Source organism: Oryza glaberrima, chromosome 2, assembly GCF_000147395.1.
Source record: "Oryza glaberrima chromosome 2, OglaRS2, whole genome shotgun sequence".
NCBI classification, from domain to species: Eukaryota; Viridiplantae; Streptophyta; class Magnoliopsida; order Poales; family Poaceae; genus Oryza; species Oryza glaberrima.
This window is the reverse complement of record NC_068327.1, coordinates 16,582,622-16,654,710: the sequence shown is the minus strand read 5'-3', so window position 1 is coordinate 16,654,710 and position 72,089 is coordinate 16,582,622. Positions and strand designations below refer to the sequence as shown.

Sequence of the window (72,089 nt, the reverse complement as noted above, 5' to 3'; positions counted from 1 at the left end):
TGGATTTGGTTCCTATGCAGTCCTTAGTATGACTGCAACTTAGGCAGTCATACTATAGCTGTAGGATACAAATCTAAAGGTAAAAGGCCCAAATTTGATAAGACACTGTTTGTTCGGAAAATCCAGCATAAAATTATTATAGCAAGCCTATTATAGCATTTAATCTTGACCTTCCATTAAAAAATTGAATGGACGAGATCTTGTGCAGTCCCTAAAGTGCAGTTGCAGTTGGGACTTACTATGCGTTGCTCCCAGGTCCATCGATCTCGTAAGCAATACAAACACGGCTGATGCTAATCTCAACCTATCTGATAGGAGATAGCGTAGATTGTCGTGCTCCGCTGATGTTAACATCGACCTATAAAATTAAAGGTACTCCTATAAATAAATATATACATATTTGGAGACAAATCCTCCTATCTTTTCATCTGTAAACGCCTGTATTTGCCCGCATCCAGTTAAGTCCCATTTTGCTGCTGTCTCGTCAGGGTGCCGTTTTCTTCTCAACTTGTGACTAGCTTTAGTAACACTGACGGTGACAACCTAAAACCACGTAATCGTCCGACTCATATACAATTAAAATTGATCAATGGCTGCAATATATATAAACATGTTCTTCTTTGATTGGTCTATGATTATATATCTCTAGTTGTATATCTTAACTACTTAAAAAAATTGGTAACTTTGCATTAGTCACCTAAATTTTTCATCCATTTTCGTCCGTCGGCGCTCGCACGTGGAGTCACCTTCAGTTATCCAAAAGAGAACGAACGGGAAATTTCAATTCGGATCACATACTGGATTCATGGAGCAATAAGCCACAAGTGGGAGCTGCACGGGTCCGTCCGGCCCTTTGCTGGCAAGGGGCATCACCGCCGTCGTCACCCATGGCCGTTGCCATGCCATACCCCCGCCATCAATGCCGATGGGGAGGGGGAGAGGGAGAGGGGGAGGGACGGCCGTCACCGCCATTGCTGCGCCGTACCCCCGCCATCGCTGCGCCGCGTCATACCCTCGCTGCCGTCGCGCTGTGCCGGCGACACGGGAGGAGAAGGGGATGGGGAGCAGCGCCGCCGTTAGGGAGAGGACAGGGGAGGGGGAGAGGCGCCGCCAGTGGGAGGAGGGAGAGGGGAAGTGGTGGAGAGGGAGCAGCAGAGGGGGAGAGGCGGCGCAATGGGGAGAGGCAATCGATGGTGGGGGAAGTGGGAGGGGAAAAATGAATTAGGGTTAGGGTTTTTTTCGCACCGGTGGTTTTTATTGATTTAGAACCGATCTGAGTCATCATCAAAACGAACGGGTCAGATCGATCCCGCGTTAGGCCAGTCTCCATCGTTGGGCCACATCACTGCTGGGCCGTTCACCCTTGATGGGCCACGCACGGGCTGGCGGGTCTAACACAACACTTAGGCTAGACTTTTGCTTGGGGGCCCACATGACAGAGAGAGGAGGAGTTGCGAAGACTTATTAGATTTGGGCTGGACGCTTGCTTGCGGGCTGAGACGAAGAAGAGGAGAAGAGAGAAAAGCGGGCCGCTCGGTTGCGGGCTGAAGAAAAAAAAAAAAGCTGAAAATGGTCCACAGAGAAATGATGATTTTTATTTAGATTTATTTAAATAAATGCTAAAATAATGTTTGTATTATCAAAATTAGCAATTAAGTTCTAGAAATTCCAACAAATTTTCAAAGCTTGTTATTAACCATGGTTAATTTAATAAAAATTAAATCCAACCATATCGTTTTATTTCTCACACTTACTTTGCTTGTAAATTAATTTAATTATACTCCTACCTACTTAAAAATACCTAGATATTTCAGAAAATTTGTATTTCAATTAATTTCATAATGTAAATCTTTCTCAACTTTTCCTTAATTTTTTTGTCTTTTTTCCGTTGCATCGTGCGGACACGTTTTCTACGATGTTATACAGCTGAATCGTACGTATAGCAGTACTCTTAAAATTTCGTGATACTAGTAGTGATCGTGGGTTCATAGCTAAGCTACCATTTGTCCTCCATACTCTATCAGTCTCATAATATGTTTAATTTTTATACATCCTAAATATATCAAGACAAAAATTTTTTTAAAAAAAACTAAAATACCCCTTATTTGTTAAATCCAAATACAATTATTCTTTACTTTATCTAGTTCAATATATTTATTATCTGTTTTTATAAACTTTGATGTAATGATAGTTCAAAGGTTAATTCATTTTTAGGACAGAGGATAAACAATGATTTTATTCTACGACGGAGAAGCATGCAACAACTCCCTGAAAAAGAATTGCTGTGTGTGGAACTGCTGGGATCGGAACTGCTGGTTCCTAGCTCCTTTGCCTTGTTTTTCATGCACACGCTTTTTAAATTGTTAAACGGTGTATTTTTTATAGAAAGGGGTGTTTAGATCCAGGGGTGTAAAGTATTGGTATGTCACATCGGATAATATATAGGGTATCGCATGGGGTGTTCGGGCACTAATAGAAAAACTAATTACACAATCCATCGGCAAACCACGAGACGAATTTATAAAGAAGAATTAATACGTTATTAGCAAATGTTTACTGTAGCACCACATTGTCAAATCATGAAAAAAATTAGGTTTAAAAGATTCATCTTGCAAATTAGTCGCAATCTGTGCCATTAGTTATTTTTTAGTCTATATTTAAACTTCATTTAGGTGTTCAAACGTTCGATGTGATAGTGTGTAAAATTTTTATGTGGGAACTAAACAGGGCCAAAGTTTCTATACGAAAGTTGCTTAAAAAAATCATATTGATCAATTTTTGAAAAAAAAACTAGCTAATACTTAATTAATCACGCGCTAAGAGCAGGTAGAATAGCAGACTATAAGCCAGCTATAAACATATTTTAAAGAGATAAAAGAAGAGAGAGAAGAGCAGCGGGCTATAGATCTGTGGCCAGCTGCAGCATGGAATTCAAGACGTAATGTGTGTATGACAGATGGAGCCATATATTAATGGTATAGTAAGCAACTATTGAATGAATTGGCTATTACATTGGCTACAGATGATTTGGAGCTAGCAATTGGCTATACTATTTAACTTGCTCTAATGGACCGCTTCGTTTTCCGAGCGCACTGCACGTGTTGGGAACCCATGGCTCCGAACAAGTATATTTTTCACCTTATCTATCTACCCTATAATTCACCATCTCATTCTTACACCTACTTACTCAATCATCAAATCCAACGAACGAGAATCATCCACCGAATTAAATCCAACGAACCATACCTCCCTCACCTCCCACCGCGCACCGTTCCCATCCACGGAAACCGCATCCGCCATCATCGCCGCTACCTCGCTCTCCCCGCGTATCGTCGTTGTCGTCCCTCGACCGCGCCGCCGCCCCTCGCCTCTGCAAGCGCTGTCGCCCCTCCACCGTGCCGCCGCCTCTCGCCTCTGCAAGCGCCGTCGCCCCCCGCCTCTCCACCGCGCCGCCGCCGGACGGTTTTCATCGATAGGTCACTGACTATCCCTCGCCATCACCCGCGATCCCCCTCCCCCACTGCCGCATCGCCGTCCACGGCCACCATGCCTCATCACTACCCCATCTGCCGACCATCGTCGCCTCGCCGTCAAGTCATCGCTTCCCCGATTTCTCGGTGCTAGCTCACGTCTTCCCATGCAACTTCTCCACCGCGTCGCCACGTCTCCGCTCCTTCTCCTTCATCGCCGACCACCGAGGCCCAAGTGGTCACGCTGACCGACAAGAGTCACCGATCTCTCCCGTCCGCGTCGCCAGTGACGGCCGCCTCACCGATCTCCTCCGCGCCACCGTCGGAACTCCCTCACCAATCTGCTCCGCCCGCGCCGATCTCTCCCGTCCGCGTCGCCAGCGAGGGCAACGCCACCGATCTCCTCCGTGCCACCGCTGGAACACCCACGCCCGCGCCACCGACGACCTAGAAGTAAGTAGTAGTTGCTAGCTCTGGTTGGCAGCACATACACATTTCATCGAGCACGTCTTGAGCGTTCTAGATTTCTTGAGTGCTCTATATTGTGGTCAGATCAACAAGGTATCCCTCTCAGTGCAGGTACTGGTAGCTTGTACTTTTAGATTGTTTAGCTGGCTTAATTGGCTTCGAGCGACTACTTTTTTAATGGACCGATGCTAGGGTTTAGGTTCCGGTTCCACACTTCTAATTCGAGCTCAATGGTTTGGGTTACTCGGAAGAATTCGTCGTGTTTTTTTCTCTCTACATGTGCATGAACTGTAAATTGTTGTTGACCAGAGTCTGGATTGCAATTGGAGGTAGGAAAGTTATTGGACACTGTATATTTTATTTTGGACTTCCTACTTCGTCGAATTCAGAAAACAATATGTATTATGTAACGGTGCTAAGTTAGAATTTTCTTTTGATATCTTGGTTCATGTGGTCAATGTAGTGTGAGTAGATATAGTTTCAGATAATAAAATATTTTGTTACATAACTCGAATCTTTTGTTTTGAATTTGAGTGATTCTCAGAGTCTGTTGGTCGGTGGTGTTCATTACATACTGACATGCCGTGCTAAGTACAGCATATTTGTTATAACAATGTCACAAAATAGTTGCATTTTCAGTATGTTGCTTTAAGCAGCTATTCTATGAGGCTCAATATTATAATATCTTCATTTTGCACATGTTTAAAATTATCTGAAGTAATTTAGCTTTCACAAACAACTCAAAAGTGTAACTCCAATCTATCTGTTATTGATTTGCAGGAGCTTTTGGTTATTGATGATTTGTTATCAGCTCTTGTGGGTATTGAGGGACGTTACATTTCGATTAAAAGAGTACGGGGAAAGGACGGGTATGTTGTCTTCCAGATTGATTCTTAAATGGACCTTGCACTCCAGGTAAGGCCTGAAGAGTACAACAACTGGATCATGAATTGCCTCCAAAAAGGGAGATACGCTTGGTACTTAACTCTTTGGGTTTTTGCAGGAATTAGCTCGTCGAATTTTTTGTGGAGTCCAGATCGCATTTCAAGAGTGGCCTATGAGCACAATGACCTGTGAGCTGTCGTCTCATTTTAGGTAACTTCCTTTTGTTGTTGCACCTTTGTCATCATTTGAAAAAAAAATCGAACTTAATTTAAACATCCTGCTGATCCTTCACTTTCACCAATTATCTTGATTGGCCGAGGAACTGGTCTTGCACCTTTCCAGAGCTTGACCACACAATCAACCCAACTCTGCTATATTGTTTGTACAGCATTATTGGGAGCTGCACTCCAAGTTCATCAATATTGTTTACATTTTTGCCTGTGCAGCTAAAAATCTTATGTTAACATGACATGTTCTTATACATTTATACCCTTTATGCATATTTGAAGGTGTGCTACGGAAATATACTCTCCTTTGACAACTGAGCAAAATGTTGGCGTTTGCGTTCTGGGAGGTGGTCAGGTGGATGATTTATTTACACTTGCAAAAATTTTGGTGGGTTAGGCTACAAGATTGAGCTTCTGGCGGGTTAGGGCACTATATATGCAACCTTGACGCTGCACTGTGCTGGTTAAGGAGCAGCTGAGCAGGCTGTAGATTAAGGTGATGTCCTCTGGTTCTAAATCCTCAAACAAATAAAGATTTTACTGCCAAATTTGACTTGGGTCTTTTATTGTAATTCTATAAATTTGAGCTGACCGTGCATGAAATGAGAGGACTGAGGGGATGGAGGCTGAAGGGGATCGTGGCTTCCGATTGTCTCTCGGCCATTCATCGCATTCATTCAATTGTGAAAGATCGTTATGAAGTTGGCTGCCAGATTGATGCTATCAAGGAGATCGCTGCTATGTTCCTGTCTTATTCTTTTAAACATGTTGAACGCTTGTGTGATTCAGCGGTGCATTATCTGGCTCGTTAATATGAGCACACCCGTTGTATTTTCTATCGATTTGAGATCCCGAACTGAATTCATGGGATGATCTGTAGTGATGCTACTTAATCAGTAAAGTGGTGTGATTGCCGAAAAAGACGTCCTAGACTATGTTTATGTAGTCATACCTACGGCAAGGAGGATGTGCTGCCATTATTTTTGACCTGCTGTGTGTAGTGATTATGCGTTAGTGGGGGCTCATATCAGTCATCAGTCATGTAGGAAAAAAAAGAGAGTAGAGTGGAGAGAGAGAGGAGAAAGAGATGTTTTTTAATGTTATTTTGTATATGACTGATATGTGAGTCAAACAGTCACGTAGGCACCATCGTGACTTGTATACTTGTACTCTCTCCATCCTAAAATATAAGGGATTTTGATTGGATTGGACATTTTATAGTACTATGAATCTGAACAAATTCTCTATCCAGATTTACTATGAAATGTCTCATCCGTCCAAAATCCCTTTTATTTTGGTACAGAGGTAGTACAAGTTTGTGGGTTGTCTGTGCACTAACTAAAATCCTGCCACCGTAACGTTAGTACGGGTATATTACTTAGTCATGATTAAGTGATCAAGGACGGCTCGGTCATGACTCATCAAAAGAGAAAGAACAAAGAGTGAAGACTCAAGATGTGCAAATAGTAATGTTCTTTAATTAGGAGATTTCCTTCTTTCAGAATTAATACGTCTGTTCCAAAATAAATATAATTATTAACGCATCCATACTTTATCAAATCCATACACTGATGTTACCTTTTTGAAACAGGATAGCCAAGGATACCAGCCATATTTTTCTTTTGCACATAATAATCATCATGCGCTTTAACTAAATTCATTATGTGTAAAAGAGAGGTCTTCTCATTCTAAACCTGCACAATAATTAGAAATAAGAATTAATATGTGCATCACCAATTCAAATCAAGATTGAAAAAATAATTCTATTCACTGATACACACATGCGGCTAAAATGAACAGGAAGGTATAGGTTCTTCAGAAAAATGGTCATCGTATAGTCTCCGATGACGAGCCAATCGTACCCAATTAATCATCTCATGTCCAAACACAGACACATCTTGCTTTGGTTCTTTGATGTTCTGATCGTACACTATTTGAACCGCCTCAAAAATAAATTCATCGTCGTCATCCGACGAAGACTTATCATCTAGTAGCATTTGGAGGAAGTTGCATCGACGACTCATTTCTTTGTCTTTTAACACGATGAGGGCATGTAAGGAGAGGTGGGACGGCAACAGTGAGGGATAGAGGGGAGGGGGAAAGGAGAGCTGACGGGGGATGGTGGGGCAGATTGGTGTCGGGGAGGCAGATCAGCATCGATCTGGGAGTGCGTGGGAGAAAAATTACCGTCCGGGCAAGGAGGAGCGCCTGGAGGATAGCGCGATCCTCTTCAGCACGTTAATAGCGGAAAACGGAAAACTAGATATTCATGTTGGTAGTTTAACAGAAGGGTTCACTTTTACTTTTTGGGAATTCAATTTAGGCTCTCTCTCGAAGAGATGAATTTTTCCACTTCCTTCAATTTAGGAAACAAAAACAAAATTTTGGGGTGGGTTATTCACATTATGTTGGTGATGCTCTTAGGAAGAATGCGAAGTACCCACTGCCTCAGCTGGCATATTTTTATTATGTCCCATGAATTCAAATAAGAGTGACCTCGTTGCTTGAATTGATACGTTTATACCTGATTTTGTTATCTAATATGATGAAATTTGGTGAGATGAACATGACAACAATGTATTATACACTACTGGAGAAGTGATCTTTGCTGGGTAGGGGAAAAACCACAATTGTTCCGGTTCAATAAAAAACCGGGACTAAAAACAATTTTTAGTCCCGGTTTATAAGTTCAACAGGAAGATTTGATATTTAGTCTCGGTTGATAACACCAACCGGGACTAAAGATAAGATGATCTTTAGTCCCAGTTCACCGGTTGTCAGGGTGTGTCAAGGACCCGGTGATCTTTAGTCCCGGTTGGTGTTACCAACCGGGACTAAAGATGGCAACGTTAGTCCCAGTTTGTGTTACTAACCGGGATAGTCCCGGTTAGTAACACAAACCGGGACTAAAAGTCCATAAAGTCTTCTTCTTCCTCCAGCTAGCCCGAGAAGACTTCATAGATTTGTTGAGTTTGAGGGGAGGTGCTGCCAAAATTTTTGGTGATTTTGTTTTGGTGAAAATATACAATTTGGAGGTGTCTAAAAGGTTAGCAACTTCATCCTCCTCTACTTTGTGATTAGCATTTGTATTTAGAGATATGTTTTGTAGACCATTTTGCCTCTAGAAATTTGGGAATGGGAGATGATGAGAGAGAAAAGTTTGTGTAGGGGTGAAATAATATAGAAATTTTGTTTATGTAGAATTTGGGAAAAAAACTTGTGATAAAAGAGATGAGAAAGAAAAAGATAGAAAATTATATGAAAAAGATTAGAAAACTTAGTTAATTTAAATTAAATTAAGTAAAACAAATTAAATATTTGTTTACAACTTTAAAATGATGGGGAATGAAAACATGAATAATTTGTGGTATTATTTTATAATCTAATTTGATTATTTTGAATTTGGAAAAAAACTTGTGATAAAAGAGATGAGAAAGAAAATGATAGAAAATTATTGTAAAAGAATAGTAAAGTAAGTTAATTTAAATTAAATATTTATTTACAATATTTATGTGGAATGAAAACATGAATAATTTGTGGTATTATTTTATAATAATTATATATAACTATTGTTAATATTGTTTAATTGGTTTGAATTTCGTGGATTAATTTTTCATGATTTTGTGCTTTTCATGTAGATGGATCGGCAATGGATGCGTGCGGACCGACGGTCAAAAGAGTTTATCGATGGCTTGCATAATTTTCTGAAAGTGGCAGAAGCTAACAAGCAGAATAATGGTTTTATCCGTTGTCCATGCACTAAGTACAAAAACCAGAGAGAGTATTCCACAGTTAGAACTATTCGTATTCACTTGTTTGAGATGGGCTTCATGCTAAGCTATAATGTTTGGACCTCGCACAGGGAGCAAGGGGTTCAAATGGAAGAAGATAAAGTAGAAGACGAGAATATTCTGGACTGGACTCAGTACGGTGGATTTGAAGGAAATACAATGTGCAAGGTGGAAGGGGCTGACGTTGAAGATGATCTTGGTCAGATGTTGCAGGACATCAAGGAGGACTGCGAAAGTGAAAAGGAGGCTCAGAAATTAGAGCGTATGTTAGCGGATCACAAGACGCCGTTGTACCCAGGCTGTGAACAGGGGCACAAAAAATTGGGTACAACTCTGGAATTGTTGCAATGGAAGGCCAAAAATGGTGTCAGTGACAAGGCATTTGGCGAGCTATTGAAACTAGTGAAGAACATTCTTCCGGAGGAAAACAAGTTGCCCAAAACAACATACGAAGCAAAGAAGATAGTCTGCCCTCTAGGACTTGAGATATAAAAGATTCACGCATGTCCGAACGATTGTATCCTCTATCGCGGTGAGGACTACGAGAACCTAGAAGCATGCCCGATCTGTAATGCGCTACGATACAAGATTAGAAGAAACGATCCAGGTGATGTTGACGGACTGCCTTCGAGGAAGAGAATTTCTGCTAAGGTGATGTGGTATTTCCCTATAATACCACGGCTCAAACATTTGTTCAGGAACAAAGAGCATGCAAGATTGATGCAATGGCACGCAGAAGAACGTCAACAAGATGGGATGCTGAGACACCCCGCCGATGGGTCGCAGTGCACTACAGAATCCGGAGCATTCAGGATGAACGCGAGGAAAAGGCCTCGTCCCTTGGAAACTAGGATTCAAGGAGGACAGCCACACGTACAGACGTCGGATCAGGAGCAAGAGAGACACGGAGGCGAAGATCGTAGACCTGGAATACAGGGTTTTTTGCACGAGGCCAGGATAGAAGAGGTGGTAAGGAAGGTGGATGAACGACTGGCCGCACATCGGAGCCAGGAGGCGCCTGTAATGGTCAGTCCCTCAAGAAATCGCAGCAGTTGCACCTCTACGGGATAGGTTGGATCGCAGAGCATGGGAGCAGCGCCAGCTCAGGAAGAAACCACCTATCCTGTTGACGGAATCAAGCATCGGACATCGTGCGAGCTGCATATTCCCTTCAGGAACATGACCATCAAGGTTTGCTCTTGTACTTGTATACATTCCATATGTCGTTGCACACATAGTTTGATTACTAATTTATAACCTCTACTGTCGTCAAGGTGGCATCGAGCATGGCCATCCCAACGGATCCGACAGGGACATACCATTGCAGGCCGATTCCACCTGGGTACTCCAAGGTCGAAATCGAGCAAGTGGAAGCCACCTACGAGGATCTCAAGTTGGAGATACCTGGAGGGGATGGGGAGATGAAACTAGGAGACACAAGTCATGCCATCATACTATGGTGCAAGCGCTACATCGTGTTTCCCAATGCTCGATCCCCTCCTCCTGCACCATCGCATCCGGCTCCTCCATCTCCTCCGTCTCCTCCGGCTCCTCCGCCTCCTCAGTCTCCGCCATCTCCTCCTCCTGCACCCTCCAAGACTCGCCAAGCTGCACCACCTCCTCCGCAGGCACCTTCGAAGAGTCGGCAAGCAACACCACCTCCTCCTGCAAAGACGTCAAGGCCGACGTAGAAGGCCAAAGTTGAACCACAGCTGACTCCCTACACGAAGCCATACTTGTGCACTGAAGAGGAGGTTGACTCCGCGGTGAAAGAGGACGTGAGGAAGCACTTCAAGCCTCGGAGTCCTGAAAAGAAGATTCCTAGAGACCCGAAGACCAAGAAGTTCTTCTAAGGCAGTTGTTTGCCTGGATCTTTCGGTGAGTTGATGATAACTATGATTTGGGAGAAATGTTGACGATCCGACTATAACCGTACAAGACGTTGCGTTGCGCCTTAGCGATCGATACACCTTTCTGTGGGTTGTTGATCTTGCCAATGCAGATCAACCTTATTCCTGCAAACAAATCGAAGAAACAAGCAATAACAAGATAAAAGCAATCTGATATTGCAAATAGGAATTGAACACAAATGATAAGTTGGGGTTACGAAGAACAAACAGACGGACGGTCTAGCTGACACGCATGCTGCAAGCAAGTAGCAACGGCTAAACTTTAATCTAACAAAACCCAAGGTCGTCCTCCACCTGGTTGAGGCCCACCCCACATGGGCCCCACTTGGGCCAGGGTCCTAGACGAAGTTACAAGCCCATAGGTATTACAAGAGACGCAGAACCTTGTTCCTTCAATTGCGCATGACTGAGAAAGAATTTGGCGATGAGGCTGGATCCTTTGGAAAGAAGACTCCGAGAGCTTTCCATCGAGTACTCATGGGCTGAAAACGGAGGTCGTATGCAGATTCGGCGGCCGTTTGAAGCCAGTTGTGCAACAGGGGGTCGAATCGGATTCCAGCACTTGGAGGACTTGAACTTGATATCTTGTTGTTCATCCATGATGTAAGCAACGGTTGTATCCATAGTAGCCATGATCACATCATCCTCCCCTTCTTCATAGAAAACCGTCCTCGATTTTTCCATATGGTGCTCATCGCGTGGTCGATTTAAAACAACCTGTTTCATCCAATCAAAACAAGACAGACTCGAAGTAATATGATTAGAAATAACATGTCTCTCTAGCTTGCAAGTTTTATCCACATGTACAGGAGGCTCTAAATCCGAACATATATAAACTCTATGCACCAAATATATTTCTCTATCATTATATTCACCAAATATATGAAAAATAGTATTAGTTGGACATGGCAAATCAGATTTAGCAAATAATTTCGCCTTCAAACTATTGAGCTCACAAAAATCATCACACTGAATATAGCCCAAAGTATTTAAAGAAGATGTCAATTCACGTTCCTCTACTTCATTAGCAATGTGAATAACATGCTTAAAATCATCACATAAAGAACTAGTATTAGAAATAGCATGTTCGTTCATTAGTTGTGGCATTGATATAAGTGAAGCATTATCACACAACAATTCTTTATCACAAGGAACAGCAAACAAATCAATTTGTGACAAAGGAATCTCAGCAGTTGGTTCCACTAATGGTTGCTCTACTATAGCATGAAAAGTGGATAAATTCAATTTATTAACAACACACTCACCTTGATTAATTTTAGCACCATTAAGTTTACCTTTGATACCCTCTTCAGATGGTGGAGGTGCCTCGACTTTGAGTGTGAACAATGGGATTGGCGGTTCATTTATGCCTCTCTCCTCTTTTCTGTCATTATGCACTTCCTGCAAATGGTTAGTAATAGAAGGCAAAAACATAGCGTATTGCTTTTTCATGCCCTCCTCTATTTGATTTTCAGCATTGCGAGCAAGTTGTATCAAATAAGAAAGAGATGTATATCTTTGACATCAAGCATGTCCTGAATTTCTTTGTAAAGCCCACGTAAAAACATCAATTCTGTAGCTTCTTTGCATTCATCTAAACCACAACGTAATAAACAAGCATGCATATCATGATAGTATGAAGTAGCAGTTCTATTATCTTGTTTTAAGCATTGCAGTTTGTTGAGCAAAATGTCAGCATAATACATGGGAACATAAACATCTCTCATATATCGTTTAAGGTCTTTCGAAGATTATAGTATTTTATTATGCCTACAAAGATGTTTCCAATCAAAAAAAACATTTTTAATAAGAACACGAGAGGCACTGTCACACCTTGAAGTTCCCCTACTTTGCTTTAAATTCATAAAATAAATCATCCGAAGAAATTGTTGTATTAACCTAGAGCTAATTCCTTAATTAATAAATGCAAAGAATAATCGGAAATGGCATGTGGAATTTTTCTTGGGTTCTACATGTCAAAATATGCTAACATGATTTTTAGTGGAATTTTCAGAGCCTTAGAAGTAATTTTAACCAAATAAAAGCTATAAAGTGCAATATTTAATCCCTAGAAATTCCCTTTTTTCCCTTTTCTTTCTTTTTCCCCCTTTTTCCCCCTCTTGGGCCGCCAGCCCATTTCTTCCTGCGCCGCCGGCCAACTTCTCCCTTCCCCTCCCGTAGTCCACCCGGCCTCCCTCTCTCTCTGAGACGCTGACAAGTGGGGCCCACCTATCGGCCCTTCCCCTACCTCCAGCCGCCGAAGGAGCGGCCTCCTCAACCGCTGCCCCGCCTCGCCGCGCCACTCGCCCATCTCCCGCAACTGCTGCCCCATTCCCGCCCACGCGCGCACGCCCACAAGGGCGGGATTCAATTTGAATCTCCCCCGTCTCTCTCTCTCTCTCCACCCCACGTCGCCGGCGGCACTTCCCCTCCAAATTCGGGCGGTTCCCAGCCATGTCCGCCCTCCCCGCGCATATAAAAAGCAAACCCGCGTCCTCCTCTCCCTTTTCCCATTTTTGCCGCGCTCTCCTACGCTCTCTACCACCGCCGCGCCGTGCACCGCTAGCGCCGCCACCCACCGCCGCCCACCGCCGCCTCCGGCCGCGTGCTACCACCGCTATAGCCGCCGCCACGCCGCGCAATCACCGCCGTCGCGCTCACCGAGCCCAAACGCACCTCAGCCACCGCTCGCTTGCCGTACGCCGCCGCCACATCGCTCTCACCATGCACCGCCACCCACTGCTGCCTCCATCCGCCGCTAGCCGCGGTTAGCTCCACTGTCGCGCCGCTCCATTGCCGCCGTTGGCCTCGCGAGGTCGAGGGCTGCATCGTCCACCCGCTCGTCTCGCCGTCCACCACTTGCCGCCGTCATTCGTCGTCGCCCCTTTCCGCGCCAGCCAACCCCACGGTGAGAATTCCCTCTCCTCCCTCTTTCTCTCTCTCCCATGTCCGCTGTCGTCCATTGCGCGCGTGCCGTCGCCTTTCGCGGACGCCGCCGCCTTCCGCGCCGGCCGCCGCCGCCTCCCGCGTCGCCGGTTGCCGTCGCTGGCGACCGTGCGCCGCCGCCGCGTCGCCATGCTTGGCCGGCCGGCTTTGAAGCCGAGCCAAGCCCGGCGGCTGCTCCCCGCGCCGTCCGATTGGCGGGGAGGCCGACCTGGGCCATCGGTCCCATGGACCGGCGGTGGACCACCCGCGTGGTCCCGGTCCACGTTGGACCGGCCCCCTTGAGCCGCTGCCGGATGGGGCCCGCTTGCCGGCACCTCTCCCTTCCCCTTGTGTCGCTGACCCATGGGGCCTGCTTGTCGACGCTGCTTCCCCCTCCTTGATGACGTCAGCCCTGGAACATATTGCGCCATAAATAATTAAGGCCTTTTCTTTTATAGTAAAAAAACACAGATAATCTTCTAAAATTCATAACTAATTGATACGAGTTCCGTTTAAGTCCATTCAAGTCTCAGTAAATTCATAAAAATGCATAGAATCCATTAAAAATGGTTTTGTTTCCTGTTTCAGTAGACTTATAGCATGTTTTGCTTGTGTGCTTTGCTTGTCGCTTAGATTTCGGTTGTTTCGTCAATCCGCGGTTTCTCGAAGACGTTGCTGAGGTCCTATCAGCGCGAGAGCAAGGCAAGTCATGCATTACAATTGATCATATTGCACACAATTTACATCCGGCATGTATCTACAAAGGTACGCAATATTTTATATACAATTTACCGTACCAATTTTCAGATCATACAATATTGTCATATTTATAATTTATTATGTTTACCTGAGCATGTTTTTTATACGATATCTATATGTGAGCATTCCCTATATTAGACCAACAACAGTTTAATACTGGGGCTCGCTTTATTTTCTTCTGTATAAATCATGCTTGTTTACGGTTTACATGATACCTCATATTTAATCTGCTCATTATATGCTGATAATACTAGAAAATTCATGTTGTTTTTTGAGTACATACTCGATATTCTCTACTATATATCTTGTCATCTAGAAAATATTTTTCAGGAACGATTGAGCACTCGAGTAGGATGTGGTCGAGTACACCGCATTATTGAGAACGTTCTTGAAGAATGCTGAGTTGTCGCACCCAACCTACCAACGAAGACTGACGACTTATCTCATGTATAGCGCCAGCTACAGCTGGACTATTTGAGAAAATGTTGTTAACGGATAATTCCTCGCGAATGTTGTCGGCTTGATCACCCGACATGATTGCGAGTAAACATACGGATGTGCTATATGTTGGGTATGTGAGTCATGCTAGCCACATGAGATGCACATGTAATCTAGCGCCTCTTCAGGTGATCGAGATACGCCTACACCTAGTCCTTGGCCAGTAGATCGTAGCGATCTCTCACCACCTAAAATTCATCTTCAGGTGATCGAGATACACCTACTCCTGGTCCTCGACCAGTCAGTTGAGCAATCTCTCGACATCTAACGCGGCAATCAACATGATCGTGATAGCGACAACCAAGGCCGACTATATCGCCGTTGTCACCAGGACGACAACGTCCAGTACTAATGACATCAGGACGACAACGGACAAGGTTAACGACATCACGACATCACATGACAACGACGAAACTCGATATCCCCAGACTTATAGAGGGCCCGAGGATGAGGTAGTAGGTCCAGGAGCTGAACCTCCGACTACGATAATTCCTCATTGTCTTCGTTGTCCTCAGGAGGCAGTTCTCGCAGGTCACGAGAGTGTCGTCCATTTATTACTGTGGATTCCCTACAAATGGTCGAGGTACGACTATGACTGGTCTTTTACCAACAACATAGCGATCCTCGTACCACAACTTCTAATGGTTGAGATACGACTATGACTGGTCTTCGACTGGCAACGTAGTGATCCTCATACCACGATTTCTAATGGTCGAGATATGACTACGACTGGTATCCCATCAGCAACGTAGCAATCCTCGTACCATGACTTCCTATGGTCGAGATATGACTACGACTGGTCTTCGATCGGCAACGTAGCGATCCTCGCACCACAACTTCCACTGGTCGAGGTACGACTACAACTGGTCTTCGACTGACAATGTATCGATCCTCGTACCACGACTTCTAATGGTTGAGGTACGACTACGACTGGTTTTCCCCTAGCAGCGTAGCGGTCCTCGTACCATGACTTCCAAAGGTCGAGTTATGACTACGACTGATCCTCGACCAGTAGCGTAGCAGTCCTCGCACCTTAATTTCAAATGGTTGAGAGACTCCTACTCCTGATTCTCGAACCAGTAGGCCGTAGTGATCTCTCATACCTCCACTTCAAGTGGTCGAGTTATGAATACAACTGGTCTTCGACTAGCAACGTAGCGTTCTTCATACCATGACTTCTAATGGTCGAGGTACGACTACGACCGGTTTTCCACCAGGAGCAAGCGGTCCTCGTACCACGACTTCCAAAGGTCGAGTTATGACTACGACTGTTCCTCGACTAGTAGCGTAGCAGTCCTGGCACCTTAATGACTTACGGTGAATGAGCTTAAAATTGGAATAAAGTGGTTTTGCAAACTTTGTAGTCGATATAGAAAGATCGATTCGCGTTCGACTTTTATTTGAGTTTATTTGGATTTTATTTGAATTCTAATTGAATTCAAATCATTTCTTCACACGTAATTTTAGAGCCTGAGGGAGTTGCGGATCCGAGCAAGGATCAAGACCCGCAGGACTACGAGCAAGGCAAGTCATCACTATTCTTTGAACATGTTGATCCCAATTGCGAAATTATTTTGTTTACAAATAAAATTGCATGCAATGATGAACATCCCACTTATGATTATGCCATGCCTTGATTATTGTTTACCCTTAAATCTTTGTAACCATGTTTACGTATGAGTCCCTAGTCAATTATGACAATTGCTTAGAAATGCTATTTTAGAATCATGCATACTCATATTTATCAAATGCTATATGCCTGGGCAATTACCTTTGGGAAGGTAATTGAGATGCGGCATGTGGAGACATGAGCGCCACATTGCCATGATAGTGATGACATGATTTGGTGAAAGGAAAATAAAATGAAACAACTATTTTTGACTGGGGCGGATGGAGGATTTGGGTGGTGTCCGGAAAAGGCCAGTGCCCTCCCTGGTCAGTTAAGGACCGAGCAATGAAGTTAAGCATGAAACGACCCCCGTACAACCGCACTTCTCATATGGGTATAGACGTACTGGAGTAGATAGCTGAGCGAAGGAAGTATCCATGCATAGTGGTTGCTTGATGTGTGAGGCAGGGGCTCTACGGTGGGGCAGCCATTGGTAGGACCGCGAGGCGGGTGTCTACAGTGGTGTCGCCATCGGTAGGACTGCCATGTGAGAATCTAAACATAATTATAACTTAATGCATGTGTGAGTCTTCCCTTCCCGGATGCGCCAGAACTCCTCTCACTGCTAGAAATCGTATTACGCCTAGAGTGCATGAGGATGTAAAGTTCATGGAGCGGGTACTGCCAATGCGAGGTTATCGAAAAGTTTTGCCGTGACGCGTCTCATGTGTTGGGTTGAGGCTCATGTGTTGGGCAGTCACGGAGTGCGGGTAAAGTGTACATCCACTGTAGTGTGAGTAAACCAAATATATTCAAATAGCCGTGCTCGCGGTTATTGAGCACCGGGACATGTATTACACTTGGCTAGACTCTAAATTCTAAACTTGTGTGGGATAGAATATTGCATGATGATTTTTATGCTGATGGAGCCACTTCCTGAGAGGAGGGAAGGTGGTCATCCTCAGAAAACCATGACGACTCAATGGCGGGAAGCTATCCTTGGGATCACAATGGATGGTGGACAGAACCGTCGTTGTTTAATATGAACACTAGTACTAAAATTTGATCAGTCTATGCTAGGTCTTAGGCTTGTAAAAAGAATTACAAAACTTGCTTTGCGCAAAAGAACCATAGCCATCCCTTGAATACCCCCTATCATGTGCATTGTTGCTGTGGTGGCTTGCTGAGTACGGTTGGTACTCACCCTTGCAATATACAAACTTAATTAGAGGTCGGTGATGAAGCTTCGGAGGATCCCTACGCTTACTACCAAGAGGGTGATGAAGCCGATGGCGCTCAGTAGGTCTTAGTTACGGTCATTGCCTGTGGCAATGGCGTGCCGCTGCCTTAACTCCGCTGCCTTATCTACTTCTGCTTTTGGAATGTATTCCGGACCATTCGGTCCTATGTTCTAAGACTATGCCTGCGGGCCTATGATGTAATAATGCGCACTAGACTCTCGTATATGTGCACTTGGTATTTCAGCTATGAACTCGTGTGTACCAAACTACTTGACTCCAGACCATTCGGTCCTATGTTCTAAGACTATGCCTGCGGGCCTATGATGTAATAATGCGCACTAGACTCTCGTATATGTGCACTTGGTATTTCAGCTATGAACTCGTGTGTACCAAGCTACTTGATCCAGGGAAATGGTACTATTTACATGATTGATTCCTGTTATAAAAACGGGGGTCCACACACCCCTAGTTAGCTAATGGAACTGGTTAGTTCAGGTGGTGGTTTGGGCCTGTCTCAACGTGGTGTAGCATTGAGCAATGATTGGTTAATATTAATTAATTACTACAACTGTTTTACTGCTTTCGACTACTGCTTTTAAATGCCAGCTTTATGCAAATGAACCTTTAGCCTCCTTTGGATATATCCTGCATCATACCTTCCCTCATGGTATGACTTGCTGAGTACAATGGGTAGTACACAGTCTTGCTCTCTCTTCCCCATACCAGAGTTGAAGTTCTTCTCAGTTGGAGATGTCTCGAAGAAGTTGGTGTCATTGCTACCGTCAAGGATGCCTGTGGAATGGAGTGTCCTCGCTGCAAGAGTCAAGTCTTCAGGAGTCAAAACGTGGATCTGTATGTCAACAATCGTCGTTTGTGTACCCTGGCAGGTCCTGTATAGGGGTTTACTTCACATTTAGTTTAGAAATTCTGGTTCGTTAATTTCTGGGCGTGGCAGGCACACATAACCGTAGATGGTGGGGATGTGCGGGTACGGTGGGTGGATGGATCAGCCGGCCGGATTCAATGCACAAGATAAAATAGAAATTGATTTGCCAATCCAATCTACTTTTATTATTTTCCTTTTTTTTCCTTTCCTTCCACCCAACCAAATCCAATCGAATCAATTCTGCTTCCATCTTTCTCTCCTCACGCTCAACAGCTTGAACAAACCACGGGTCAAGGCACAAACCGATAAATCACACGACAGAAACCCTAATACCACTCCAAAACTAACCGACAAAAACTTCTGAAAACTAAAAAAATGGAACCCTAACGACAAGACGATTCAGTTTTTGTAGGTCCCGATGACAACAAGCATGTAGGGGTGAAAACGGTATGGAAATTTCCCAACCGTACCGATACCGTTTCTGCAAAACTAATATAATTATAATATTTTTACCGATGGTTACCGTTTTCAAAATTTAGTTTTTTCAATTTCTGTTAGTGTGGCATTGAAGTTGACACTAAATAGATGAATTTATAAATATGGAAATTTTCCGACCGTTTCCGTTCGTTTTCAAAAAAATAATAAAATAATGATACCGCTTCCGACCATTTCCGACCGTTTTCATCCATACAAGCATGCAACGACAGTGGTACTAAACGTGACCAGAACTCGAAACTCTAAACGGACTAAACACTAAGACGACCAACACGACTCGACGTTGCAACGCAAAACTCAACAAAGCAAATACTGATAGAACAATGCAATGGCACAAAGATAGCTAGGCACAGGATACAATTTCTTTTTGTATTGCAATTTTCTGGTTATGGGTAGATAAAAACTCGACGAGCATTGAAAGCTCTGATACCACTTGATGAACCATGAGTTCCTCTCGACACTCAAGGCTGTTGTTTGGCCCGATCTTTCGGTGCATTGACGCTAACTATGATTTGGGAGAAACGTTGACGATCCGACTACAACCGTACAAGACGTTGCGTTGCGCCTTAGTGATCGATACACCTCTCTGTGTGTTGTTGATCTTGCCAGTGCAGATCAACCTTATTCCTGCAAGCAAATCGAAGAAAGAAGCAAGAACAAGATAAAAGCAATCTAATATTCCAAATAGGAATTGAACACAAATGATAAGTTGGGGTTCCGAAGAATAGCAGACGGACGGTCTAGCCGATACGCACGCTGCAAGCAAGTAGCAATGACTAAACTTTAATCTAATAAAACCCAAGAAACCCTGAAGGAGTACCAAGCTATTTATGGATATGGGAGGACCTTAGGTCGTCCTCCACCTGGTTGGGGAGCACCCCACATGGGCCCCACTTGGGCCAGGGTCCTAGACGAAGTTACAAGCACATAGGCCCATTACAGGAGACGTAACACATTGTTCCTTCAATTGCACATGACAGAGAAGGAATTTGGCAATGAGGCTAGATCCTTTGAAAAGAGGACTCCGAGAGCTTTCCATCAAATACTCACGGGCCGAAAACGGAGGTCGTATGTAGATTCGGCGGCCGTTTGAAGTCAGTATTGTAGCAGGGGGCCGAATCGGATTCCAGCACTTGGAGGACTTGAACTTGATATCTTGTTGTTCATCCATGATGAGAGCAACGGTTGTATCCGTAGTAGCCATGGTCACATCATAAGCTTATGATACAACATTCAAGAATTCTCCATCATCTTCACACTTTTGTAGTTGAGCCCACAGCCGAAGCCAATATGTTACTGTGAAAATTACCAGCATATAGGAAACATATGATGATTTATCAAAAACCCTATCATTTCTACACAACCACAGAGCCCAACATAAGGCCGGGGCACCATCAAGTATCAATTTACTCTTTTCCTTGTCCACCCCCTGAAGCCAACCATCAAAAATATCAGATATGCTTCTATGAAGGTATAATCCAAAAGAAAACTGAACTGCTCTCCAAATAAACTTTACATAATGACAATCCATAAACAAATGTTGAATAGTCTCATTTTCAATAAAAAAACATCTTAAACACCCATTCCAATTCCATCTTGTTAGATTATCCTTGGTTAACACGACTCTCTTAAGCAAGTACCACATAAAGATCTTAATCTTAAGCGACATCTTAAGCTTCCAAATGAATTTATTTCTATCAATGTAACCATTATTAATTAAAGCCAAGTATATTGATATAACCGAAAACTGACTATTCTGATGATAACTCCATCTAAAATAATTAGAAGAATCATCCAACTGTATATGAGCAATAGAAGCACACAATTCATAACAAAGTGTTAGACTCTGTCCAACTAAAGCTCTCCTAAAGGAAACATTAAGCGAAACAGAGCCCATATTACTAGCAATAGAAGCACTTTTCCTTCAACATATAAAGATTGATATTTATCTCTAAAGGCCAAGTTTCCTAGCCATTTATCCTCCCAAAATATTATATGTTCTTTATCATTCACAATCCAAGAACCCATACTTAAAAATGTGTTTTTGACTTTCATAAGCCCTGACCATAATTGAGAATCACCTTCTTTCTTATCAACTTGGGTTATAGACTTATTATAAAGATACTCCCTCTTCAATAAGTCTTGCCAAACACTATTCTCGTTAATTAATTTATATAACCACTTACTCAAAATACATTTATTTTGATCTCTAAATTATGAAAACCCAAACCTCCCTAGTCTTTGGGTTGACAAATTATATCACATGTAGTTAATTAATCTATATTTTTTGTTATGGTCATTTCCTTGCCAAAAGAAACATGATCTATAATAATCAATCTTTTGAAGAACCTATTTCGGTATCTCAAACCAAGATATCATGAACATAGCTAAACTTGAAAGGACAGAATTATCAAAAACCAATCTACCTCCAACAGACATATGTTTACCTTTCCAACTACTAAGTTTTCTCTCTATTATTTGTTCAATAACCTTCTAATCTTTATTACTCAGCTTCCTAAAATGCATTGGAATACCAAAATATTTAACAGGAAAAGACCCTAGCTTACACTCTTTTGTCTGTCCAAAACAAAATAACTCACTTTTGTGGAAATTAATTTTCAGGCCAAATAAGTTTTCAAACACAGATAAAATCAATTTCAAATTCTTTGCTCGTTGTAAGTTATGCTCCAAGAAAATAATAGTATTATCTGTATATTACAAAATAGACAAACCATCATCCAATTAGAGAAAAAACTTTGTTTATATGTGCTCATATATTTTCGAGACACTAAAAGTAGCTTGCTCAGGTGGACCGACCTATTGATGAGGAGGACAGAGCACAGTGGTGACACAAGAGTAGCCGTTTTCGTTATTTATTTTCCTTCGGTGGGGAGCCAACCGGTTACCGATCCAAATCAGTTCCCCGCGGCCCCGGTCATCTAAGCATTATAATTAGTGGTACGTAGGTCCTATTCTCAAATTGTTTCACACATTAAATTTATGAGTCATATCTTCTCTATTTCACTCGTCAGTACCAATAATATAACCACCGGTACGATGAAGAATATGAACCCGTAACATGAAAGCCCCACTTCTCCTACCTTCGCTGTTGCATTCATTACACGTACCGTGACGGCTCACACTGTCCATACAGCTCGCTGCCTGATTCTGACGCTCGCCTGAATCACAAGCTTGGGCCTGTCCGGTGGGGTCGCTCCTTACCGGCGAAATAAAAAGAAGAGAGAATCCCTTATATACCATTGAAAATTGACCTGATCCTTTATATGCCACTAAAAATTGGCTTTTTCCCTATATGCCATTGAACCAAATTTATGCACCCTATTATGCCACTACCGTCAGTTGACTCTGCATTGACTGTTGTTAGGAACTAACCCCTTGTCAGATTTTTGCAAAAATGACAAAAATAGCCTTTGGTCCAGATAACCTTTGGCCCAAATGGCCCAAGCCCAAAATCCTCTCAAGAAAACCCTAGCAGAGAGGAGGCATTGACGGCGCGGCAAGGTCAGCGGTCCGGGGCGGCGCGGCTCCCTGAGCAGGCGGCGCGGCGAGGGCGGCGGTCCAGTGCGGCGCGGCTCCCCTGAGCAGGCAGCGCGGCGAGGGCAGCGGTCCAGGGCGGCGTGGCTCCCCTGAGCAGGCGGCGCAGCGAAGGCGCTTGGTCCAGGGAGGGCGGCGGTCGGTCACGGGAGGGCCGGCGACTGGAGGTGCGACGGCCGGTCGCGGTCGCGGGAGAGGAGGCATCGGAACAGACAGGCGGGAGGCGAGGGCGGCGGCGCCTGGTCGCGGGAGGGGCGGCGCTCGGTCGTTGGAGGGGCGGCGGCTAGTTTTTGTTCAATTTTCTGTGCCGCTGTTTATATATGTTCTTGCTCCAGCAAACATGATCTGCTCGTTATACTGTGAAACACAGAAATATTGTTCTTAGCGATCTATTATATGGCTTCAATGTTGTCCCTAAGTATGATTTGGAAACATATGTTTACTGCATGTTGAAGCTTTTGTACATGTATAATGTCTTTGTGGAAAATATACGTGATGGTAGTGGCTAAAAATTATGTGACTGAAAAATATTCGTATATTCAATATATAAATTAATGCTGTATATTCATGTATTCAAAATATGTGTAATGCCTAGCTGAAATGTTGTACATACATATATATGTCAACCAAATTAAAAAAACTGACATTATAACCTACTGCATGCCTAACAGATTAGAGGGGGCAAATACGTCTTTTCACTTTTGGGTTAACAGTCAACGCAAAGTCAACTGACGGTAGTGGCATATTAGGGTGTGCAAATTTGGCCTAATGGCATATAGGGGAAGAGCCAATTTTCAATGGCATATAAAAGATCAGGCCAAATTTCAGTGGCATATAAGGGATTCTCTCTAAAAAGAAACACAGGAGGTGTTTAGATACATTGGTATAAAGTTTTGGCGTGTCACATCATGTATTATATAGGATGTCACATGGTTGTTTAGGCACTATAAAAAACTAATTACGGAATCCGTTAGTACGAATTTATTAAGCCTAATTAATCCGTCATAAGCAAATGTTTACTGTAGCACCACATTGTCAAATCATGGAGTAATTAGGCTTAAAATATTCGTTTCGCAAATTAGTAGCAATTTGTGCAATTAGTCATTTTTAGCCCATATTTAATATTTCATGAAGGTGTTCAAACATTTGATGTGAAAGGATGAAAAATTTAGGGGTGGGATCTAAACAGGCCTACTGTCAAAAAATTAGTACTCCCTCAGTCCCAAAATAAACATAGCCATAAGTTTATGTGTCCAACTTTGATCGTCCATCTTATTTGAATTTTTTTTATAATTAGTATTTTGTGTTATTAGATTCTAAAATATAGACAATAGTTTACTCATGTTTTTTATTTTTAAAAATTTTTTAAATAAGACGAACAATTAAAGCTGTGTACGAAAACTCATGGCTAACCTTGTTTTCGGATGAGAGCTATTCTTCTATCCTTGAGAAGGTACAATGAGGTAGCAGGTACTATGAGGTACCAATCAAATTTGACCGTTGGTTCTGTAGGGGCACGATTGGACTAAGTAGGCCATCAGCGAAGAAAATCACCGATTGGTGTTTTCTGTCGGCACCGCGGCACCGCCCAAACCGCCAATAGTGAGAGAACACGAGGTCGCAATTCCCCTTCCGTCACTCGTCAGGGTCGCCGCCGTGGGGCAGAGCGGCTCCCCGCCGTCCCAACTCGTCGCTGCTCGCCGTCCCAAGCAGCCTCAAGTTCCGCATCCCCTAGTTGCATTCACGGCGACGCTTGCTGAATGAGTCATTTCGTCGCATTGGCGCCGCCGCAGCCACCAAATCAAGATTTCTTGATTCGCTGCACCGGCTTTGAGGATTCCACTTCGACGCACACTCTCAGGCCTCAGCTCCCTTGGTTCTTGGAATCGAGCACCCTTACTTCCGTTAACAGGAGGCAGTGGGAAGGTAATTTGCATGAATGAAAACCGATCTGTATCATGGATTTGTTTGTGCTGGTACAAGCTTTGATATGTTAAGCATTTAGTTGCTCGAACTTGAATGAAGTAATCATTTAATTCAGAAATAAACCACAAACACCAAGAAATCCCTCAGCGGCGCCCAACTCCATGGCTAATGGCGACTATGCAAAAGGTGGTGCTGATGTTGCCCGGTGGAAATCCCTCCCGGCGACCCACCATGCCAGCGACTAAACACTGCAGCGACCTTTCGTTGAGCACGTGCGCTCACTCTACATCGACGGGGGCGAGGCAGCAGCGACGAGAATCTTGGGTTTATGCAGAATGAGGCTTCAGCCCTGTTTAGATGGGACTAAAACTTTTAAGTCCCTATCACATCGGATGTTTAGACACTAATTATAAATATTAAACATAGACTATTAATAAAACCCATCTATAATCTTAGACTAATTCGCGAGACGAATCTATTGAGCCTAATTAATTTATGATTAGCCTATGTGATGCTACAGAAATATTATCTAATTATGGATTAATTAGGCTTAAAAAATTTGTCTCGTGAATTAGCTTTTATTTATATAATTAGTTTTGTAAGTAGTCTATATTTAATACTCTAAATTAGTATCTAAATATAGGGACTTAAGTTAAGTCCCTGGATCCAAACACCACCTCAATCGTGATGGGAGAAGAAAAAGGTTCGAATCGGGGGGGGGGGGGGGGGGGGCAAACAAATAACGAAGCATCAAATTACAAGTATACCCTCCCCAGCTACGGTACCGCATGAATCAGGGCCTGCGGTACTATACGGTACAGACCAATCTAAGCCATTGGATGGGTCTAGATCAATGGCCACGATTTTGTACTGCACCGCCTAAAAGTCAGTAAAAAAAACTCTTCGGATGAAGGGAGTATGTACCGGTACTTGTCTGTTCCAACAAGCAAAAATCTGTCACGCAAACGTGTCGACTAGGCATTTCTTGGGACCTGTAAACTCTGTTTACTGTGTTCGATCGCTTTGCTATGTAAAATGTCCCGGATTCGAAAATGCCCGACGATGGCTATCAACTGCTACTTCCGTCCGAAATAAATTTATTTTTCACACGTCTAATACATACCAATATAAAATAAAAAAACTAAAATATCATACTTTATCATATCACAATGCAACTATTTCTTATTTTATCTCACGGTTACAAAATCGATTTTTCATGGCGTTAACATTTTTTTTTCTCTTAAGTGGCCATACAAAACCACTGCCAATGAAAATGTAACAAGGAGTAGGGAGTTACGGTCCAAGGTTAAAAGAGCCGCCAACAAAAATATCCAGATTTTCACATGCGAACTACTTAACATATCGACTGTGAATATTAAATTTCACAAGCAGCAGGTTAAGAGCACCGCCAGCCTAAAATAACTCCTTAAAATACCCTCCTCTCCCTCGCGGCCACACGCCCTCTCCTTAATTATTCGCTGGCGGTCGGCTTAAGCTAGTCGCTCGTGAAAATCGATTTTCGCAAGCGGCGAAGGTCCGCCTGTGAAGATGTTGATTTTCGCTGGTCTTTAATCGATGGCGGGGAGCTGAGCCACCTGTGAAAACACATTCTGACCGCCTGGAAAAACTCATTTTTCTAGTAGTGTCTCCTCCTAATATAATTATTCTCTACCTTTATAAACTCCGGTGCAATAATTACGTCACCCTAGAAATAAACTTATTTTAAATAAATGAATGGATCTTAAAAAACAACCTTATATAGAACATTTTTCACTTATCTCATACGTATCAACACAAAATAAAAAAATAACATTGCCATACTTTATATTTATCTTACGATTTTATAAATTTTGATACAGTGATTACTAAAAGGAAAAAGTATGTAATACCCTCTAAATTATTATGGTCTACCAAATTACCCTCCATATTGAATACACGGAGTTATTCTAGAATAGAATAGAGGGAGGAGGAACTATTAAAGCTTGTACTAGCTAAGCTTGGTATCGTAACAAGCTGCTCGGCTCGGCTTAACTCAAGCGGGTTAATAAACTCATTAAGAGCTTTGGCTTATTCATGTTACCTTTACTAATTTTAGAGTTCTGACATATACAATTTGCCGATTTATCATTTACTAGTCATAAACATTATTGCTTCTATAAAAAATATAAAGATTTAAAACCAGATTCGTAAGTAAAAGTTATATATTTTAAAACAGATTTAGTAGTAAATACAAATACAATAGTTTACAAGTATTTGAAGGACTTATTATTGAGTAAGAAGCATAAGCATAAATAAATATACCGGTCTTTCATACTACCAAGCTTAACATGCATGTACTACTCCTGTCTTAAAATATTACAAGCTAGAATTTAAATAGACTTATCTAAATTTGTTGTTCTAGGATAGTAGAATATATCTAATCCAATTCTAGATTTACCATACTTTGAAACGAAGGGAATAGCTTGAGCTATGCTGGAGTAAAATCCCAACACGAAACTCACTACACTACTCCACTACGGGTTCAAGCCGATCTTAAGTCAGAAACAAAGTGACCTTGTTCCAAGCCACAATAGCGAGCATTTCTTTACATTTAGGGTCTGTTTGGAACTTTGGATTGATACCCAAAATTTTGGTAGAGTAGCAAACTAAATACCTCTATTAAAATACTACGTATGCTATAAATTTGGCTTTGTCCATGAACTTGTTTCTTATGGGTATATTTTAGTTTCAATACAAATAAACATTTTCAACTCTACCCTACCAAAATCTTGGTAGTACCAAAACTTGCCCAAGATTTGTCACTACCAAAATTTTGGTAGGGCATTAATCCAAACATGCCCTCAGGGTGTGTCCATTTGGATTGGTTTGGAAACATCTCCCCTTCGCATGCAAAACGGAATGACAAAATAACACTTGATTAATTAAGTATTAGCAAAAGAGTTTAAAAAATAAATTTATATGATTTTTTACAACAACTTTTTCCAATGTTTTTTTCAAAAAAAGACACTGTTTAGTAGTTCAGGATACGTGCATGTGGGCAATTAGAGAATAGAGGTTGGAAACCTTGAGTTAAGAACACATCCTAGGGCAGATGAAATGGCGAAACCATTATAAACTCTCAAGGTGACATTCACTCATTGTTTATATGTCAGTCAAATGACTATGAAAAAAATTGAAAAAAATAATAAGATAGATTAATATATGTTAGATCACTCTACAAACATACAAGTTAAATTTCTTACTTTTATACGTTGCAAAAAAAATGACTCTAAATATATTTTAACTATCTGTAATTTATTTTTTCTTATTGCAACTTACAAAAGTTGAATTTTAACATTCTAAAGTGATATATCATATGTTAATATAACTTCTTAATTTTTACAATATTTTTTAACTATTTTAAGTGTCATGCAAACCATGAAAAGACGTCCCTCAAGAGTTTAAAATCCACTCTATAATGAAATGCCATTCAAAATTTTCTGATCGTTCGAGCAACAAAATAAGCTATAAAAAAATTAACAAGGCAAAAAAAATTATAGGTAAATAATTATTACTAGCAGTTTAAAAGTAGTAGAGATAAAAATACAATCACCAAAATTAAATTATTAAGTGCTAAAAGGAATCAAACCCTAAAGATGAATCTGAATACACATATGTCATTCATCCCTGGTTTTGATTTTTGATTTTTTATTTTTTGCACAGAGAGAGTATAAGCCAGCAAATAGACTTGAAAACCGAATCTCTGAAGAAATCTCCGAAGAGTACTTGTTAGCGGTAGACCCTCGATCGAACACCTTCCCTAAAGATGAATCTGAATACACATATGTCATTCATCCCTGGTTTTGATTTTTGATTTTTTATTTTTTGCACAGAGAGAGTATAAGCCAGCAAATAGACTTGAAAACCGAATCTCTGAAGAAATCTCCGAAGAGTACTTGTTAGCGGTAGACCCTCGATCGAACACCTTGCATGCGTACTGCAGCAATCCGGCACGGCAACGAACGAGATTCAGAGGAATACATAGCAGAACAAGAACACAGGAAATTGAGAAGTTTCATAGAACAATAGCAGATAAGAAATTTGTGGGGCTAATTTTCTGTGGTTTTCATTCACTGAACAAAGTAACATGCAACTCGAATAACAGTAAAAAACTCCTACTTATACTCCACACAAAAGAAAGAATCCGAGGCTCAAATTGTGCCATCCCACGATCCGCTTTTCTCTGAATTCGACGACTCACGCACCCGCGCTAAACTCACGCACACCAATGCTACCGACACGGTCTTCTTCTGACTCGATCACCGTATCATCACATCTGCTAACAAACGCAGACTTACTCCTTCAACCGTTACAACTGCAATCGCCAGGAACACGTTGGGGCCACAGCTGAAATAACAAACTCAACAGTACGTACGGCAGTTCCCACGCTAGTTGCATTGGGAAGACGAGGAAAACCAAGCAATGGCGTCGGCGTGGCACCTCCGGAACGTGTCCATGCTCTCCGGCGGCAGAGCTATGCCCACCTCGATGCCGCCGGCGCCGGACCGGTCCTCCGCCGCCGACACCGCGCCGGTCTTCGCCACGGACACGATCTCCACCTTCGCCGGCCTCCCGAACCCGAAGTCGACGTCGTACACGCGGAACCTCGTCGACCCGGCCACCGAGAACGGTGCGTCGTCCCTGCACGCCTCCACGACGCGCTCGGTCCACCCCTCCCAGTACGCGGGCTCGCCGCGCACCGCCTCGTCGATGGCGGCGGCCACCGCGGCGCAGGCCGTGAAGACGCCGCCCGCGGCGTCGGCGAGCTCTTCCTCGGGCACCGAGGCGAAGCCCGGGCCGACGCAGTTACCGAGGTACTTGTCGGGGACGTGGGGCACCAGCCGCGACCGGTGGTCGACGGCGAAGATGAAGTGGGCGGCGGCGGCGCCGGCACGGACGCCGTCGTCGCTGTCCCGTCTGATGGATAAGTCTTTGTGGTCCTTGTTTGTGATTCTTTCTTTTGCTTTTGGGTAGTTTCACCTTTTCAGGACAGCATCTACTCCTTTAGCATATTTTCAGTTGCTAGGACAGCTACGGTTAGTAGGACAGCAGCGGTTAGCATCTCCTTTATGCCCCCCCTTTATGCTTTATTCAGTTGGGATGCCCTCTAGGACAGCATCCCTTTCAAATTTCGAATTTTAGACTAGAAGAGTGCAGCAATAGGCTTGCAGCCAGCTATGGCTATATATATATGTATCCAACCTTCCTCGGGAAGGTATGGCTTTGTGTTTGTGAATGAGAGAAAACCAGAAAATTGCCCCATCTCTTGTGCCATCCTCTTCTCAATGAGAGTAACCATTGAGGTTCTAACATTTGGTATCAGAGCCACACTTTCCTGTAGGCTAAACATCTCCTGTTCCACCCCTTCCCAAGCTCGGTTGAGCTCTCAGCCAACAGCAGCAGCAGCAGCACCGGCTGCTCCTTCCCCTCTTCCTTCCCCCTCTCCACGCAGCAGCCTCCCGGAGGCACGCCATGTCCGACGTTCGGTCTCGGCGTTCGGTCGCCTCGAGCACTCGGCGTCAGCAGGACGCCGAGCTCGCCGCAGCAGAAGAGCGCAGGCGAGCAACGGCTCAGACCGCTGCAGCAGCAGCGAGGGCGGCTAGACTGGTGGCAGCGGAGTTGGCAGCAGCCAGGGCGGAGGCGGAAGCAGAGGCGGCGGAAGATGCGGCACGTGCGGCGGAGGTAGAGGTTGAGACCTTGCGCAGCAGCATCAACGGCTCCATCACCGGCGACATCACCGCCGACAGGGAGCTTGAGGAGCTGGCAAGAGGAAGGGTGCGGGAGCGGGCAGAGCGGTGGGCAGCAGCCCACCCCCACGGCGGCGGCGGCGGTCCAAGGGATCGCGCACCCGCCGACGGGAACCTAGACGGGCGCTGACGTGCCGGCGGCAGCCCGGAGCCCGCGCGCGGCCCTCGTAGGCAGCGCGGCTCTCCCTCCCCTGACCGGCGGCATGGTCACCACGGCGTCCAGACGGTGGTCAGGGACTTTGGTCCCGGCGGTGGGTGGCCTACCCTCACCAAAACCAACTACATCGAGTGGGCCGCGGTGATGAGGGTGAGGCTCCAGGTGCGGCACATGTGGGAGGCAGTCCAGTACGGCGATGTCGACTACGATGAGGATCGGCGGGCACTGGATGCCCTCATCGCTGCAGTCCCGCCCGAGATGCAGTTCTCGCTTTCCCAGAAGCGGACTGCCAAGGAGGCCTGGGACGCCATCGCTGCGGCACGCATCGGCAGCGACCGCGCCCGCAAGTCCACACTGCAGGCACTCCGCAAGGAGTGGGAGAACCTGGCCTTCAAGCCGGGTGAGGATGTTGATGACTTTGCCCTCCATCTCAACACTCTTTTGCAGAAGATGGTGCAGTACGGCGACGACACCTACGACGAGGAGAGAGCTGTCGAGAAGCTCTTTCGCTGCGTCCCAGAGAAGTACAGGCAGATCGCTCGCTCGATCGAGTATCTGCTGGACCTCTCCACGATGTCGATAGAGGAGGCGTTAGGTCGCCTCAAGGTCGTCGATGGTGATGAGCCACAGCCTCTCTCGGGGCCTATCACCATCGGCGGGAAGCTCCATCTCACTCGAGAACAGTGGGAGGCCTCTCAGAGCGACGGGAGGAAGGGGGAGTCTTCTCCCTCGACAGGCGGCCGCAAGCCGCGCAAGGGGCGCGGAGGTGTCCAGTTGCGGTGGGCGCGAAGACGCGCCGAGGGTGGTGCTCGCAGAGGCGCCCAAGGCGGCGCCGCCGGCAACCACAAGCCGGCACGAGACGACGCCTGCCGCAACTGTGGCAAGCTTGGCCATTGGGCCAAAGACTGTCGCCAGCCACGACGCGGCCAGGCCCACGTTGCACGGGTGGAGGAGGAAGAACCGGCTCTGCTCCTGGCTCACGCAAGCATCGAGCGACCTCCAGCGGCACCGGCCGCAACGGCTTTTCTCCACCTCGATGAGCCGAAGGTACTCATCTCCCTCTGCAACGGCTCCAGCAACGACAAGGCTGATGGGTGGTACCTCGACACCTTCGCCACCCATCACATGACCGGCCGACGGGAGTTCTTCACCGAGTTCAACTCCAGCGTCCGAGGCTCTGTCAAGTTTGGGGACGCCTCCGGCGTGGAGATCAAGGGCGTTGGCTCCGTCACCTTCACTGCCAAGTCCGGTGAGAACAGGCTGCTCACCGGAGTCTACTACATCCCCGCGTTGAGGAATTCTATCATCAGCGTGGGAAAGCTGGATGAGAACGGCTCACGCGTGTTGGTCGAGGACGGACTCATGAGGATTTGGGATCGCCGTCGTCGCCTTCTTGCCAAGGTAACCAGAGGCACTAATCGACTCTACATCCTCAGCGCGCAGGTCGCACAACCAGTTTGCCTCGCTGCTCGTCGGGACGACGAGGCGTGGCAGTGGCACGAGCGCTTCGGGCACCTCCACTTCGAGGCCCTGAAGCAGCTCAGTGCCAAGGAGATGGTGCGAGACATGCCGTGCCTTGACCACGTGGAGCAGCTCTGCGACGTCTGCGTGGTGACGAAGCAGCGGCGGCTCCCCTTTCCCCAGCAGACGAGCTTCTGAGCCAAGGAACGGCTCGAGCTCGTGCACGGGGACTTGTGTGGCCCAGTGACACCGGCCACACCAGGAGGACGACGTTACTTCCTGCTGCTCATCGACGACCTCTCCCGCTACATGTGGGTGATGGTCCTCGGCAGCAAGGGAGAGGCTGCGGACGCCATCAGGCACGCGCAGGCTGCTGCAGAGGCGGAGTGTGGCCGCAAGCTGCGCGTGCTGCGCACCGACAACGGCGGCGAATTCACGGCGGCTGAATTCGCGTCGTACTGCGCTAATGAGGGCATTCAGCGCCACTACACCGCGCCGTACAGCCCGCAGCAGAACGGCGTCGTCGAGCGGCGCAACCAGACGGTTGTGGGGATGGCTCGGGCTCTCCTCAAGTAGAGGGGGATGCCGGCCACCTTCTGGGGAGAGGCGGTGGTGACGGCCATCTACATCCTCAACCGCTCACCTACCAAGGCTCTCAATGGCAGGACACCGTACGAGGCTTGGCATGGGCGCAAGCCGGCGGTCTCCCACCTACGGGCCTTCGGCTGCCTCGCGTTCGCCAAGGAGCTTGGACACATCGGCAAGCTCGATGACAGGAGCACCCCAGGGGTGTTCATCGGCTACGCGGAGGGCACGAAGGCCTACCGCATTCTCGACCCGGAGACACAGCGTGTGCGCACGGCGCGCGACGTAGTGTTCGACGAAGGGCGAGGGTGGGTATGGGACAAGGCGGTGGACGATGGTTCGACTCCGACATACGACGACTTCACCATCGAGTACGTCCACTTCGAGGGAGCTAGGGGAGTAGGCAGCTCTTCTTCACCGAGCGTGTCTACCCCAGTCCCTGAGCCTCCACCGACTTCGACACCAACACATCCTCGGACCACGACTTCGACTACGACGAGCTCTTCGCCGACACCGCCCCAGCCGGTGACCCCACGCGCTCCAGCACCAACAGCCACTCCTCCGGGCACGTCTACTCCGACGCTAGCTTGTGTTGAGCGCAGCCCGGTGGAGTTCGCTACTCCGCTCTCCCACGACGGGGAGCGCATCGACGCGTACCACGACGGCGAGCAGCTACGGTACCGTACGATGGAAGATCTTCTCGGCGACCAGCCGGTGCCGGGACAGGTGCCTCGCGACCTGGAGGCGCAGTTGCACCTTGCGTGCGACGACGGTGAGCCTCGGTCTTTCGCAGAGGCCGAGAAACACGCGGCATGGCGTGCCGCGATGCAGTCGGAGATGGACGCGGTTCAGGAGAACCGCACCTGGGAGCTTGCTGACCTCCCTCGTGGTCACCGCGCGATTACCCTTAAGTGGGTGTTCAAGCTGAAGAGGGATGAAGCCGGAGCCATCGTCAAGCACAAGGCTCGCTTGGTGGCACGCGGTTTCGTGCAGCAGGAGGGGATCGACTACGACGATGCCTTCGCTCCCGTGGCACGGATGGAGTCTGTGCGACTCCTCCTTGCGCTGGCTGCTCAGGAAGGCTGGGGTGTCCATCACATGGATGTCAAGTCGGCGTTTCTGAACGGCGACTTGAAAGAGGAGGTCTACGTGCACCAGCCTCTGGGATTCGTGCTCCCCGGCAAGGAGGGCAAGGTGCTACGCCTGCACAAGGCCCTCTACGGCTTGCGGCAGGCACCGAGGGCGTGGAATGCCAAGTTGGATTCCACGCTCAAGGGGATGGGCTTCGAGCAAAGCCCGCACGAGGCGGCCATCTACCGGCGGGGCAATGGAGGAAATGCCCTGCTGGTAGGTGTCTACATCGACGACTTGGTGATCACCGGCACCAAGGATGCGGAGGTGGCGGCGTTCAAGGAGGAGATGAAGGCCACCTTCCAGATGAGTGATCTGGGGCCTCTCTCCTTCTACCTGGGGATCGAAGTGCACCAGGACGACTCCGGGATCACGCTTCGACAGACCGCCTACGCCGAGCGCGTCGTTGAGCTAGTTGGGCTCACCGATTGCAACCCAGCTCTCACTCCGATGGAGGAGAGACTGAAGCTGAGCCGCGATAGCACGACGGAGGAGGTGGATGCTACACAGTACCGGCGTCTTGTGGGGAGTCTTCGCTACCTCACCCACACACGGCCGGACTTGGCCTTCTCCGTCGGTTCATGCAGCGACCGACGACGGAGCACCAGCAGGCTGTGAAGAGGATCATCCGCTACGTTGCGGGGACTCTCGACCACGGTCTCTACTACCCGAGGTGTCCTGGCAAGGCACACTTCGTCGGGTACAGCGACAGCGACCACGCCGGCGACATCGACACCAGCAAGAGCACGAGCGGGATTCTCTTCTTCCTCGGCGAGTGCCTCGTTAGCTGGCAGTCGATCAAGCAGCAGGTGGTGGCCCTGTCCAGCTGCGAGGCCGAGTACATGGCGGCATCCGCCGCTTCGACCCAGGCGCTCTGGCTTGCTCGACTGCTTGGTGATCTCCTCGGCAGAGACATTGGAGCGGTAGAGCTCAGGGTGGACAGCAAGTCCGCTCTGGCCCTGGCAAAGAACCCCGTTTTTCACGAACGGAGCAAGCACATCCGGGTGAGGTACCACTTCATCCGAAGCTACTTGGAGGAAGGGAGCATCAAGGCGAGCTACATCAACACCAAGGACCAGCTTGCGGACTTGCTCACCAAGCCTCTTGGGAGGATCAAGTTCCTCGAGCTCTGCTCCAGGATTGGGATGGCCCAACTTCCCCACAAGACGACGCACAAGACTTAGGGGGAGAATGATGGATAAGTCTTTGTGGTCCTTGTTTGTGATTCTTTCTTTTGCTTTTGGGTAGTTTCACCTTTTCAGGACAGCATCTACTCCTTTAGCATATTTTCAGTTGCTAGGACAGCTACGGTTAGTAGGACAGCAGCGGTTAGCATCTCCTTTATGCCCCCCTTTATGCTTTATTCAGTTGGGATGCCCTCTAGGACAGCATCCCTTTCAAATTTCGAATTTTAGACTAGAAGAGTGCAGCAATAGGCTTGCAGCCAGCTATGGCTATATATATATGTATCCAACCTTCCTCGGGAAGGTATGGCTTTGTGTTTGTGAATGAGAGAAAACCAGAAAATTGCCCCATCTCTTGTGCCATCCTCTTCTCAATGAGAGTAACCATTGAGGTTCTAACACCGTCTGGCCCGGCGGTAGCAGTGCCACATGAGGCCGTACATCGCCACGAGGGACGTGCACCGAGGCGGCGGCACGCCGCGACGTGCGGCCTCGCCGGCGACGGCGTCCTTCACGCCCTGCAGGTGCTCTCTAGACAGGATGAAGGTGACGAGGAACTTGCCGGCGTCGGGCGCCTTGAACAGATCATTGGCTTCGTTCGTGGGCGAGGCGAACTCGTCGTGCCTGTCCGATACGTCGCGGATGAGCATGCGGTCGATGACGGGCGGCTCCGGGAGCGTCCGGTCGCCGGCGCAGGCTGCGGCCCAGGTGTGGAGGAAGTGCGTCGAGCCCACCCCGTCGCAGGCAGAGTGGTGGACGATGACGCCGAGAGCGAGGCCGCGGCGCTTGGGGGCAGCACGGTCACCTGTAGCGCGAGCACCGCGCCGCCCTCGGGAAGCTCCGGCACGAACGGCGCGATCTTGGCGAGCTCCCTCGGCTCGTCCGTGGCGAGCTCGTCGACACCGACGCCGACGCCGTCGTGCTCGGCGACGGTGAACGCCACGCCATCGCCGGGCTGGTAAAGGAGCTCGTACCGGTTGGTCTTGCCGGGCGTGGGGCGGACGTGGCCGGCGAGCGGGTAGAAGGCGTGGAGCGCCCGGGGCAGCGACTCCTCCATCCGGGACAGCACGGCGTCGACACCACCGTCATCGTCGTCGTCGCCGGGGCCGAGGCGGTAGAAGAAGATGCGCTCGACGGGCTGGGCGCGGAGCCACATCGCGTCCATGAACATGAGAGGCAGGGCTCGCTTGGGCAGCGTGGGCTCGCCGGCGGGCGGCGCCGGCGCGACGCGCGTCGTGCGGAGGACGCGGAGGCCAGCGGCGTGAGCGGCCGGTTGCGACGCCATGGTCTCGCCGCAGAACAGGTGTGGTTTGTGTTGCTCGTGGTTAGCTGCAGAGCGATGGAGCTTTGCTTCTACTCCTATTCCTATAATACTTGCATCCGCGAGTGACTTCACTTCACTGGTCCATACTCGAATTACGCCCCTAAGTTATAACTCCATCCGTCCCAAAAAAAAAAAAAGACAAACCCTGGGTTTTCGTGTCCAACTTTTACTGTCCGTCTTATATGAAATTTTTTTATAATTCGTATTTTCATTGTTGTTAGATGATAAAACATGATTCATATTTTATGCGTGACTTGTAGTTTAAATTTTTTTCATAATTTTTTCAAATAAGACGGACGGTCAAACGTTGGGCACGGAAACCAGGGTTTGTCTTTTTTTTGGGACGGAGGGAGTATGTGATTACGAATTACCCCTTAAACTCAAAAATAAGATATCTTTCTCCTTCAACTATCAATACCGGATGAAAACCCCCTCAAATAGCTTTGAGAGCGGTTTTGGTCCTACGTGGTAGTTCAGTCAACAATTCTTTTATCAAATAATCGATGGGGCCCACCCATCAGATCTCTCTCCTCTCTCTCTCTCTTTCCCCTCTCACACCTCTCTCTCGCACGCACGGATGCCGACGACGAGGATGAGGCACATGCCGGAAGTGCTGCACCATCCCGACGGCGCTCACTTGCAGCCCCAAGTTGCCACAGCCACGCCGCCACCCCGCCGCCATCCGCGCGCCCCGAGCAGCCTTCGCCACCTCCTGCCACCATCCTGCCCACCCCGAGCTGCCTCCGTACCCCCCTCCCCGCCGTCCCCCACCCTTGCTTGCCACCATCTGCTGCTGTCCTCGGCGCCCCAAGCGGCCTCCACTACCGCCCGCCACCCCGAGCTGCCTCTGCCCCCTCTGTCGTCCTACTGCCCTCGCCCAACACCATCCACCGCTATCTTCGATGCCCCGAGCGGCCTCCGCCATTGCCATCGCGCCGCCACGAACTGCCTGCACCCCCGCCGCTGTCCCACTGTCCTCGCCAGTTATTGTCCTGCCGTCCACCGCTCGCTGTTGTCACATCGCTTTGCCCCCATCTCGCCGCCGTCCGGCACTCCCTATTCAGTGATAGAGAGAGATGGAGGTGAGGGGAGGGAGAAGAGGGAGGATTTGGGAAAGAGAGATATAGAAAGGAGGGGGGAAAAATTAGAGGGTGAGAGCTGACAGGTGGGCCCGTTGATAAAAAAATGATGACCGGACTGCCTCGTAGAACCAAAACCACACTGGTTTGTCTTAGGGAGGTAATAAATCGTCCAGTATTGATAGCTGAGGGTGAAATATTTCTGGTTTTTGGGTATATGGAGATAATTCGTACTCACTCAATAGTTCAACGGTGTAATTCAGATTTTTCCCCAGTTTCTACGGAGTACTTTCTTTCTTATATAAAATGTTTAGATACACTATGTACATATAATTTAAATATATATTATAAGATAGTATAGTTTATCCATCACTTTGTAAACGAGTGACGGAAAAACTAAACTATCTTAGAGGGTAAGGGAGTAATAGGTTATTCTGCCTGATCAAGTAGGAGTAATTGCTAATTTACCATTTGCCAAGATAAACAGTGACGTCACGGCTCACGTCTGTACAACAAAATGCTAGCAATTTGAGGCTATCAGCCAACAGTATTTCGGTGCTAGTTTAAAGCTAGGTTCTTTGGTGCCATAAAGTATAGATTTGGGCTGGAAGGATGTCGTTAAGGCCTTTAATATGTTCTGAGCTGTCATTCAGCCCGGTCTCTCCCTCTTAGAGATGGGAGTATCTATCTATCTATCTATATATCTATATATAAGAACTATTCTACACCCACTTCCCTCTCCTTACCCCCTCCTCCCAACGGTCACACCCACTTTCCTCTTCTTACTAAGGCCCAAAACCCACCTCCCACCTTAGTCAAAGGCCCCTCCCACCGGTCAAACCCGCCTACTAACTCCCCCCACCACCCACCTCTTCTCAGCTCTCGTCCCAGGACGGTGCAGTAACACGACGACCACTGTGTAGTAACATTGTGTCTTACGTGCAGTAACAACGTTAAAATATAGTTGAAATATAGTCACGACGGATCTACTTTTGATAAGATCTTTTTTCTAGCATCATGGTGCAAACGGTTTTAAAAAACATTACATCACTTGGGAGATATTGTTCTTCAAAACTTGACTTTTTTGCAATTTGTCTCTCCACAAGTGGTAATACTATACTATTACTGGTTACTACTTGTCTGTTGTACGTTACTACAATCACAACACGATGTTACTACACTGCGTTTTACTGTATTTTTTGGGTAGTGTTACTGCATAAACACGTGGTAACGTGTACCTTCCGTACAGTAACACTTTTACTTTTGTGCAGTAACAAGTATATGGTTAGCATCTAAGACTTTTAACCTATATATTTTTGTTTCAATTCCTGATTTACTGTAATTCACCACAATATTACTGTCAAAAGTGCAGTAATGTCATATACATGTAGTTACACTATATTGGAGGGAGGAGATCGGTTTTCTTCAAAAGAGGGAGGAAGAACGGTTTCTTGAGGAGGGGAGTACGTAGATGCATTTTGAAGTTTAAACCTCCACATGCAGTAACACTATAGCATCATTGTAAAAACGATTTTAGAAGATAATACATAACTTGTGAGATATTGCTTTTTAAATATTGGCATTTTGAACTTTAACACTCCATATGCAGTAATATAGTATGTAATTTGCAGTAACATGCGTATATACATGCAGTAACATGGTTTTACCAAATGTATAAAATTGTTCAAAACAGTTCTACATCAATCAGACCTCGCTCAAAGCCACCTACAGACTTTACCTATAGCCCACCTATTCGATTTTCATCTTGTAAAAATGACATAGTAAAACTACAATTATCGTGCGGTAACATAGCTACTTGAAAGTGGTAACATGTACCTATTATGTAGTAACACTTCTACTTTTGTGCAGTAACAAGTATATGGTTAGCATGTGAGGCTTTAACCCATATATTTTTGTTTCGATTCCTGGTCTACTACAATTTTACTATGACATTACTACCGGAAGTGCAGTAACGTCCTATGTGTTATACAGGAACGTCATGTGTTACTGTACTTTTACAACAATATTACTACTGGAGCATAGTAACATACTATAGGTTTCAATAGTGAAAGATATAGGAATTGATAATCATATTACTTTCTCACAAAATTCTTGAAACAAATAGCATCATTCGATGAATTGGTTAGACAAATGTGCTTTGAACTATAAGGTCATGGGTTCAAGTCCTAAATTTGGCAATTTATTTTTTATTTTCCTAGAAAAGAGGAAAAAAATGTTTTAGGGAGAAAAAAACAGCAAAAAATAAAATAAAATAAAAAAAGACAGATCAGGAGGAGGGAGAGGGAGCGAGAGAGGGGATCTTACCCTATATCTATATATATATATATATATCGAAAGATTTTTATAATCACATCATATAGATTTTTAATCTTTAAATTAAAATCAAATAGACATAATAAAAAATAAAAGACAACTAAGAAATAACATAATGGAGACTAATTACCATATCTTCAACAAAAAAGACTAAATCCAATATAAATTTTAAAACTTACATGCGAAGATTCAAAAAGTAGACTGTTACATTGTAAGTTTCATAAATTACACTGTAACTTACAATAAAATACATTGTAATAAGACATATTCTAGTATGATGTTACCTGGATTGTTTTATTTTTAAACGGAGGAAGTAGCAGATTGATGATTTTTGTTGGGTGTAGTTCCATCGTGTTAATGTGGGTGGGGTGCGCAAGCATTATTTTCCAAGCGCCATCATTCGTGAGGCTCAGTGCTGACACCCGCTTAGTTCACAAGCCCCTGCTGCAGCTCAGCGCTCGGAAAATATCTGCATATCGTCAAATTTAATTTTATCATGCAAAGGGACTATATTTTATTACCTAAGTTTTACTTTGAACCACCCTTAAATATATCTTTAAACTTTGAACCGGATAAATTTGCTATTGTTGTGATTTGGACAACCACGAACGATTATTTTAGTATAATCAACAATCTTAAACACATCAACTCTAGTATACGGGTGAACTCCTCTATGTATGGTTCATATGTTTGCCGAAATGAAAGTTAGACATGACGAGAAAAGTTGTTCATGGTAGTCCAAACCACAACAATGATAAATTTATCTTGTCCAAATTGAAATAGATTTACGGGTGGTCTAAAGTGAAACTTGAGTAAATAAATATGGACCAAAGTGTAATTTACTCTTTGTTTTAACCAATCTACCCGGATTTTAATCCCATATTTGATACAGATACTTGTATTTACGGCTAATTATTTTTTCCGTAGTAGAAGGTGTACATACATGTTGACAACGGGGTTTTTGGTGACTTTGTCAATACAACGAGGCTTTTGGTGACTTTATCAATCTCAAGATTTATCAGCTCAGTCTTTCAGAGATACTTATAAAGATAAGGTGTGTGTTTTCACTGTGTTTCTCAGAATACTCCCTCATAGGATGTGACAACAGGTAAACAGTACTCCGTTTGTCTAAAAAATAATGTATTTATATAATATAAAAGGACTACTAGCGGTAAAGAGTAAAAGATCAGTATCCAAATATTCTTCATAGAGTTCTCTTTTTTAGAACTCTCCTCATAGATCAAAATAGTCCTATATATTTATATATTTATAGTATTGCTGGTTAGTGGTTGAACAAAAGATAGAAAAGACTAAAAAAATGTTAATTTTAGTGGACTAGGCATAGACAACATGCTAGAAATTAACCTATTTTAAGATAAATTCTTAACAATTAAGAAATTAACTACTACTCCATCCATCCATTTCATTTTATGTGTATTTGTTGGTTTTTTTTCTAACAATTAACCGTCCGTTTTATTTGAAACCTTTTGTGATTAGTATTTTTACTATTATTAGATGATAAAATATGAATAATATTAGATGTGTGACTTATTTCTAATTTTGTTTTTTAAATAAGACGGATAAACAAACTTTAGAAAAAAAGATAAAACAAGACACGCTCGACGGGCTTGGCCCGCAGCCACATCGCGTCCAGGGAAGATGAGAGGCAAAGCGCGCTCGGGAAGTTAGTGCCGGCGCGACGCGCGTGGTGCGGAGGACGCGGAGGCCAGTGGCGTGAGCTGGTGGCGCGCGGTGCCATCGTCTCTCGCCGGTCGCCGCAGGAAGTCAGTGGGGTTGTCTCCTTGTGGGCTAAGCTAGCTGTCTACGACAAAGAGCTTTGCTTCTATATCACTTCTATCCCTGTATAAGTGACAGTGGTCCTTGTAAGTGGCAGTGGCGGAGGCAGGATAAAATGATAGTGCGGGCTAAACCAAAGTGGCCAATAAAAATTAAAACATGTCTCATATAAATTAGTTATATTTTTAGTACAAAATATTATGGGTATTATGGGGGCTCTAATGGTACATTAGGGGTAGGGGATGTAAAGACCCCCCAGCCCCCACGCTGTCCCCGCCGCTGGTCTTGGTTATACTTGGCGCCGTATTGACCATGTATCCAAGCCGTATCGCTCCTTTTTTTTCAATTTTAATTTACTAGAAAATATGCCTGTGCGTTACAACGGTAGAGCCATTTAATTTATACATATGTGTCGGTGGATAGATAATCACAATCCATTGTTTCGTTTATTCATGTGCTTATCCGAATCACTTAATTACACTACTGGAGAAGTGCTCATCTCTCCCGGTTCGCAACCCCCTTTACTCCCGGGTAGCGAACCGGGAGGGAGAATCCGGGACTAAAGATGGCGGTCTTTAGTCCCGGTTGGTGACAACCGGGACTAAAGAATTTTCTTTTATTATTTTTTAATTTGGTTGTGCTGCCTGGTGTACATATATATATATACATATATATATATATGAATATATATCATGTATATATATATATGTTTAAATATATATATATATATATGCATAATATAGAAATGTATATATTACACACATGCATATATGTGTGCACTATATGTTGCATTATATATATGTATAGATATACATATAGTACACACATATATGCATGTGTGTAATATATATATATATATATATATACATATATATATATATATATATATATATATATATATATATGTATGTATGTATATATATATATATATATGTACTTATATATGTATATATCTATGTATGTATATATGTATATATCTATGTATGTATGTATGTATGTATGTATGTATATACAAATATGTGTGCACTTAAGTAATTAGAGGCCATATGCATATATATATTAACAAAATATGAGTTTGCAAGTAAGTAAATATACACATATATTACCAAACCAAGTACACAAAAGTAAATGCATGTGTGCATATATGAATATATAGATATATATTACAATTCGTTCGGACATTGTAATCTTTCTTTCTGCTACTACGACTTGGTGGCATCGGAAGAAGAAGGACCGGATTTATGAATAGTTGATCCATCGTAATAGAATTCTCCTGTGGGATCGAGAATATGCTTGTTGATAAATCCCATTATCTGTTCTTGAACAGCCCTTATGAAATCATCGTGGGTGGTGTTATCTATCAGGTAAATCATCTGTTATTTGGAAAAAAATGGGATTATATATATGAAACCAGTAAGCAATAATTGACGGAATAATAAATTTACGTACTTCAAGGTCCTGGCCAGTCCTGATTTGGTGTGCTAAGCGGTGCATGTAATGGCATACGTAGTAGCCGCACAAGTTAGTCCCCTTTTCCTGCTTTGCACACTGAAAAAGAAACAACGAGAGATTTAGTATGCATATCTAATTTAGAACAAAGAAGTGATTCAATACAAAATTGGAGCTAGCATGTACTAACCGGAAAATTGAACCTCTGGGTGAGTTTTTCATTCCAGATCCCGCGGACCAATGTACGGAATCGAATCCATGCTCTATTTAGAGTTGTTAGGAAGGATTAATTTATTATCCGAGATCTAGTAGTTATACAATGATTCATAATGACAGTGCAATATATGACAATACCTATCTATCACTTCGAAAATCTTTGCGAAAGTTTTCTCCGGTTTATCCATTGAATCGTAGACATGAACTTAGGATTTCTCAAGGTCGAAAAGAAGAAGGACCCAATGGAATCTGCAATTTGCATTACATGATACATAGTATGATTGTAGGGACTTTGTAGGAACAAAATTGAAGGAACAAAATTGAAGTTAATTATGATTGTAGGAACTCACGATGTGTTGTAGGGAAGTAGTACGAACCTCTTATAATGCTGCTGCACCAGGAAATGGACGATATTGTCCTCGGTTTGTTTCTTGTATTGTTGTATCATCAGTGTGTTCACTTTGCGTCGGTCCATGAATCCAGTATCGAATTTGTTGTGTTGACGGCACAACTGAATCTCCATTCTACAACGGGGAAAAGGAATGTGTGTGAGCAACGTTGAAAGGAGGAACAAAATTGAACTATAAACAGTACTTACAAAGTCCACGCGCTGAGAATAGAGACGTCGAGGGCCTTCAGGTAGTATAAGTCGAAGACTTCTTTGTAGCGGATCCAAATAACATCTTCTCCTTGGTAATAATCTGAGTTTCGCACCCTAGCTCCGAACATCTCTCTACCTATCGCTGATTTGTCCATGTACCATTGATGGAACCAGTACATCTGTGTAGGTAGCTCTCTGATCTTATCAGGCGTGACTAGCGGTTCACCGAGTTTAAACGTGCACATGACCGGAGCATATCTCTAGTTGTGCCGGTTCTACGACTAACGGTTCAACCTCTTGTCGTCGTATCTTTCAGGAAGTTGCATATCTCTAGTTGTGCCGGTTCTATGACTAACGGTTCAACCTCTTGTCATGGCTGTTGCCCCAGCTGAGGGACTTCCTTTCCGCACTTCACTGCTGAAGGCTTGGCTTTAAGAGCCTTCCTCAATGTTCGATCATAGTCAGAAATTTCGACCGGTTTGCCCGGTTCGGCCATCTTAATAAAGTGATCCTGAACCTCTAGGGCTATAGGGATCTTCTTTTCCGGACTACGTGGCTTCAACTGCTCCCTAACTTCCGCTCTAACGGCTTCATCGAGCTCCTCCGGAGTTGTCGAAACAAGATTTCGGCAATTATAAAAGGGGGTAGCTGTCAAACTAGGAAAGTGGATGGGTTTGGAGACAAGGGATTTTATACAGGTTCAGGCCTTCTTATTAAAGAAGTAATACCCTACACCTGTCCGGGGATGATTCCGCCGAGTGTGTTATTGATTGTATAGTTGGGAGAAAAAAGAAATCGTGCCCCAAGAGGCATACGGACCCTCCTTATATAGGGGAAGGGATCCGTAATACAAGGTACAGTCCATATCCTAACGGAATATGGGAGTACAGATAAAATACAATCGTAGCCGACTAGGATCCCGGGTATTTCGTTGACATACAAGTTTAGAACCTACCCCGAGTCCTCATAAAGATATTCTATCTATATTTGATACCATATATCCGACTAAAGTATAACTGTCATGCAGATATGGGGTATCCATAATCTCCACAGTAGCCCCCGAGACCTTCGCAGTTGACGAAACAACCTTCTCGAAACAAAAACCAGTAGTCCGAGTGCTTCAATTCAACTTACTCCAGCTTGCCGAGCACTAAAAATCAAAAACTGTGAAGGGCGAAAATAAAACATGGTGCATCGAGTAGATGCACCTAATTAGGTGTAGCCCCCGACTATGTGATTAGTTGAAAAACTAAACATATAGTCAAGCACTGAGTAGTTTTATAGCGAAGCACGCATGGTACTTAGTAAGATACCCAGCCGACTGCTTCTCAACTTGAATATATCAAGGACAAAAAATACAAGAAGGGCTGAGTGACAAACACTCAAAAGGCCCAAAAATAGATATATTTGGTAGGAATCCGAGCAAGAAACTCTTAAAATGATCCATCAAACATGACAGAAAATCATGGTAATTAATGAGTCTAACAACCTAGGCTGTGACCCTTACCATAGCCAAAATATGCATATAACATGCTAGGAGGATGACTACTAATAACCCAGTCATCTCAAATTAACCCAACAGCTCCTGTAGCCTAAAAAAAAGCTTACAAAAATGGTATAACACCTTTCTGTCGGGCACCTTTTCATGTGCATCATAATAATTCCAAAGAATTATTGAATCACGTTAAAAAGGATTTTAACAGCATCGGGCCATGTCATTGTGAGCACATATTGCCAAAGCAAAAAGCGCCTAAGTCCCTAGGGATCACAACGGGCCACGCTGAAAACATAATTGGGCTGAAGTACTGCACAGGCCTAGGCCCATCAGTACTCCCGATACCCTAAAAATACCGAAGTCCAAACTTCGCTTCGTCTTCCCCGCCGAGACTCTCGCCATTCCCCACTCCGTGCTACAGTACAAAACCACGCCGACGAAGTTAGGGTTCATCAATCCGCTCCAATCCATCCTAAAAAACTTCACAAAATTTCTCCCCACATCCACCGCTCTGATTCCCCATCTTTTTTCAGCCGTATCTCGAACTAAATCAAACCATCCAGTTCACATTCATGGTGGAAGAAAGAGAAAGCTTCGAGAGTCAGTGGGCGCCCTCCGATGTAACGGAAGACAATCTGAAGGAGATGGTGGCGCACGGCGTTCTTCCAGCAAAAGAGATCATCGGGTGGCGACCGGCATTTGGTGAGGCATTCCCGACCCCCGACACACACGAAATTGTGGTATTCGCTCATTTCTTCTACGGCGGATTTTCTCTTCCAACCTCAAGATTTTTCCGGGGGATTCTGAACTTCTACGGGATTATCTTATATCACTTGAACCGAAACTCCATAGTGCATATTGCTAATTTTATCCATGCCTGCGAAGTTTTTCTGGGCATTAGGCCTCATTTCGCCTTGTTCCGCCGCATCTTCTTCCTTAAGCCCCAGCCAAACAAAAGCAAACCGTGCGTTGTTGGGGGAGCTGGTTTCCAACTCAGAGGAACCTTGAGCCAAAAATATTTCTCCATGCCCTTCAAAACCTCAAACAAAGGCTAGCATGCGAACTGGTTCTATGTTCAGAATCCTGAGCCCGCACTCCCTGAGTACTGCTGTCTTCCTCCGGTTTACCAGGACACATGGAACTCATTGCCTAAAGGAGATGAAGCTGCTCAGGCAGTAGAACTGATAGAGAGGATGATAAAGCTAAAGGAACAGGGTCTTCAAGGAGAGCAGATCACCCGGCACTTTATCAAGTGTTGGTTAGCTCCAATCAAAGAAAGATCCCGCACAGCTTTTGAGTTCGATGGCAAGCATGATCCAAATCGGGAAGATCCAGATTCTCTTGACTTTAAGGTCCTGAAAGAAAGAATGTATAAAATCTTCTCGAACGACATCGTTGTCAGCTACTCACATCTGCTGCCCGTTGTGCCATTCAATGCATTCAACCCTCCTCCACCGGTACGTATTCATATACTGCAACCTTTCTCAAAATATGACCTTATTTTCTTGTGGAATAAGTTAACAATGAAGGATATTATACCCAGGAATTTGCTTTAATGAAGTCGGATCCCCCAATCGCTCAACGCCGATCTCCCCGCCACCAAACTGGGCAAGGGAGCGGAGGACCAAGAATCCGGTCTGAAACTCAACCAAGTGCTTCTGATCCAGTCGGCCGGTCAGATTCTCGAAAGAGGAAGCTGGTTCTAAGTGACGACGAAGCCGATGATACCATCAGGAGGCCTGGAGACCAAGAGACAACCAAGAAACTACCAAAACAGGCTACTCCAAGGAAGAAAACATCCAGTCGTCCTGTGCCAAAGATCAGGAAATCTTCCAGGTGCAACTCATATAACGATCTTCCTTGCATTGATGCTCACCCATTGCGGTAATAACACTGACAATCAAATTTGCAGGAAACCATCTGATATAGATCCGTCCGGGAAAGACTCTGAGCCGGTTAACATAGAGTCAAACCCTTCAAAAGAAACCGGGCCAACTACAGAGGAGCGTCCGAGTGACAAACAACCGGCAACCGACAATGTAGAGCCCAGCAACGAGCCCCCGACTGGGAACCAGTCGGCCAAAGCTGAAATTGATGCTAACCAGGAGCCCCCGACTGGAAACCAGTTGGACGCAGGGCCAAGCCAAAAGATTCCCGAGGTTGAAGCTCAAACGAACAGTCCTCTCGGGAGGGATGCTGACAGTGAGTCAGAAACCAGATCTTCTGTGAAGACACCAAAGTCCACTCGTCCCCGACCGGGAATCATTTCAGGTAGACACGCTATCTGAAATTATTTTGATCCAACAGACTTTATTTGGCTGCTTCATCTTCATTCATGGATACACTAGGGCCAATAATTGGTGATGAAGAAGAAATCCCCCGTATACAAGCAGCTGAGGATTCACGCCCTCCGATTCTGGTCAAGTGGTGGGATGAAAACATGCAGCCCCAAGGTATCGTGATAAACAAGCAAAAAGAGGACGAAGAATTATGCCTACTGAAGAAGGCGCTTGGTCAGGCAACCCGCATTGTAAATGTAAGCCCTCTGGTACCTGATCTCAACCATCTTGTTTGCCATTTAATTTATGCGTTAATTAAACTGTCTTGCAGAGGATTCATCTTAGGAACGAAGCCAAAACGGCAACCCTAGAGAGGCTAGTCCCTCACCTCGGAACCCTCGAAGCTACCAGGAATCAATTGCACGAAGCGAAAGAACTTGCCAGGAAGAATGAACATGATCTGAGGGATCGGATCGCTGAGCTCCAGGAATCAAAATTTGAACTGAGTGGCTCATCAAAAGGTTTGCGCAGACTATGCCCAACTGACTTATACTGTTATCTTTGCAATCTTAATTTTACAGTAATCAATGTAGTGCAAGCTGCCAAGATATCTCAGTTGGAGAAGCAAATTCAAATTCTGGAAAATGACAAGGCAGAATAGACAAGACAAAGAGACCTGGCTTTGAAGGAAGTTGAAGGTATCAACAATCAATACCTCAAAAGCCATTATCCTCCATATGCTGACTTATTAATATGAATCTGTCGTTGCAGACCGTAAGATCAAATCTCAAGCTCTATTCGACGTCCTGGTTGGCAAGATCAAAAAACTTGAAGGAGTCCGGGATGAAGTCGCTAACGCTGCTGCCCCAATTGTTCAAGTGATGTTCCTCAATAACAACGGCCCGAGTATACTTGATGCTTCTGAGATTTTCGACAAGCTGAGAGTTGCTCCGGATATATATTTCAAGAACATCAAAGAAGCTGGAAGTATGGGAGCAAGCATGGCGTTGGCGATGACTAAATCCCTTTATCCGAGAGTTGATATTGACGCTATTGATGGCTTTGCAGACGGGACGAGCGAAGAAGCTGCTCTTGACCTCATCAGTAATGCACAGAAAGCGGCTGAAAAAATTGCTACTGATGTAGTTGAGAGATTTCAGGACAACGATCTTCGACCGACTGGTCCTGAAAATTCTGATGATGAAAAGACTGATACTGATTAATGTTCCAATAGTCTTGATGATTAATGATGATGGAGGCACAATTTGTGCAATACTGATGAATTTATGCTGTGCTTGATATCTTAGCTTAGCTCCTGATTTCTTAAAAGTTTTTGTCAAACCTTGTTGAGCCTAAAACCCGCAAGAGTTATTAAAAAACTTTCAGTCCTCATTGACTAAGCCAAGAAATCAAACAGAGCAATGATACATCAAGTAAGCAAATTGAATTGATAAAAATCACACTCTATTATTATTATAGTAGCCCCCTGACTGAAATCTTCGAGGAAAAACTTGAAGTTAGCAGTCAAAGAGGAAGGATACAAACGAAATGCCTAAGCGTAAAATCGACGAAGGTGTTCAATATTCCAAGGATTGTTGATGATAGTACCATCTTCGCGCTTGAGTCGATAAGAACCTGGCCGAGTGACTTCAGAAATTATGAACGGTCCTTCCCATAAGGGAGATAATTTATGCCGATCCTGTGTTGTTTGAATTTTCCTCAGAACTAGGTCACCGACTAAAAAGGCTCGCGATCAAACATTCCGATTATGATAACGACGCAACCCTTGCAAATATCGAGTCGATTGAATTAAAGCTGCTTCTCGGGCTTCTTCTAGTCGGTTGATGTCGTCTACTCGGCCCTCTTCATAGCCCTCCTCGTTGAAGTTCCGAAATCGTAGTGATTCAAATTCCACTTCACTCGGCAACATTGCCTCTGCGCCATAAACCAAAAAGAACGGCGACTGGCCGGTAGCCCGACTAGGAGTAGTGCGTAAAGACCAAAGTACGACGGCAGCTGATCTACCCACTTGCCAGCATAAGGGCGTAGTCGGTCGAAAACTCGTGCTTTAATCCCTTGCAGTATCATGCTGTTAGCGCGCTCAACTTGTCCGTTACTCATGGGGTGTGCCACGGAGGCATAACAAATTTTAATGCCGAAGTCTTCACAAAAGTCTTTAAATGCTCCACCGGTGAATTGAGTGCCATTATCAGTGATGATCCGATTAGGTACCCCAAACCGATGCACAATGTTGATGAAAAAATCTCTAGCTTTATCTGCTGTGATCGTGATGACCAGTTTAGCCTCAATCCACTTGGAGAATTTGTCGATAGCCACAAAGAGATGTGTGTAACCACCTTGTCGATAGCCACAAAGAGATGTGTGTAACCACCGACTGCCCTTTTAAATGGGCCGACCATGTCAAGCCCCTAGACCGCAAACGGCCAGGACAACGGGATGGTTTGCAACTCTTGGGCTGGCAAATGGGTTTGTCTGGCAACAAATTGGCAACCTTCGCATGTCCGCACAATCTTGTCCGCATCGGACACAGCTGTAGGCCAGAAAAAACCTTATCGATAAGCTTTGCCAACGATGGTCCGTGCAGCCGCATGATTACCACAAATACCAGAATGTATATCCTTCAACAATTGTCTCCCTTCCTCCAAAGATACACAGCACTGAAGTATTCCTGATGGACTTTTCTTGTATAGTTCAGCTTCGTGAATAATGTAAAGTTTGCTGCGCCTGGAAATCCGCTCGGCTTCATTTTTGTCTTGAGGAAGTTCTTGTTTGGTCAAAAATTCTATGAGAGGTTCTCTCCAGTCGGCTTCAATCATGCTTACGCCTTGAGTATCCATGGCTTCGGTTGTCTCTTTTTTGGGCACGGTCGGTTCGTGAAGATGTTCGACAAATACATCTGAAGGAGCTGCTTCCCGTTTTGAACCAAAATTGGCCAGTCTGTCGGCTGCCTCATTATTATGTCGGAGGACATGGGTGAGCTCGAGTCCATCGAATTTGTCTTCCAACTTGCGTACCTCTTGTCGATAAGTAGTCATATTATCATCTAGACAAGACCACTCTTTCATGACTTGATTAACAACCAACTGAGAGTCTCCACGGACGATTAATCGGCGAATGCCTAAAGAGACTGCAATCCTTAATCCATGGAGTAGCGCTTCGTATTCCGCCACGTTGTGGGACGCAGAAAAATGTATCCATAATACGTAGCTCAATCTTTCTCCAGTCGGGGAAATCAAGACGACCACAGCTCCAGTGCTAGTAAGCCTCTTCGACCCATCAAAATGCAGTCCAATATTCCATCTTTTCCTCTGGCATGCCTTCTTAGCGCTCGGTCCACTCGGCAAGGAAATCAACCAAAGCTTGTGACTTGGTCGAAGTTCGTGGTTTGAAAGATATGTCCAAAGACATCAATTCTAAGGCCCACTTTGCAATCCGTCCGTTTGCTTCGCGATTATGAAGTATATCCCCGAGTGGAAACGATGTGACCACCGTGACCGAGTGACTTTGAAAATAGTGAGATAATTTCCTGACGGTAATTAAGACACCATATAATAATTTTTGAATCTGAGGATACCTTGTCTTGGAGTCAGCTAAAACTTCGCTGACAAAATAGATTGGTCGTTGGACTTTTTGAATATGGCCTTCCTCTTCACGCTCGACAACCAGGACCGTACTCACAACCTGGGAGGTTGCCGACACATATAACAGCAGTGGTTCTTGTGGATGTGGCGAGGCCAAAACTGGTGGAGTGGTGAGGAGTTCCTTGAAGTCTTCGAAGGCTTTCTGTGCTTCGGGTCCCCACTGGAAATTGTCAGTCTTCTTCAGCAGCATGAAGAAAGGCATCCCCCGCTCGCCGAGTCGTGAGACGAACCAGCTGAGCGCCGCCATGCAACCAATCAGCTTTTGGACGTCTTTTTGGGAGCTTGGCGGTTTCATGTTGAGGATGGCGTTGATTTTCTCCGGGTTGGCCTGTATGCCTCTCTGAGATACCATAAATCCGAGCAACTTCCCTGACGGTACTCCGAAGATGCACTTTTCTGGGTTTAGTTTCATCTTGAAAGCACGAATGCTTGTGAAAGTTTCTTTTAAATCCGGAATCAGGTCATCCTTCTGCTTGGTCTTGACGACTACATCATCAACATAGGCTTCAACATTGCGACCGATTTGAGTTGAAAAACACCTCTGAATCATGCGTTGATAGGTTGCTCCTGCGTTCTTCAATCCAAAGGGCATGGTGATGTAGCAGTAGGCCCCAAAAGGCGTAATAAACGAGGTCTTCAAGCAGTCGGATTCTTTTAGTCGGATCTGATGATATCCCGAGTAACAGTCCAAGAAGCTGAGTAACTCGCAGCCGGCCGTTGAGTCAACCACCTGGTCAATGCGAGGTAACCCAAAAGGGTCTTTGGGACAAGATTTGTTGAGGTCGGTATAATCGACACACATGCGCCATTGCCCCGTCTTTTTCCGAACCAGGACTGGGTTAGCCAGCCAGTCGGGATGAAGGACTTCCTTTATGAAGCCTGCTGCTAACAGCTTGGTTAATTCCTCCTTGATCGCATCCTTCTGGTCTTGTGCAAAACGGCGGAGTCGTTGTTTGATGGGTTTGGCGTCTTCCTTAACATGTAAAGAGTGCTCAATCACCTCTTTGGGGATACCAGGCATATCGGATGGTTTCCACACAAAAATATCTTTATTATTCTGAAGAAAGGTGATGTCACGACCGGAAATAGCCCAACGGGCGTTCCTTACGTGCGTGTATTATTCCTTGTCCCAGGAGGCAAGGTACACCAGAAGTTGATACATTTCAGAGTTTAATAAGCGGAAGCGTAAATAGTTAATTATTACATGGGCAGCGACGGCCCAGCACACTCAAAGACAACGAAAAACAGCGGAAGACTAAGGCGACGACCACAGGCGCTTGACGGCAGGCACGAGCTAGACACCAAAGCCTTCATCATCCAGGGGCTCCTCTTCTGGGTTTGGGAAAAATTGAGCAAGACTGAGTACAACCACCGTACTCAACAAGACACACCCACAAGTGCAGCATAAATGCAAAGGAGTACAATGGAGTTATAGTATAGGGGTTAGGTTTTGTAATAAACAGCATTTAAAAGACCCTTAGTTGCTCAAGGCTAAATTTAAAACACGATCCTAGAACTACTTAATATTATTAAACAAGGCCGTGAACCCACACGAACCTGCCTTAACCCAAGGCCTACGATGATTCAGACCGAACTGGCAACCCGACCCTGGGTCCCAGCTCGTCCCAAGCCAACCCAGGCCAACCATTCCACATTTTAGTTATTAAGCCGGTTTTAAGAATTAAAAACACTAACTTGGGTACATTGCTAGGCTTGCCCATAACCGAAGGCGCGGCTATTCGAATAGGTTTTACTCTGATCAGAGGTGTACATCTTTACCCACAAGACACGTCTTCCTCACATGCAACCACGTGCCACATACCACCACGGCATATGGACGGAAGACATGACATAGTTTCCAACCCATGCTAGTGTCACGCCCTAAAAATCGTCTAATGTAAAAATACATTGTTTAAATCATTCTTTAGAAATTAAATTAAAAGCCTACAAGCCAAACTCTAATAATCTAGGAAAAATTTTCAACATAAAAAGGAGCTAGATAAAATTTTATTAAATACTTTGCTTGTTCCTCTATTTTCTAGAATTTTCTGGGAATTATTTGAGCAAGGGAAGTATTTTTAATAATTGGAACAATATTTCACAAAATATTTTAATTAAAAAGTTCAAAAAAAAAAAACCCTTCCTTAAGTTGTTGGGCCGTTTTTGGCCCAACACTCCCTCTCTCCCGCGCGGCAAAGCCGGCCCAGCCCGCCACCACCGCCCCTCCCTCACGTGGAGGCCGACAGGTGGGGCCCACCTGTCGGTGGTGTCTCCTACCTCCGGCCGGCTGCAAGCCGAGCCCGAGCCGGCCGAGCCGCCGCCTTCCGCCTCTGATTCCGCCCCGATCTCTCCACCCCGAGTCCGGGTTTTTGAGGGGTTTTTATCCCCACATCTTCCTCTATCTTTCCCCTCAAGAATCGGAGCAAGAGGTTGAGTATTTTGCCCGAATTGAACTCGTTTTCGAGTTTATCTCCAAAACCGAGTTTTTGATTTCCCGAAGCGATTTCTTGCGGGAGGAGTCCGATCTCTTCAATCCAAGGCTATAAATAGGACCCCCTAGTCCTCCTCTTCCGTTTGCCCCCTCTCCCGTGGTCTCTCGTGCCTTGTAGCGCCGTCGCCACCCGCCTCAACCCGCCGTCGCCGCCGGTCATCCTCCATCCGCGCCGCGCCGCCGCCTCCGCCGTCGCCGTCGCTTGCCGTCGCTGCCGCTGGTTTCGCCAAGAGGTGGGGAAGCTCGGCCGCCTCCTCCCCTTCGCCGCCGGCCGCCGTAGCCTCGTCGCCGCCGGTCAACCCGAGCCGCCGCCGCCGCCTTCTCGACGCCGGCTAAGGTCGGTGGTCGTTCGGTGTGTTGGTAAGTACCGTTGCGTTCGTCTCGTCGTCCTCTACGTGTACATGTCCTCCAAATTCGCAGCCGACCACCCTAGCTCCGGCGAGGGTGCAAACCGAGCCGGCCACCATTGATGATGTCATCATGACATCATCATCTTTTCTTTTTCCCGTTTTTCTAATAGATTAAATCTTTGGAAAATCATAACTAAATAACCGTAGATCCGTTTCAGGTGGTTCAAGTTGCTAAATTTTTCTAAAATCAATATCTACATGTTAAAAATATCCACATGTACTGTTTATGCTTGTTTTTGTACTGTTTTGTTGATTTTTGTTTAATTGCTTTAGTTTCCGACGTTCCGGAGGAGAGCGTTTCCGTTGAGGAAGGGTCCGAAGCGTTTGTGGAAGCCCAAGGCAAGTCACACAGATCCCAAACAACCCTTTGAGCATGTTGAACCCATTTAAAGCTATTATTTTATTTCAACTTATGCATTATTTTCGAATGTCATCGGGTGGTGAACCTTTTCCCAATTAATTAATGGCCAAAGATGATCTTATTTTCCTATGGGTTATAATGTGATTAGCATGAACCTTATATATTGGATTGGTTCAGCTAAATGCTATATGTATGTTTGCTTAGCCATGCCTAGAAACATTAGCTAACTAAAGGGGTTAAATATAAATTATACTATACTGTGATTATTAATGATGGTTATAATAAATGGTAGCTCACGATGGTTAATCGTGTGATGTTAATTAATTGATAATTAAAACCTGGTTAAGGTGGGTTGTGAGCATATGGTTTTGATGGTTGTGCTCATGACAATTAAGGACCGGTTCGCGAGCTACTGTTGTGAAACATTTATCGTGCCAACCACAAGCCAGCGTGGGCAACGGCTTTATCTTTTGTGTAGCATGATTCATTATAGTGTGCCAGACTGTGAAGCGGCGAGAAGTCCGTGGGGGTCGCTGGGGAGTCCATTGCCTCTGGTTTTGAGGGGGAGATTATGATCCAGGAACGGTGCACTGTGGTGAGTTGTGTTGTGCAAGAGGTATTGTCACAGTTCCTTTCCGAGGTACCGTGGTGGTACTAAGGCGCATGGTAACATGTTGTGGGATTGTGTCTTGTGGGTACAGTGGTACACCTCTGATCAGAGTTTAATCTATTCGAATAGCCGTACCCGCGGTTATGGGTGAGTTGAGCAATGTTTTTCGTGATTAGTCTCATATTACACATTAAATGGTAACGGTGATAGTTAATGTAACTCCTAGTTTGGAATGGTATATTCCTAGTTTGGAGGTTTAATTTGTTCAACTGGGGTTGGTTGTTCAAATGAGGTTGGGCCTATGCAACACGGGTGTGTTGTATGGTGTTTATTTAATATTGATTAATTATACAACTGTTTCACTATTCTCTTAAATATTTATTAAATGCTGTTATGCAAATGAGCTATATTATGCCATCCTTTGTTATCCTGTGCACTTGCATATTTGCTGTGTGGCTTGTTGAGTATGTCATATGCTCATTCTTGCAATATTCAATCATCAGAAGAGGAGTATTTTAGCGAAGGTGATGATCTGGAGGATTGAGCTTGTTCTGGTTAAGATGCCTGTGGAGTGGAGTCGCCATAGCTGTTCCGTAGTTTGTTATAGTTTTTTTTTTTTTTTTCCGCTGCATAGAATGTTATTCTTTGAGAGGAACTATCTACCTCTGTGATAATTTATTATTTGCGAATATTAAATAGTTATTTATTTGTACTCTATTATCAATTTGTTATTGTGTGCCTCGGTTGATTCCTGGACGAGGGTTTAACACACATGTAAGCGTTTGGAATTTTGGATAGAAATTCCGGGCGTGACAAGTTGGTATCAGAGCCACCTTGACCTTAGGATAAGCCAAATGGTAAACCTTAAGTAGCCTTCAAAATATTTTGAAAAAAATAGAACTGCTCTTCTCTATTCTTTTACAAATTAATTAAGTTGGCAGCACATGCAAGGTTATGCACAAAATTAATTTAATTCATTTTCTTTTCTTTTAAAAGAAAAAAAAAATTGTTCTTCTTAAAATGTTTCCTATTCCACCTTAGTAAACTTCATTGATTAGTCGGCACTGTACATCTATTATGGTATCGATAAAATCATGATAGCACTAGTACTACTCATCCTTCTTATGGTGACACTGTACCGTGCTTATAATAGATCATAAGTATTTTAGTTTTATTTTAGTTGTTTGTCAAAAAAAAATTATTTGTCTCTGTCCAAAAAGTTAAATTCTAAAAATATATATATATATATAATAGCTTAGTATGTGTCTTTTTTTTTTTTTTTTTTTTTTTTTTTTTTTTCTTCCTCTTTGGTCAAATCAGTTAAGTCTAGAGGGTGCAGCTAACTTAAAAATATGCATTAATTCCTCCCTTCTATGTTTCTTTAGATGCCGCCCCATTCACCGAGAAACTTGATCAAGGTGTTAGGATTCGTCAGGGAGCTGAGGTTGATGGCTTTTGAGGTAGGCTATGAAGTTGCTCCTGAGTATCGCCGGATTTCCCATGACCCCAACGAGGAGAAGTGTCGTGTTCGTGTGACGTTGGCTAGTGATCGTGAAGACCTTCCGTCCATTAAGTTCGAAGCTGGAGGAAGATCGTACAGCCATGCTTGTCAAGAAGCAGCTTTGGTGGCCATTGGAGAGTTGCGTCAACGCTTTGAAGAAGAGTTGGATTCATCAGCTTTCCAGTATCATCCTCACAAGCCTCATGGTCAAGACTATGGAACCTATACCAGTCCTGATGGTGAAGAGAGTGCCACTCTGATGCATGCGGTGCACATGCTTAGTGCTATGGATGCAGTAAGTGTGGAGCGAGACAAAGCAGCTCATGACAGGGAAAACTGGAATCGAGGCAAGATTTGCAAGTTGGAGAGCAAAGTGTACCGTCTACAGAAGGAATTAGCTGAACTTAAAGGAGAAACGCCGCCGCCAACACCCAAGCTTCGCCTCACTGCAAGAAAGAGAACCTGTCCGCCACCTCGTCTCCAGTTAGCTTCGAAGATTCGCGTGATGGGTGAAGCTGTGCCCGATCGTGCTGAACCTGTCATCGACATCGTAAGTGATGAGGAAGAAGAGGAAGACCCTGAAGAAAGAGAGCCAGCTACTCCAGAAGAAGAAGATCCATCGCTTCGTTCCGACGCAAGGCGGGATTAGTCGCTTAGTTAGATCGTTGCCGTAGTTCGCTGTGTTAGATTGCTTGTTTAAGTTTGCTTGTGAGTGTGTGGGTTTTAGTTGTTGCTTACATCATTGGTGGGATGTAACAGCATGAGTCTAGTTCTTTTGCTTGTCAGAGTGTAAGATAGTTGGTGAGATAGTGTTAATGCAATTTAAATGTAATCATACACAGTTAAGAGCAATATAGAATTTAAATTAATTAAATAACTCCGTTCTAAGGGTGTCTCTCTGTCGTTCTTTCCTATTGTCTCTGCTTATCGTCAGATGGTGAACACGCGCACCGGAAGTAGAAGTGGAAGTGGAAGTGGAAGTGGAGCTGCTAACAATGGAGGAGATCCCACGCTAGCTCAGATTCTGGCCCAACAAACACAACTGATCAACCTGTTAGTGCAGCAGGCACAGAATCAGCAGGCAAACAATCAGAACCAGAATCCACCCCCACCTCCCCAAAACAAGCTGGCAGATTTCTTACGTGTGAGACCCCCTACCTTTTCAAGCACCACCAATCCAGTAGAAGCAGGAGATTGGCTGCATGCGGTGGAGAAGAAGTTGGATTTGATCCAGTGTACTGAGCAGGAGAAAGTTTCTTTTGCTTCGCATCAATTGCATGGTCCTGCTGCTGAATGGTGGGATCATTTTCGCCAAGGCAGGGCTGAAGGAGAGCCTATTACTTGGCAGGAATTCACGGCCGCTTTCAAGAAGACACACATACCAACGGGTGTTGTAGCCCTAAAGAAGAGAGAATTTAGAGCACTCAACCAAGGATCTCGTTCGGTCACCGAGTACCTCCATGATTTCAACCGTTTAGCTCGTTATGCTCCGGAAGATGTTCGCACCGATGAAGAGCGTCAGGAGAAGTTCTTGGAGGGACTGAATGATGAGTTGTCTTATGCCTTGATGTCTACGGATTTCCGGGATTTCCAGCAGTTGGTGGACAAGGCGATTCGTCAGGAAGACAAGTATAACCGGATGGAGCAGAAGAAGCGCAGGGCTGCCCAATTCAAGGCACAACAGGGCAGTAACCAGAGGCCGCGTCTCGTTACGGGACCTCAAGCTCCATCGTACCCTCAAGGAGGATCTTCATCAGTTGTCCGCCCCCAACGCCAGTTCTACAACAACAATACTGGTAATCGTGGCAATGACAACCGCAACATGGTTGCTCGTCCTGCAGCAACTCCAGCTCAGAACCAGCCCGTCAGGAAGGAACAAGGAAGCAAGCCAGGGGTGTGCTTCAATTGTGGTGATCCAGGACATTATGCTGATAAGTGTCCTAAGCCTCGGCGCGTGAAGAACGCTCCAGCCCCGAACAACTCCAATGCTCCAGCACCAAAGGCACGTGTTAATCATGTTGCAGCAGCAGAAGCTCAGAATGCACCAGATGTGGTTTTGGGTACGTTTCCTGTTAACTCTATACCCGCATCTGTGCTTTTTGATTCCGGTGCTACACATTCCTTTTTGTCTAAAAGTTTTGCGAGCAATCATGGGATGGAAGTTATTAGTCTTGGGAAACCTTTACTAGTTAATACCCCAGGCAATCAAGTATCTTCGACACAGTATTGTCCTTCCGCTACTATAGAAATAGAAGAAGTTCCTTTCCCATCCTCGCTTATCTTGCTAGAATCCAAGGATCTAGATGTTATCTTAGGGATGGACTGGTTATCTCGTCACAGAGGAGTTATAGATTGTGCCAACCGTAAGGTGACTTTAACCAGTAGCAATGGGGAAACCGTTTCTTTCTTTGTGTCCTCTCCTAAATATCGTGGTGTGATCTTAAACCAAGTTGCTCTACAAGAGATCCTCGTAGTACAAGACTACCCAGACGTGTTTCCCGAGGATTTGCCAGGTATGCCACCTAAGAGAGACATAGAGTTTCGGATAGACTTGGTACCTGGAACCAACCCTATCCATAAGAGACCATACAGAATGGCAGCTAATGAGTTAGCTGAGGTGAAGAGACAGGTGGATGATTTGCTTCAGAAAGGATACATCAGGCCCAGTACTTCGCCATGGGGAGCACCAGTCATCTTTGTGGAGAAGAAAGATCATACTCAGAGAATGTGCGTGGATTATCGAGCGTTGAATGAGGTTACTATCAAGAATAAGTATCCTCTACCCAGAATTGATGACCTGTTTGATCAACTGGAAGGTGCTACAGTTTTCTCCAAGATAGATCTCCGTTCTGGATATCATCAACTTCGAATCCGTGAGGAAGATATACCAAAGACCGCCTTCACAACTCGGTATGGCTTGTTCGAATGTACCGTTATGTCATTTGGACTCACTAATGCCCCAGCCTTTTTCATGAATCTGATGAACAAGGTGTTTATGGAATATTTGGATAAGTTTGTCGTGGTGTTTATTGATGACATTCTTATTTACTCCAAGACGAAGGAAGAACATGAAGAGCATCTTCGTCTAGCTTTAGAGAAACTACGTGAGCATCAGCTTTATGCCAAGTTCAGTAAATGTGAATTTTGGTTGTCCGAAGTGAAGTTTCTTGGTCATGTCATTTCATCTGGAGGAGTGGCAGTAGATCCAAGCAATGTGGAGTCAGTGTTAAGTTGGAAACAACCCAAGACGGTTTCTGAAATTCGTAGTTTCCTGGGACTTGCGGGGTATTACCGCAGGTTTATTGAGAACTTTTCAAAGATCGCCAGACCAATGACTCGTCTGCTTCAGAAGGAAGTGAAGTACAAGTGGACAGAGGATTGTGAACAAAGTTTCCAAGAACTGAAGAAAAGGCTAGTGACTGCGCCTGTGTTAATTTTGCCTGATTCGAGGAAAGGTTTCCAAGTGTATTGTGATGCATCCCGACTCGGTTTGGGTTGTGTGTTGATGCAAGAAGGAAAGGTGGTTGCCTATGCATCTAGGCAATTACGTCCTCATGAGAATAACTACCCAACGCATGACCTAGAGTTGGCAGCTGTGGTGCATGCATTGAAGATTTGGCGTCATTATCTTTTCGGTAACCGTACAGAGATGTATACGGATCATAAAAGTTTGAAGTACATTTTCACTCAACCTGATTTGAACATGCGTCAGCGAAGATGGTTAGAGTTGATTAAAGATTATGATATGGAAATCCACTATCACCCGGGGAAAGCAAATGTTGTAGCCGATGCTCTTAGCAGGAAAAGCTACTGTAATATGTCAGAAGGTCGACATTTACCTTGGGAGTTATGCCAAGAATTTGAAAAGTTAAACTTGGATATAGTCAGCAAAGGTTTTGTGGCTACTTTAGAAGCTCAACCTACTCTGTTTGATCAAGTTAGAGAAGCTCAAGTGAATGATCCTGATATCCAAGAAATAAAAAAGAACATGAGAAGAGGAAAAGCCATCGGTTATGTAGAAGATGAGCAAGGAACTGTGTGGTTAGGAGAAAGAATTTGCGTCCCAGATAATAAGGAGTTGAAGGATACTATCATGAAAGAAGCCCATGAAACTTTGTATTCCATCCACCCTGGAAGCACTAAGATGTACCAAGACCTAAAGCAACAATTCTGGTGGGCCAGTATGCGACGTGAGATAGCAGAATATGTGGCTCTATGTGATGTATGTCAGCGGGTCAAGGCAGAACATCAGAAGCCAGCCGGTCTGTTACAACCGTTGAAGATTCCAGAGTGGAAGTGGGAAGAAATAGGAATGGATTTTATAACCGGTCTACCCAGAACGTCGGCAGGACATGATTCTATTTGGGTAGTGGTTGATAGGTTGACAAAAGTCGCTCACCTCATACCGGTCAAAACAACCTACACGGGGAATAAGCTTGCAGAGTTATACATGGCCAGAGTGGTATGTTTGCATGGCGTTCCTAAGAAGATAGTGTCAGATAGAGGTAGCCAGTTTACTTCGAAGTTTTGGCAGAAATTACAGGTAGAGATGGGTACCCGTTTGAATTTCAGTACCGCTTATCACCCTCAAACAGATGGTCAGACGGAAAGAGTAAACCAAATTTTAGAAGATATGTTGAGAGCCTGTGTTCTAGATTTTGGTGGAAGTTGGGATAAGAATTTGCCGTACGCGGAATTCTCATATAACAACAGTTATCAAGCTAGTCTGCAAATGGCTCCGTATGAAGCATTATATGGCCGAAAGTGCCGTACGCCGCTCCTTTGGGATCAAACCGGTGAACGTCAAGTTTTTGGGACAGACATATTGCGAGAGGCAGAAGAAAAAGTGAAGATTATCCAAGAAAGGTTGCGCGTTGCTCAGTCACGTCAGAAGAGCTATGCCGACAATCGTCGCAGAGATTTGGCTTTCGAAGAAGGAGATTATGTATACCTTCGGGTTACGCCGTTACGAGGTGTTCATCGTTTCCAAACCAAAGGGAAATTGGCACCGCGTTTCGTGGGACCTTTTAAGATTGCGAGTCGAAGAGGTGAGGTAGCTTATCAGTTAGAGTTGCCTCCGTCAATGGAGGGAATACATGACGTGTTCCACGTGTCTCAGTTGAAGAAATGTTTACGTGTACCTACGGAGGAAGCAGATCCTGATCGTATAGAGCTTCAAGAAGATTTAACTTATGTTGAGAAGCCAGTCAGAATCTTGGAAGTAAGCGAGAGGAATACCAGGAATCGCGTTATACGGTTCTGCAAGGTTCAGTGGAGCAATCATTCAGAAGAAGAAGCCACTTGGGAGCGAGAAGATGAATTGAAGTCAGCTCATCCTCATCTCTTCGCCAGTTCTTCTGAATCTCGAGGACGAGATTCCGTTTAAGGGGGGTAGGTTTGTCACGCCCTAAAAATCGTCTAATGTAAAAATACATTGTTTAAATCATTCTTTAGAAATTAAATTAAAAGCCTACAAGCCAAACTCTAATAATCTAGGAAAAATTTTCAACATAAAAAGGAGCTAGATAAAATTTTATTAAATACTTTGCTTGTTCCTCTATTTTCTAGAATTTTCTGGGAATTATTTGAGCAAGGGAAGTATTTTTAATAATTGGAACAATATTTCACAAAATATTTTAATTAAAAAGTTCAAAAAAAAAAAACCCTTCCTTAAGTTGTTGGGCCGTTTTTGGCCCAACACTCCCTCTCTCCCGCGCGGCAAAGCCGGCCCAGCCCGCCACCACCGCCCCTCCCTCACGTGGAGGCCGACAGGTGGGGCCCACCTGTCGGTGGTGTCTCCTACCTCCGGCCGGCTGCAAGCCGAGCCCGAGCCGGCCGAGCCGCCGCCTTCCGCCTCTGATTCCGCCCCGATCTCTCCACCCCGAGTCCGGGTTTTTGAGGGGTTTTTATCCCCACATCTTCCTCTATCTTTCCCCTCAAGAATCGGAGCAAGAGGTTGAGTATTTTGCCCGAATTGAACTCGTTTTCGAGTTTATCTCCAAAACCGAGTTTTTGATTTCCCGAAGCGATTTCTTGCGGGAGGAGTCCGATCTCTTCAATCCAAGGCTATAAATAGGACCCCCTAGTCCTCCTCTTCCGTTTGCCCCCTCTCCCGTGGTCTCTCGTGCCTTGTAGCGCCGTCGCCACCCGCCTCAACCCGCCGTCGCCGCCGGTCATCCTCCATCCGCGCCGCGCCGCCGCCTCCGCCGTCGCCGTCGCTTGCCGTCGCTGCCGCTGGTTTCGCCAAGAGGTGGGGAAGCTCGGCCGCCTCCTCCCCTTCGCCGCCGGCCGCCGTAGCCTCGTCGCCGCCGGTCAACCCGAGCCGCCGCCGCCGCCTTCTCGACGCCGGCTAAGGTCGGTGGTCGTTCGGTGTGTTGGTAAGTACCGTTGCGTTCGTCTCGTCGTCCTCTACGTGTACATGTCCTCCAAATTCGCAGCCGACCACCCTAGCTCCGGCGAGGGTGCAAACCGAGCCGGCCACCATTGATGATGTCATCATGACATCATCATCTTTTCTTTTTCCCGTTTTTCTAATAGATTAAATCTTTGGAAAATCATAACTAAATAACCGTAGATCCGTTTCAGGTGGTTCAAGTTGCTAAATTTTTCTAAAATCAATATCTACATGTTAAAAATATCCACATGTACTGTTTATGCTTGTTTTTGTACTGTTTTGTTGATTTTTGTTTAATTGCTTTAGTTTCCGACGTTCCGGAGGAGAGCGTTTCCGTTGAGGAAGGGTCCGAAGCGTTTGTGGAAGCCCAAGGCAAGTCACACAGATCCCAAACAACCCTTTGAGCATGTTGAACCCATTTAAAGCTATTATTTTATTTCAACTTATGCATTATTTTCGAATGTCATCGGGTGGTGAACCTTTTCCCAATTAATTAATGGCCAAAGATGATCTTATTTTCCTATGGGTTATAATGTGATTAGCATGAACCTTATATATTGGATTGGTTCAGCTAAATGCTATATGTATGTTTGCTTAGCCATGCCTAGAAACATTAGCTAACTAAAGGGGTTAAATATAAATTATACTATACTGTGATTATTAATGATGGTTATAATAAATGGTAGCTCACGATGGTTAATCGTGTGATGTTAATTAATTGATAATTAAAACCTGGTTAAGGTGGGTTGTGAGCATATGGTTTTGATGGTTGTGCTCATGACAATTAAGGACCGGTTCGCGAGCTACTGTTGTGAAACATTTATCGTGCCAACCACAAGCCAGCGTGGGCAACGGCTTTATCTTTTGTGTAGCATGATTCATTATAGTGTGCCAGACTGTGAAGCGGCGAGAAGTCCGTGGGGGTCGCTGGGGAGTCCATTGCCTCTGGTTTTGAGGGGGAGATTATGATCCAGGAACGGTGCACTGTGGTGAGTTGTGTTGTGCAAGAGGTATTGTCACAGTTCCTTTCCGAGGTACCGTGGTGGTACTAAGGCGCATGGTAACATGTTGTGGGATTGTGTCTTGTGGGTACAGTGGTACACCTCTGATCAGAGTTTAATCTATTCGAATAGCCGTACCCGCGGTTATGGGTGAGTTGAGCAATGTTTTTCGTGATTAGTCTCATATTACACATTAAATGGTAACGGTGATAGTTAATGTAACTCCTAGTTTGGAATGGTATATTCCTAGTTTGGAGGTTTAATTTGTTCAACTGGGGTTGGTTGTTCAAATGAGGTTGGGCCTATGCAACACGGGTGTGTTGTATGGTGTTTATTTAATATTGATTAATTATACAACTGTTTCACTATTCTCTTAAATATTTATTAAATGCTGTTATGCAAATGAGCTATATTATGCCATCCTTTGTTATCCTGTGCACTTGCATATTTGCTGTGTGGCTTGTTGAGTATGTCATATGCTCATTCTTGCAATATTCAATCATCAGAAGAGGAGTATTTTAGCGAAGGTGATGATCTGGAGGATTGAGCTTGTTCTGGTTAAGATGCCTGTGGAGTGGAGTCGCCATAGCTGTTCCGTAGTTTGTTATAGTTTTTTTTTTTTTTTTTCCGCTGCATAGAATGTTATTCTTTGAGAGGAACTATCTACCTCTGTGATAATTTATTATTTGCGAATATTAAATAGTTATTTATTTGTACTCTATTATCAATTTGTTATTGTGTGCCTCGGTTGATTCCTGGACGAGGGTTTAACACACATGTAAGCGTTTGGAATTTTGGATAGAAATTCCGGGCGTGACAGCTAGCCATAGACAAGAGTACCGACCCAACCCACCTACGGCCGGAACCCCCGGGACAGGTAGGCAGGACTGAGCCCCTAGCAGCAGGACACCGGCCCTGTGCCATGACATCTCGACTACCGGCCGTAGCTCGTGTAGCCTTCATTTGCCCTAGAGATGTCCATCGACCCCCGACTTCGTCCATCTCCATCCGTGTACTTTTGTTTATAACCAGACTGAGCCACAAACTAAGCCTTACCCATTAGACATGTGGAAGTACGGTAGTGCTTTGCAACAGAGGCCCGAAGACCGGTCCTTATATGGCCGAGGTGCTACCATCAAAACCATGCACCCTGAGCCCAGCCTAAAACCATTTTGAGGGTTTTGAATAGAAGGAGAGGTGTGAATCCAATTCCACAATAATCCAACCATTCCATGGTGTCCAAGTGATATGAATATTCCCAAAGTCTAGAGTTATAAAACCACCCTATGTTGTCCTATTAAACAGCGAAGCATCTACCTAAATTCATACTAGTGGAACCATGAATAAAATGTCCACTAGTTGGGGTTTTGTTTATCCTAGGGTGAACAAGGTAATAATAACAATAACAATAATAAGTTCATAACAAAGGTAAATAGGCATGGCTAAATAAAACAGTGATAACGCGGGAATTTAAATAAAGCGGTAATGCAATAATTTAAATCAAAATAACTTTATAAACTGGGATTCAATATGTTCAAGGATGATGTGACTTGCCTTGCTCGCTTTCCCAAACGTTGGCTTCAACCTCCACGAAGAGCGGATCTTCCGAAGCTGCAGCGTCTACACGACCAACAGAAAATAAAAGGGCTTTTACTCTAATAAACTCCATATAACAAGCAGGAACAAAGCACAAAAATGGGTTCTTGACTTCTTAAGGAAAAATTAGAGACTTGAACGGTCCAATTCCGAGTTCAAATGGCCAAGTTATGGCCATTTGAAGTTTATATGCTCTTTAAATGAATATTTATGAATTTCTTCATTTAAATTTTAATTTAAAAATATATTTATTGCGTCAGCCGGGAGAGAGGGCGCGCGGACCGGGTCCACGGGAGTGGGACCCACGCGGCAGCCTCACGGTCCACGGTGGACCGGGTGCACCCGGCTCACACCGGCCGGCGCCGTGGGCCCCACGCGTCAGCCGCACCCGAGGGCGCGGGCGGCTGACGGCCGGGCCCCACGCGGCAGCCGCTAGGCGCGCCCGGAGGCGGCCACGTCGGCGCGGCCGGCGGGAGGCGGCGCGCCCGCGCCCCTATGGTCGCCGGCGGCGGCCATAGGCCTGGCGGAGCGGCGGCCGAGAGAGGGGAGGGAAAGGGGGAAACGAAGCGGTGGTCCATGGCTCACCCCGGGTCGACGGCGACGACGGAAACGGCAACCGGAGCGGAGGAAGGCGGCGGCGCGGCTCGGGTGGACGGGGTCGACGGCGCTCCGGCGGTCGGCGAGCGAAACAGAGGGGTGGACGAGGTCGGCGAGGATGCAGCGAAGCCGAAGGAGGCGGCGCCGAGGTGGGAGGTGGTCCGGGGCGACGGCGGCGGCGGACCGGAGCTCGGCGGCGACGGCGGAGAGAGAGAGCGACGGCGCGAGCTCGATTCCGGCGAGGAGAGAGGGCGGTGAGTGGCGGAAACGGTGGTGGGGAGCTCGGGGAGGGTTTATATAGGGTTGGGAGTGAGAGAGGGCGGCCGGAGGAGGGGGAAACGGGCGCGGGAGACCCGGCCGCCATTAACGGCGCCGGCGAGGTTAGGGGAGAGGTTTCCAAACAAATCCGAGGGAGAGAGGGAGGGAAAAATGGGGGGAAAGGGGGAGGGGATCCCGGGGAATAATTCCCCCCACTTTATTGCGCGCGGGGACGGCGGGAGGCGGCAGGATTCGCGGCGGCGGTGGCGCTAGGCGCGGGCGAGGCGGCGGGGGCGGCGGGAGGAAGGGGATGACGGGTGGGCCCCACCCGTCAGCGAGGGTGGCGGGCGGGCCCGCCCGTCAGCGGCGCGCGCGCGGGGAGGGCCGAGTGGGCCGCGGGGGAGAGGAGAGAGGGGGAGGGAGATGGGCCGAATTCGGCCCATTAGAGGGGAGAGGGTGATTTTTAGGGTTTTCTTTTTACAAAACCTTTTTAACTTTGTTTATTTCTTAATAATTATTATTTGTGCTCTGAAAATTCCACTAAAATTTATTTACACATTTTAGGCTTTTAGGAAATATACAAAAATCCTCCAAGCCCTATTTGACTTTTAACTTTGCACATTTTAATTTTTGAAGGCTTTCACAAGCATTTTAATTATTCTAGGCATAATTTAGAGGATGTATTTTAGGGTCGATTTGGGACGCGACAGGTGATGAGCGCGCTTTCCTATTTATAATCTAACTCAGCGCCTATTACAGCAGTCTTATCAGGATCGGAGGGATCTAGGGGAATCTTTTTCGTCTTGGCATCACTTTCTTCGGTCTTCGTCAGCTTGATTGCAGGCACTTCTCCCTCGCTTGCCGTGGTTGCAGCCAGTCGGATCTCTTCGCGAGCAAGAGTAGTCTCATGGGTTTGGGCCATCTCGCAGCTTTCTTTGTCACATGTGACAGCCTGCTTGATGTCGCTCCGTAGTGATATGACCCCTCGAGGACTAGGCATCTTCATCATCATGTAGGTGTAGTGTGGGACGGCCATGAACTTGGCTAGAGCCGGTCGTCCGAGTATAGCGTGATATGCTGTCTCGAAATCAGCGACTTCGAAACAGACATTTTCTGTGCGAAAATTCTCCTGAGTGCCGAAGGTAACTGGAAGGGTGATCTGACCGAGTGGTGTAGCCGACAATCCTGGAATAACACCATGGAAGGGTGCATTACTCGGTTTTAATTCCGTGCGAGGAATCTGCATATCGTCCAGGGTCTTAGCGAAAAGGATGTTGAGTGCGCTGCCACCATCGATGAGAGTTCGTCGGAGCTTGACGTTGCGAACCACTGGGTCTAGTACCAGGGGGTACCGCCCCGGGTGGATCACTCGGTCGGGATGATCCGAGCGGTCGAACTTAATTGCTGTTTCCGACCACCGAAGATATTGGGGCGTGTTAGGCTGAACCGCATTGATCTCCCGTTCTGTTAGCTTCTGTTTTCTCTTGGACTCATAAGCCAGGGGTCCGCCGAAGATGTGATTAAGTTCTTTGCGATGATCTTGAAAACCAGTCGGGGCATCGTCTTCATCACCTTTCTTCTTTGATGTGTCCTGATCTCCGTCTGCAGGTTTGCGTGCGTTCTTGACGTATTGCTCCGCGAACTGTTTGTAGACGAAGCAATCTTTGGCCACGTGGTTGGAATTGGGATGATGCGGACATTGGGAGTTCATTATCTTGTCGAAGGTGTTGACGCGGGGACGTTGTCGGGAAGATGGAGAGGTGGTCGCCACAAGTTCTTCGGGCTTACGCTTGCGGTCCTTGTGGTTGTTACTTCCACTCCCCCCTGCAGTTGGTGTGTCCTTCTTTGGCTTCCAAGTGGTGCCCGACTGTTTGGACGCGGTGATAGCATCTTCGGCTTTGGCATACTCGTTGGCTTTTTCGAACATCTACTTAACCGTCCTGGGAGGTTTACGTCCGAACTTGCCGACTAGGTCCTCGTGGCGAATGCCTTTAGTGAAGGCGGATATGATGACGTCGTCGGTGATGTCGGAGATCTTGTTGTGTTGTTCGGAGAAGCGCCGGATGTAATCTCGAAGGGATTCTCCAGACTTCTGAACGACGTTGTAGAGGTCAAACTGTGTGCCGGGGCGTTCAAAGGTGCCCTGGAAGTTGGCGATGAAGTGATCACGAAGTTCCGCCCATGATCCGATCGTGCCACGGGGTAGTCCGTGGAGCCAGGATCGGGCGGAGTCTGCTAGGGCCACAGGTAGATAGTTTGCCATGGCCTTGCTGTCTGCGCGGATTGCGAGTCCGTAGACGGTGAGCCAAGACTCCGGATTGGTGGTGCCGTCATACTTCTCGATCCCAGTCGGTTTGAAGCCGACTGGCCAATCCACTCGACGCAGGTCATTAATGAAGGCAGCTACTCCATCCACGTCATCGTCGTAGCGATTTGGTGAATGACGGTGACCTCGTGCTGCACGGCGCTGGTTGATCGTGTCACGAAGGTCGACGGGACGCTGGCGAGGTGGAGAACGAGGCCGTTCAGCTCGGCGCTCCCTGTGACGTTCGGGAAGCGAGTGAACAGATCGTTCGTCGTGACCCCTGCTCCTGTGACTAGACCCTGTGCCGGTGACGCTGAGGCTTGGCTGATGATGAGGGACTCGGCTACCAGTCGGGGTGCGGGTGCTTGCAGAGTTGGCTGGAACCGAGGCAGCGATCATGGTCTTCGTCTGGTTCAAGATGTTGACAACATGATCGGCTTGGTTGAGTGCGTCTTCCTTGAGGAGGGTGTCGAGGAGAGTGATTGCTGCAACCGCGTTCTGCTGAGGGGTGCGAAAGACCGCTGTCCCGTCGACGTCTTGTTGCCCAATGAGCTCTCTCGCTCGGCGCCCAGATTCCAAGGCGTGGTGCCGTTGATCTTCAGCTTCCTTTGCAATCTGTTCGCGATCTTGTTGCTCACGCTGTAGTCGTTCTCGCTCCTGTCGCTGTCGCTCTTCCTCCAGTCGGCGACGTTCAGCTTCTTGCCGTGCACGATCTTGGTCCGCTTCTCGGGCTCGGCGCTGTTCTTCCGTTTCGTTGTCAGCCATGAATACGCCGAAGAAGAGGGGCGTGTAGTTATCCTCGTAGCTGTCGTCGAAGTTGTCGAAGTCGCCGTGGTCGAGGATCTCGGTTGGTCGAGAACTGACGCCGGGGGAGCTGAGGTAGCCATCCAATTCTTCCGTCGAGACTATCCCAAGAGGTTGGACTATAACGCCAACCTCCCTGGATCTAGGCTGGATCGGGGCCGATGCCGGAGCCCGCCTAGATCTCCGAGTGGGAGATGTTTTGGCTGTGAAGACGGTGGCCAAGTCATCAGGAAGTTTCATCAAGATTGAGGGATAGGACCCGTCGTCTGGATCTGGTCGCGGGAGAGTAGATTGGATCTCGTCCGAGTGGTTTGAAGCCGACTTGCGAGAGATGATCTTGGAGTAGGCCTCGGCCGAGTTCGGAATACTGAACGGCACGAGGATCTGGTTTCTCCCCGACTGGTTTGAGTCCGAGTCAAGGAGAGAGATCTTGCCGAAGTCGTCGGTGATGAAGTCAAGGCTGCCGAATCGGAACGCCTGCCCGGGAGGGAAGACGAAGTCGTCAATGCCAGAAACGAAACCCATTGCACCTAGTCGGTGAGAACCTGACGCCGCCCCTACCTGGCGCACCAACTGTCGAAACAAGATTTCGGCAATTATAAAAGGGGGTAGCTGTCAAACTAGGAAAATGGATGGGTTTGGAGACAAGGGATTTTATACAGGTTCAGGCCTTCTTATTAAAGAAGTAATACCCTACTCCTGTCCGGGGATGATTCCGCCAAGTGTGTTATTGATTGTATAGTTGGGAGAAAAAAGAAATCGTGCCCCAAGAGGCATACGGACCCTCCTTATATAGGGGAAGGGATCCGTAATACAAGGTACAGTCCATATCCTAACGGAATATGGGAGTACAGATAAAATGCAATCGTAGCCGACTAGGATCCCGGGTATTTTCTTGACATACAAGTTTAGAATCTACCCCGAGTCCTCATAAAGATATTCTATCTATATTTGATACCATATATCCGACTAAAGTATAACTGTCATGCAGATATGGGGTATCCATAATCTCCACAGGAGTCAAGTCGTACGCCCTTTTCTTGAGAGCGGGGAGCCGTGGCTCATCAGATCTGGCTTTCTTCTTCGGCCTTGATGGTGCGGGTTCATATGGGCGGGACCTTGTGTCACGACCGGAATTAACCCAACGGGCGTTCCTTACGTGCGTGTATTATTCCTTGTCCCAGGAGGCAAGGTACACCAAAAGTTGATACAATTCAGAGTTTAACAAGCGGAAGCGTAAATAGATAATTTATTACATGGGCGGCGAAGGCCCAGCACACACAAAGACAAACGGGAAACAGCGGAAGTCTAGGGCGACGACCACAGGCGCTTGACGGCAGGCACGAGCTAGACACCAAAGCCTTCATCTTCTAGGAACTCCTCTTCTGGGTTTGGGAAAAATTGAGCAAGACTGAGTACAACCACCGTACTCAACAAGACACATCCACAAGTGCAGAATAAATGCAAGGGCGTACAAGGGAGTTATAATATAGGGGTTAAGTTTTGCAGTAAACAGCATTAAAAGACACTTAGTTGCTCAAAGCTACTTTGTAAATACGATCCTAGAGCTATTCAATATTATTAATCAAGACCGTGAACCCACACGAACCTGCCTTAACCCAAGGCCTACGATGATTCAGACCAAACTGGCAACCCAACCATGGGTCCCAGCTTGTCCCAAGCCAACTGTAACGCCCCGATTTTCGTTCGGGTTTAAAAATCATTTAATAATACATTTCAAGAAATTTTATTAAAAGTTAAAGCAATTTATTTGAGTGAATTAATGGGAGAATTAAAATTTTCCCTTAAAAATCATTGGCCGGGAATATTTCGCAATATTCTTTGTGCCTTAAAATACTCTCTAAAATTTCCCGTTAATTTTCGGAGCTCAAGAAATAATTATAATAATACAAAGTTAATTTTATCAATTCAAATAAAAAGAAAAGAAATTAAAATCTCCCTTTCTTTGTCTTTGGGCTGCCCCAGCCCAATTCCCTTCCCCTCCCGCGGCCCGCGCCCTCTCTCTCCCTCTCCCGGCCGGCCTCCCTCCCCTCTCTTGGGCCATCGGCCCGTTTCCCCTCTCCCTCGCGAAGTCTGTTTTACGTCCCCCGGTTTCCCTCCTCTCTCTCCCTCCGGCCGACAGGTGGGACCGTGGGCCCCACCTGTCAGCTACTCCTCCTACCTCTCGCCGGCCAACCCCAACCGCCATTGCCGCCCACGTCGCCACAAAATCCGGCGCCCTCCCACACCCGAGCTCGCATCCAACGATGTGGGCACGATCCCCTCCACGTCCTCCACCATTTCCCCCGCTCGTCCCACAAAAACCGGCGCCGGCCGAGCCGCCACCACCCCACGTCGACGCCCCACTTCCCCGCCGGTTGCCGCCCCTCTCGGCCCCAATTCCGCCGCTCTGACCCTATAAAAACAAACCCCGGAGCATCCTCTCTCTTTTCCCCTGCTCACCCGAGCCAGCCGCGCTCTCTCTCTCCCTCCCACGCCTCTCCCACGCACCGCCGCTTTCCGGCGAGCTCCGGGCGCCCGCCACCGCTGCTCCTCCACCCACCGCCGCGCCAATC

The 72,089-nt window shown here is 45.8% G+C and overlaps 1 long non-coding RNA gene and 1 pseudogene across 1 annotated transcript; one reads left to right on the top strand and one right to left on the bottom strand.

The window, feature by feature from the left end:
* The first annotated feature begins 3,252 nt into the window (after positions 1-3,252).
* LOC127763634 (uncharacterized) lies at positions 3,253-6,225 on the top strand. Its single transcript, XR_008015730.1, has 4 exons — positions 3,253-3,923; positions 4,719-4,853; positions 4,942-5,033; positions 5,333-6,225. It is a non-coding gene; the product is annotated as an uncharacterized LOC127763634 (long non-coding RNA).
* A 22,847-nt stretch (positions 6,226-29,072) lies between these two features.
* On the bottom strand, positions 29,073-36,234 carry LOC127761434 (phenolic glucoside malonyltransferase 1-like; annotated as a pseudogene).
* Between the last annotated feature and the right edge of the window lie 35,855 nt (positions 36,235-72,089).